The sequence below is a fragment of the Homalodisca vitripennis genome, chromosome 6 (assembly GCF_021130785.1).
Source record: "Homalodisca vitripennis isolate AUS2020 chromosome 6, UT_GWSS_2.1, whole genome shotgun sequence".
Classification (NCBI taxonomy): domain Eukaryota; kingdom Metazoa; phylum Arthropoda; class Insecta; order Hemiptera; family Cicadellidae; genus Homalodisca; species Homalodisca vitripennis.
In genome coordinates, this window is record NC_060212.1 from 66156129 (window position 1) to 66228217 (window position 72089).

Consider the following 72089-nt stretch of genomic DNA (forward strand, 5'->3'; position numbering starts at 1 on the left):
TATGCTTTGCTAGCGCTCAGCTAAATCTCATTGAGGAACGTGCACCACAATCAAACTATCTTGTTAAAATAAAAATAATACAATGAAGTGTCGAGGAACCCGAAAGAATGCCATACCAACCAATCCACTAAAATTTTAAGACATGATAAAATGGTATATAATTTTACTCCGTTTCTGTACATTTTAATTACTGTATTGTTTTCTTATTGCCATCACGATTAAACCTTAACGTTGATGTAAAAACGTTCGCTAACGCTCAGCGACACCATATCCATTGACATGTATGATCATTCCGTATTCAGTGTTAATAAGCAAATTATTAGAAAAATATTGTATGATGTAAATTTACAACGGTTTAGTTAGCGTAGTTTAAACTAATAAATAATTTCGATTGGTTTCATAGGTGTTTAATCGTCTTTGTAATTTTATCAATAAGCCTATTTGTTCCGAATTTCCTTATAGTAGCTCCACAATATCCAAATCCCATAAATGTTGAAAACTGAAACAAGTAAAATTAGTATACATTATTAAGAAAACTTATCATAAAATTATCAAAAGTATAAGCATTAATTGTGAATCAGACTGATATTATTATGTTTTTAATTTTCCCGATAGCGTATTTGTTACTCTGGACAAATTTAATCTGGAATAAACAAACTCATAATTTAAAAAAGGACAACTCACAAATATTCAGTCAATCAATTGCTTCTTACAATGTGTGTTATCGGGTTGGACGTTATGAGAGTCATTTTTAAACCCTTACACGTGTACAGAACGTCATTGTAGACATAATAATCGATACAACTATATCACATATAATTAAAATTAACGCTCAGAATACAAAATAATTTATACATAGCGCACATGTAGACTGATGCGGTGGAACGTCACATTACAATCGCTGTCATGTACAGTGTATAATATCAGTTCCGCCGCCGGCCAGCATGTTTACTCTTTAGAAGTATGTCATGTTGAATTTTACACGTAATGTTTGAGTATTTCTTGTATAACGCGATTGTGTTTTCCTTAAGTTTTTTATTATTTGTAACAATGCTTCTAGTAACATTCTGTGTAGGTGTAAGAATGTTTTAGCACTCCTCATTAGAGAGCTATATGGTAGTTCTGGACTATGAAGACTATGAAAGCAATAATGCAATGTGTCAAAATTTACTGGTTAACAACATATATAGCTACACAGAACTTAGCTATGGTAGGAAGGGTTGACCCAATTTTAATGTTGTATTTAGCTCCAGTTCATATTCCTTTTTTTGCAGTGTCTGGTATCTGACGCTGCTTCAGACTTTACTCCTGGAATCGTCTGGAGTCAAGTCGACGACGAAGAAGCTTAAAAAGAAACCTTTACACAGTTTTGTCATCAAAGACACATATAAATAGGTGAAGTGGCAGTCTCATTGCCTTATCAAGCGACAGATAACAGACGCTACAATGAAAGGAAGGTGAACTGGAACTTAACTCGACATTCAAATATCCAACTAGTTAAGTAACTTTGAAGCCTAATATTTTAATTGGAAATCATGCGTAAATCCTTTTTATTTAATATAGCACAATATTTATACTAAATTTAAACTTTGAAACGTAATAGTACATTATTTACTACGTAAGCTACGATAACACATTTTTATCATTTCCTTCTTGCTCGTGTCCGCTATTTTTATTTTTTACTCTTTTTGTATATAGTATCCCCAATACAGGCACATCCTTATGGGTTACCTACATTTCCCTTATTGTGTGAATTTATTGGCCTAATTATTAGTTTTAAAAAAACCTAAAAGGATGTAACCTACTTTTTATATTTTATTACATTAAGTACATAAATTAGAAACAAAATAAGAAGGAAACATTCTTTGTATTTGTTATTTACTGCTATTGCAAATACGTTATGTCATAGTATTATTTATTTTTAAGCATTGTCAATAATATTTGTTTGTAATATTCAGTTCGTTATTTTGGGGAAATAAATGATTTATTATTATTAAGTTTCTTCTACTCCATTCTTCTCTTTTTATGGTCAGGAATAATTAATTTAATATTGTTATGAAGCATTCCATCATATTTTTTAGGTGACTCATATAAGGAGGAATAAAATATCTTTATTCATGTCCAGTAAAAATATCTTTGAATCAATAAAAGAATTCCACATAGATAAACTTAGCTATATAGAGATAGAGAGAGCTATATAAAACTGGCAGAACGAACTTTAACATTTATGAGACTATGAAAGAAAAATGGTTATTTATATCTGCGCACATTTTTAAATAAATGAACACTGATCATTATTATTGTAAAAAATTTATCCTTTCACAATAAGATTTTAAAAATTTAATTCAATAATCAGCTATTTAAAAAAACTCGAAATATATTCATTAATCTTTTAGGTGTACACTAAAGTTTTAATTTTATTTCAAACTGTTTGCCTATTTTAATGTTAAATTTCATGGCAATAAACAATTTATTAATAATATATCATTGTGTTATTTCAAATCGAATTAGCAGCAAAAATTGTAAACTAGAAACACATTTAAAATTACTGTATTATGCTTAAGTTTCAGTAAAATTTTTGTACGATTTATATTTATGAGTTCCTTAACTACTTCATGGCGGTTTTAAACTCCATTCATGTCTGATCAGTTCGATAGAAATTAATAAAAATTGCTATCTCCAATCACCTAAAATAGCTCAAAATAGCTAACCCCATCCCACAGTGTCAGTCAAAGTTTCACGCACCCTTCCCCTACTCGTTTTGGTTTTAGCTTTTTTTAAAGAATTTATGTAACTAGCTGTGGATTAAAAGAGGAACTTCAAGTGAATTGCGGATGAATATAGTCTTTATAATTTTGACAACACACTAGCGTCTATGCATTTGTACAATATTTATGCTTTTTAATACACGTACTCATGCTTTATGCCCACTATATAATGTAGTACCTAAAGACACGGTAATAATATTCTACTCAATTGCATAATACAGCTGTTCAGTAATGCTTGATACTTACTGTTCCAACACAGTGAGCAAAATATATCCTCCATATCCTTGCTTTGTAAAGACCTTATAATTGTTGAGATCAGGAAATAAATTATGCCAAACATAATAACAAAATTAGTTATTTTTAATAGCTCTGCATCGTCCTGGAAATAAAGAAAATGAGTCAACAGTTAAATTAATATAAATAACTCAATTATAACTTCACATTGCGTGTAATGTTTTTACGATCACTAATAGTAAATTGATACAGATTATATTCATGATTTTAAACGATAGAGAAGCACTGTTTTCATTTTTATTGTGAAGAGGTTCAAAAGCAACGTTTTACCACATCCATAATTCATTAATAAATGAATGAAAACACTTTATTTTATTTTAGCACATGAAGTTCATTATGCAACGAAATCAATTTTGGGTTGGAACAATATGTTTTTGATAAATTTATAGCTACATAATATAAATTTACCATATACAAATCATTAAGAAAAATGGCAATTTTTATATTAAGCTACTTTTATTTGGGCCTGATTAAAATATCCTACACCTCCTACAACTACTGTAGCATCGCTTCGTCATATGGAACAATAAGTACGTTTTGCAACCTTTATCCGTATTCAGGGAAGTAATATTAAAAGGGTTATGAATTTAGCATAACAAATCTTTACAATCCCAAAGTATATTTTCCATTTTCTCTTTATTGACTGGTGCTTCTGCATTTAGTGATCTGTAGTTGTTATCATTCCTATTTTTCAGTGTAGTATTATCCATTCGACGTGGTAGTAGATTTAGCCTTATAGGTAAAACAGAAAAATAACCCCTTGAATAAGTATAAGGCTAGTTATACAGTTTAATTAACTATTAAGTTTTAGATGAAATTTGACTATTTGGTTTATTTCACTAAAATAATACATTTGAGCGACCTATTACTAAATGTTCAAAAAACTAAGAATGGTTTTCTTTAAACTGTCTTAAAAAATTACATAGTTAAAAACTTTTAAATGTACGGAACAAATTTGTAATAACACGATAAAATTTTGCATACAGCGTTAAATACACGTTTTGATAAAATAACTATTATTAAAAAAAAAAAAAAAAAAATGTCTTAAATGTTTAGTTTAAATTCATTAGTATAGACTTAAATAATCTCTTAAATGTTGACTTTTAAAAGATAATAAATAAAAAAATACATGATTTTCTCCAATATACTTCATATTTTATCAGTTGTCAATATTTTGTGATTTCATGTATAACAAAACCCCTTCGCTAACAAAATGGATTTATGCTAACGAGTTACACAAATAAAATAGTAACTATGAGTCATGTACAATTTTTGTAATATGCATACTACTACAGATGTTTTATGACTGCGTTATATGTAATGTAGCAATAGAAATTTAAAACCGTCTGGCAAAGAGATACAAGTTAAGAGTTTATCTGAATATATTATCCTGTACAATAATAATATAGGGGTGCTCATTAATATTTTGCAATGTATACATTTAGTCTGCAAATGCCTTCAAATCTGAACTGAACCAGCAGTGCTTATGTTTAAAGAAAACTCCTTGGTCTATAGAGGTACTAAACAAGTGAAGTACTAATATGTTTCTATCTTTTTCCTACACTAAACTAAATCGAATGTGTTTAACGTACCTATTTGTGGTTATAACTTACATTAACAATGGCAACTACGCTTGTAACTCCCATACAACCCAATAAACTGCTGAAGGTCAAGGAAAGTATAACTGAAACATATGCAAGTAATCAGACGTTGTTGCTTCAAATATTCTATAACTAATGCCTCGTTTTGGTAACCGCATGTTCCTAGCATGTGTATTATAAACTATTTAAAAAATTTAAGTACGTTCAACTCCATAAATTTATTTTATTTTTAATTTACCATGTATAAGATTCATAGTTCTAATGGTCCACTATGGATTTAATGTGAGTATGAACAAACTTATTTACTTAACAAACGCATCTGTTCGTCTTTCATTAGAAGGGAATAGTATCAGGAGCGTGAACTGTCTAAGTCTACAAAATATCTCGTACAGAAATGTATAAGTGAAATAATAAAAAAACTTACATTTACGGGGAAATTAGTATAACATTCTGTTATACCTTGGAAAACTTTCCATGGTATCATATATATATATATATATATATATATATATATATATATATATATATATATATATATATATATTCAGACATTAGTATATAATAGGAATCGACTTGTTTTACTTGATATTTAAGTTGGTACGAAAATATCAGAATAGAGTATAATTCTTTACGTCAGTACGCTGTCGTTAGCATAATACCATCGTACACGCTTCGAGAGTTAACACTGTTTTGTTGGTAACACCTAACAGCTGTACAAAAGACAAACATACGTACCTGATGGGTTAGAAAGTCTGAGGCGATCAAGTGACTCCGAGAGTCTTCTCGCGTCTTGGGATGTGGCAGGACTTTCAGGGTCGTGTTGAGGTTGGTGCATTGGATCTATCTCAACATATTATATGGAAAGTAAGAATTAATCCACTATGCAAATATGTCTTAATTTCGAAAAAATATTAATGTTTTTTAAACAAATTATACATATAGCTATAATGAATATTGATATGAGTAACAGTATAATGTAATATTACGTATAGTATCAGTGGTAACCGTATCACAATAATTTATAAGAATAATTCTAAATATATACAATTAGCTTATTTTCTAGTAGTGATTTTAAGAATTAAAAATATTATGCTATGCCTAATTGTTGTGCAATTATCACTATGATTAAATACAAACAGGATTTTTTCTAACAATCTCAGCCTCGAGAGCCTTGAATATTCGTTAATGAATATAAACACAAGTGAACCTTACAGTGCTTTTTTAAGTTTAAAAGGTAGTCGTAAGGGAACAATTTTTTAAATGCTAGAATATGTTTTAGTCAAACAATATATATATATATATATATATATATATATATATATATATATATATATATATATATATATATATATATATGTATATGTATATATATTTCAGCTAATAGTGAATAAACTTTTAGAAGGTAATTTGTTTCTGGATTATAATTGTTTCATTATGCAAAAAGTATTTCTTTTTGAATTTTAATTATATTTACATAAACGTAAGTTGAAGATAGTCGAAGCAACTCAGCTAAATTTCAAATGTAACAAAAATCATTAAAAATACGAAAAAGCTATTTGTATAGTATAAAACACAGTCTGGTTTTTATTGAAATTGATTAAGAAATTTCCATTATGTAAGAAATATATTGTCAGCCACTTTAGGTTTAAGAAGGTCAGAACTGGAAGGTATAAAAAGGGTTAAAATTATGAAATGATAATTTGTTGCAGTAGTTGTAGCTTGACACAATTAAAACCAACCATCAGAAGCGTAAATAAATATTTAATTAACTTCAGCTGCCCATATATACAGAACTTTCCACTGACGCTTTTAATCTCTAGTGATCTCATGGTAACATAACTATTATATATGTGTCTTACTGTAAGTGTCAGGCTATGAAAAATCAGCGAAATATTTTTTTTTACCCTTTTAATACTTTTTTATTATGACTTTCACAAACTAGTGTGACTGACGATCTATTTCTTTCAAAATAAAACTAGGTTGTGTGCTTATAAAGTGAACATCTGATCTCGACTCCTAGACTACAACGAATTAATACACAAAAAGGCGGACTGCCATTTGAATTTTTGAAACCAAACTTAATAGAGTTTGTGCTTAAACCCAGAGAAAGCTATGCACCAGGTTTCAGGTCTTTATTTTCCTTATATAAAGAAAGCATTATCACATAAACGGTCAGAAAGACCATAATTCTTTCGTTATTGATATATAATAGAACGACAGACAATCAAACGTATAAGAAATATTTACGTGTCCCGGAGTAAAATTGAAATTGTCAGCCTTCTGAGTGTTATATTTCAACGATGCTCAGTCAAATTTCGTGGTTGCACATGTAACATCACTGAACTCATTCTCGTATATGCAGAAACTAACACATTCTTGTCTGTTTCAAGCACAGTTTAGAGTTTATAGAATAATTTGTTTTTCAGATATCATGCGGAAAGTAATAGAGACAGAAATGCTATTCCAGCCCCAGAAGTGATAGGCTTTGCTAACGCTCGGCCAATAAATACTTTTGGTAACAAACAGAATCCATAAGAAGTATATTTAACCGGAGAATTTTCCGAGATCCTTAAGTCCTTGGAAATATTTATATATAAATATTTATTTCCTTGGAAAATAATTATAAGATTGGAACGGCTGAGGGTTAAAAAACAGAGGATATAATATTTTATCACACCTAAGTTTATTAAAACCACCGAATGTCTATTTATAACTGAGAGTCTAAATGAATTGAGGAGATATGGTCGGCTGGAAACACTCGTATTCCGCTCAAATACTGAACTCTTGACATTTTAATTTGGTTAGTAGCGGGTAATGGGAGGATAGTGCTAAGAATGATAATATATGGGAAGTTTAATATAGCATGGGTTCTTGGTTTATGTGCAACTACCATCGATTTATAATATACTCCCTCAACGATAGTTACTACTCGTGGAGTGGGGATGAGCCAGGGTAACGTTTTCTGGAATGGGTTTACGAGTATATCTGGTGGTCATGCGTTACGAGCACCCAATATATTCCAATTATTTCTTTATAAAATAATATAATACATAATTACACGCAGTGAATACAATTGATTGATTTGATAAATGAATCATTCACAATAGTTAAAATTTTTCAACGGTCTATTCCAGTCAATGTTCACTTAAATATCATGTTTAGTTATTTTTAACATATTTGTATTATTTAAATTCAAGATAGCATAAATTCCGACTCGGGTATACTGTCTGCTCAAAATTATAATACGCTTGCAGATATATTATTAGGAATGGTTTTTAATAACGAATTAACTTCAGAGATTCAAAAATTAATTAAACAAGTTATAGAATAAAATAGAAGGTATATTATTCAATAATATAGCGTTTTCTTAATTTCTCACTTAGTTTTCTGTATAAGTGTTTTTACCCTTTTATTTATTTACATTCCATAAAACTCAGTGTTCGTCTTCGGATTTGAACTCGATTTTCTTTTGAAAACGATTTTCAAAGTAGAAATTAAGCTGCTTTATAACAGCTTCACTTTTTATGAGGGGAAAAGTTTTTATAGTTAAACATAAAAAAATGGGAAAACTTATTAATATTAGTGCACAGAGACTAAGATAATATGTTATTAAAAGTACCTTTTGAAAGTGAAATTTCTGCTGTTGGATTTCGTATCTCCCCTATCATTACTTTTATGAATCACGAAAGGAAACTCACCACCACCTTCAGGACTTTGCTGTTGATATTGCTGAGAATATTGCTGTTGCTGCCTTTGCTCATACTCGATCAAACGGGCTTTTACCTGCTCCTTGCATGGAAAGACTACCAGTAGAAGGAACATGAAGACTACGGTGAAAAACCATATCTAAAATCCGAAACCAATAATTCATATGGAACATATTAGAAAATGCATATAAGTGTGTTCAATACTATGCAATATTTTATGTAAAATACAGAGTGCATTATGAAAGTAATGCACATCTACGAAGAAAAATAAACTTATTCATGCGTTTGTTACAAACAGTTCAAATCCTTCAAAATAATCTCCTCCTGCATCATTACACCTGCGGAGACGATTCTGCCATGCCTGGAAAACACTCTTTAAATCCTCGTCTTGAGTGCCACTCAGGAATCTTATAACGTGAGGTTGGATGTTCCCCACCGACTCCTAGTGCTTTCCTTTCAGCTTTCTCTTCAATCAGCGGAACAAAAAACAAATTGTTTCGTCCCAGGTCAAGACTGTGAAGAGACAGGGACACCACGGGTGTCGTGTTCTGGGTCAGGTAATAGGTAACGGTGAAGGCGGTGTAGCTGGAGGCATTGTCGTGGCTTGGAGCTTAAAGACGTTTTTGATTTCAAGACTTACGCTCAAAACTATTTAGTATCTTGAGCACCTCCAGGTACAACGCTCATTGACAGATTGTCCTTGTGCTACAAACTCAAAATTGACGATTTCTCAGACGTGAAAGACGACATTCAGCATTGTTTTGATGCGAGAATTGCTCATGTACATCTTTTTTGGGTTTGGGAGAAGATTCTGAGTGCCGCCTTCCGCATTGAGATCTCGAAAGATCTTTTAAAGCATTTGATAAGGTTCCTTTGCATTGTTCCCAAACCGCTTATAAAACTTAATCGCGTACGCCGGTTCTATCGAGCGTTTTAACGCGCCGTGACGCATTAAAAAGTCAGACTTCATGCAAAGACACGTCCTACCACTCATGCAGCTAGGAGCGAACTAAAACTGGGCGCGTTTTGAGGAGCAGAGCCCCCACCATATTATACGACCAGGTTGTCCGAGCGTTCTACGATAAACATTCGCGTCACAGTAAAATCATGTGCATATTGGACTCTGTATATCTTAAGATAGAAAAAATTATGTTACTTGAAAAATTTCTGTTTAAACTGACTTCGGTTCTTAAGATTTGCGTGCGAAGCCGTGGGTAACAGCAAACCAAACAAACCATTATAAACAGCGCTATAACAAAATAATAAAAATCAACACCGAAAATAAAAACAAATATTTAATTAGGTAAATTGGTTAAAGTTGTTAACATATGATTAAATTTTACAAATTAATTTTGTCTACATAGTCATCTTAAATTCAATCCACTTGGAAATTTAGATTTTGTGACAGATGGTAGGTTTTTTCCATAGTTCTAAGATATTTGTACTTAAGATTTGCCTTCTTTTTCTTATTGTTGTTAATTAATAAAAAAAAATGATGATTATTGAGAAATTTTAACTATGCATCAAGCCATGTGTCACTAAAGGTTACTCTGTCTTTCTATGTTTATATACATAATTTTACCCAGCCTTCTTTGTATCATATCCTTATTCAAGAATGTTAAAAATTGTTTTGGCTTCCCCCGCAGTGTCTCCAAAGAAAGTTATAATTCGCCGACGACACAATAATGTGTTGTTTAGGTAGACATTGACGTTTAAATTAATTTTTCTATTGAGTTATTTAAAATTTATCTATCAGTTCCTGAAGACTGTATATCGCATAAAATATATTTTTATGTTGAATATCTGTACCTTAAACACAAAGTGAAATTGGGTAAAATGATATCATTAGTAATTATTTTGCGCAATAAAAGTGACATAATACAATAAAATGATCAGGTTTTAAAATCTACGACCTTGGGTTTCAAGGCCTCGTATAGTAAAAACTATTATTTTAAAGAGGAGGGGCCAAAGATCATTATTGAATTCAGAAGTATATGAAATCTAATAAAGGTTTTCGAAAGGGATGCCTTTTTTTAAACTAATTTGTGGTTTACATAAATTAATTACTGCGCTCATGAAAGTCACCAACTGAGAAGTTTTCTATGATTTCATCTAAAATTATGATCGATTAAAGTCGACAGAATATCACTATGAGCACGGTGACTCTTTTGGAATACATTACTTTGTGACGGTCAAAACGCAATTAAATCGTGTGTGAGTGCATACGTTTTCTTTGAACTAACGATTTAACATATTTGCGATGAATTTCGCACGTCCATTCAGCAAAGGAATTTGTGCGTAGTAGCAGCAGATTTCCGCTGCAATGCACACATTTTCGCACAGTATGTGAATTGGTATGTAAAATACCATTAACTTTGCCAAAAATACCGCATTTTTTAAATCTCAGACTTTGTCAAAATGTTTTCATGGAGAGGCCAGAAACCCCCTTTAGTGATCCGAAACTCGTAAAGAGCACGGTCACCCTCTTGGGTTTCATAACTCCGTATGGATCAGGACCGTCTTTAGAGAAAAATAATCAGTACCAGCAGTAAGGTAAATTTACAAGTGCTTAGAACAACATGTGGTTTGGTATATACAGTAACATTATCTATACTTTTGTTTGGTTCTTGAACCCATGAACACCCCTGCCTGCAACAGTTACCTCAAAAAAGTCAGAACATGGTGATTTCAATGACGTACCGGCTAGGTAATTAGAGCTCCCTCAAGGATTCCCTGCATGACTCGGTAACCCAAAGGATACGAAGACGTTTCTATTTCACTATAAATAATCTTTAAAAATCTACATTTGCACGACCGCGCCACGGGATAACTCCATTAGAAAATGTGGGAAGAAATAAGTAAATAGTAAGCAATTTTAATACAAATTTATTGCAGTATCTGGAAACACTAAATTACACGATAAATGTTGATCATTGTGGACACCGAGGGGTTTACCACACTTAGTTTCAGATAATGGTTCTTCTCCAATCAATACAGACGGTAGGCAATCGTTTAGTTTTCATGCAATAAACATCATGTAAGTTAATTTAGATTAATTTGCTATAACATGATATATTCAAAATATTAGAAGAAATCATTTAGTTCAGTGTGCGCTGTTATATCCAACAGGTCTTTTGATTCCACCCAAAAAGTGAGGGTTGTCGTCTTACAACAGCGTTGCATATCCCACATGTACTTTTGACATACATGGTTAAATAAATAGGAAATAGGACTGGTCCAAGGATTGAATCTTGCGGGATCCCCATATTTTAATTTTGACGACCGAGACGAATCACCCGAAACCTGGAACTGCTGACTGCAGTCTCAATGATATTATGACTGTATCCAAGCCAAAGGGATTCCTCTGATCCCGCAACTGTACAGCTTATCAAGTAAAACAACGTAGTCCACTTGGTCAAAATACTGATTTTAATAAATCTACGAACTACTATTTTATTTAATAATGAATCCAATGTCAAACGAATTAACTGACTGCATCATTTAATAGCAGTATTCAAAGCACATCAAATTCTAAATTACATTTCAGGACGGTTATTATTAATATTCACATTCCAGTTCACTACTAGTTTCGTCCTGATGGGATTTAAAAAAGGATAGTAAATGGATTGATTAACTTTTTTCTAGGTAAGAAATCCATAGTGTAATTTAATCCTGGAATAAAAATTAGTCTTTTTGTTCATTATGTTTATAACCTTCACTAAATTACAGCGGGCCTTACCTTACATTCATTTGAAAAATAAATTTCACAAAAAGGATTTTAATATACATTTTGCTGAAGAAATTTCTCTATATCAAGCGATAAAAACATAAGTAATACGAGATATGGAACAACAATATATGCAGTGTTGTAAATATATTTAGCAAGATTTTATATCAATCGTTTTATTTATTATTTGAGGTATTATAAACCCATAATTCCACTTTTAGAATATAATGAAAATGAAAATTACGTAATTATTTCTGGAATATAACATTTTAGTGAATATGATACTGACCAAATTATAGAAACTACGTACTATCAATGATAATAATGTAAATATATATATATATATATATATATATATATATATATATATAACTTTAATATTTAGAATTCAGTGATAATTATAATATATGAAATTTAAAAAAAAATATACAAGTAACAGAAAACTTCTTATTGTAAAGAATTAGGTGTCTCATTTTATTTTAAAATATAAAAATAACTATTTAATAATTAATGTACCATTTAATAAAACCGTTATAAAAAGTAACCACTTCTGTCGGTTAGCCCCACAACTGCTTTTCCGATTTATTTTGTTTCTGGTTTTTATTGACATTTTGTTTGGTTTTTTTTGTTGTGTCTAAACCTGTCAGAATTTTGAAACCCCTTCTTGTGCAGACATTGATCTACTAGTATTTTACATTTGACTAATAGTCTTGTTTCAGAGAGTTAAGGAACGTTTTTAAGGTTACAATCCGAGTGTGTCATATTCACCACAGGTTGAAAGCGACAGGACAACTCGGCAACACAGCGAGCTACCAGAAGTGGTCAGATATAGATCTTAGTCGTCATTTCAGACAAGGACACGACAGCCATGCTAGTGACCAAATTGGCGATGCTAACCGTCACCCTTGCTAGCGAGTTCAAGGATCACGCCTATAAGGATAAATTGTTTATTTATATTCATCACAGACTTCAAAAAGGCATACAGTTATAACAAATTTAAATTGTTCCGTCGGTTATATGTACAGGACAAAAACACCTCCTTTTAAGTCATTGCTGCAGTAGGTGTTATCTACAGTGTAATAACTAAGTCCAAAAATGAAAGTGAATCAGTGGTGAATCCGTGTTCAGATATTATCAGATCTAGTTTTAGCTCATTGTATAAAATATCATTTTCCAAATTTTTATTACTTGCTATTTGGGAATTTTGATTGACGATAATCATTATTATTATTATTATTCTTTTGATTCTGAAAGCCTATATTTTGTCCAATGCTTTCAGGCACAACACCAGAAGGAGAACGCTCTCGTACTATTTTACATGACTTGAAGCTGCAATTATCTTTAAAAAAGTGATCATTGTCCTCAGTGATACCAAAAGTCTGCGCGCTGATCGAGGTATCGGGTATCCCTGAAGTATGAACACACCCCGTGCTCCCCGCCACTACGTAATCCGGTCAAGCACTGCTGGGAGACGACTTCACGGCGTCAGCGTAGTCCTCGTGCTGAAGGCTGTTGGGTGTGGTTGGAGATGCTCATCCACCATGAAAGTGAGATAAGTGCGGAGAGGAAGACAGCGTCTGCAGAACGGCGATAAGAGTGGAGTTCGGATCGAAACTAGTCGTAGTGTCCTCGGAGATACAGCGATCATAGCGCTGAACATTCGCTTTCCCAAACGATTGATATGTTGGTCGTTTTGAGTAAAAAAAGCGCCTCCTCAACAGCGTTTCGTCCACCACTGCACTCCTAGAGACTCTCATGTAGCTCCATATTAATTCACCTCATTACTGTATGTACGAGTCCCAATTTGTGTGATTGTGCCTCATCCCTACCCTCTTCATCTAGACTACGAGAACTCTAGCAAGTCTATTATTTCTCGGAATATTATTTGGATATCGTACTAAAGAGAATTAAACTACATCAAAAACTCTGGAACTGTAAGGGGAATAGAGTCATGGTGATTTATAGCTAGGCTATATTATTTCATATTTTCGAGTTTTATTCCACTTTGAGTTACTGTTAGTTCTATTTCTTACTAGAACACTTTTATTATGTACACTCCGTAACATCATGAAACAACAGAATGTATTTAAAGTTGCATAACTGTGAAACAAATACTTTACAAAAATAATACTAGGTACAGTAACATCTTATTCGACTGTTAGTAAATGTCCCTCACAGCAATAGGTCCTCACAGAGACGGTTGATCATTAAACTTCCGCTTTGGTTTGCATTGTCACCGTTAATAGTGTCCATTTGTTATTTATTTTAGTATGATATGAAATGTTATTAACAATTATCTTAAAAAAATGTTTTCACAAAGAACCAAGACGCAATTGTGAACTAACTAAAATTAACTGTTGATTTATTTAATTAAATACTCACCACAACGTAAGCAGAAAAGACTATGGCACAAACACGAAGAGATATGAAGCAAAAACATTTAGATAAGGGCAGGTAGTCCAAGAGGTCAGAATCGTCATTTGCTGCATTTTGGGTGGACATCCTAAGTTACTTTTGAATTTATCCTTCCTGAAACGAAATGGCTTCTTTAATACTTTTTGTTTTTAGTATCTGAAACGTACTAATAATTTTTTACCTCCTTAAAAAACTATTATATATTTTAACATTTTTTCTTAATATAAAATGATATAAATGTTTGTCAAATTTACTTCAAATAATTAATGAGACGGGCTTGATTATACAAGAAAGTGGACTACTTGTAAGAGCTATGTCTTATAAATACATTTCTATTTTAGTTAGTTAGGATTATACTGCAGATAAATGAAACACAGTGATGTTAAACTTATTTCGAAGTTTGGATTATATCCAAAGATACAATTAGCTAAATGATATATTATGGGTTCCTTCCCTTTCACTTTTGGGTGTAACAATTTAAAGACTATCACTAGACCTGACATTGAATCATTAAGGTTAAAATAGAAGATATATTATTGTCATACATTTAGAAGTGACACAAAATACAATGATGTTACATTAAAAATGTGTATAAATACCTGAAAAATCAAAAATGTTTCATAGGATGGCACTGGAAAATTTTTGATAAAAATTTATGAAGACGTTTATTAAAAATAAATAAAAACAAAGGAATGCATATCTTAATCAGCTGAGTTTGCTGAGTTGTTGATAGTAATAATATAAAGGCTGGGTTAAAAGTTTCATAGAGTAACTCATACAGTATACAAGTCAAATTTAACATTTTTGACACCCATGTCGCACAATGTTTTGTAACGAAGTGTATTAGTAACAATAATATAAACTACAGACCTTGAAACTTTTAGGAATTTCTGATGAAGTTCGTAAATAGTGATGCACCTGTTTTAGCGTATTTACTCATCAACCTTTTGTGTTCAGTCTTGTTCATTTTACTTGGCCGTCCAGGTCCTTATTCATCACGTACCTTTTACTTCATTAAAAAGCCTACAGCACTTTCGCACTTTTCCATGTTTCATTACACTCTCACCATTAACTTCAGTAAGCTGCCAGTGAATTTCAGCAGGACGAATTTTTGCATTTAAAACCAAAATACTGAGCGCAATTCATAATCGGTGGCATTAATAATTGAAATAGCGACAAGGAAAGCAGTACAGTCATTCAACCAACACCGGCAGAAACTTGAAACGTAATAACAGCGTAGTAGGTGACCTTGAACGAACGTCACGAGACAGGATGCGCGGCACAATGCACAATCTGTTCTAACTTTTAAAAAGAACGACGTATTTAAGCTGTTTGTATTGGATACAGTGGTAGGCCCATATAACAAATACTTTTCAGTTACCACTATGGTGTTTGATTGATATAAATTCACTCATGTTTAAAAGTATGAAAGAAAAGAAAAATAATCTATGTTAGAACTGATATTCTTACCAGAGGTTCAGTGTTCTTATATTATATTGGCAAGGTATTAGTAAATTACTTTTAACTGTCAAGTTTAAATAAACATCAACATTAATAAAAAACCATATATTTGATATCATCATATAAGTTTTTTTTTTTTTTTTTAAATCGATTTCACTTATTAACAACTACGAATGAATTATTAAATTTATTGTGGTTTTACTGTAGAGAAATTTTAAAAATTAAAAATTAATAATTATTTTTAAAGTTCTTGCCAAAAGTATTCTTTAAAATAAGTTGGGTAATACTCTTACACATAAAGATTTCACCGTTGTGTTATAAATTGGCTTATTCTCAGCTATATTACAGTAAGTTTTTCTACGGTTCGAATATTTTACATTTGGTACGGTATTCAATATTTTGAAGCGAATTACAAAAGCTACTTCCATAGAGTAATCCACTGATGCAAATTTGACTGTTATGTAGAGTTACTCTATGAAACTTCTAACCTGGCCTTTATATTATTATTATCAACAATTCAGCAAACTCAGCTGATTAAGATATGCATTCCTTTGTTTTTAATTATATTTAGTAAACGTCTTCATAATAATGTTTATCAAACATTTTTCAGTGCTATTGAAACTATTAATAATTCAGTCAAAAATTGAAACTTTTTTGATTTTTCAGGTATTTATACACATTTTTAATATAAAATCGTTGTATTTTGTGTCACTCCTAAATGTATGGCAATAATATATTTTCTATGTTAACCTTCATGATTCAATGTCAGGTCTAGTGATAGTCTTTAAATTGTTACACACCCGACAGTGAAGGGGAAGGAACCCATAATATATCATTTAGCTAATTGTATCTTTGGATATAATCCAAACTTCGAAATAAGTTTAACATCACTGTGTTTCATTTATCTGCAGTATAATCCTAACTAACTAAAATATAAATGTATTTATAAGACATAGCTCTTACAAGTAGTCCATTTTCTTGTATAATCAAGCCCGTCTGATGAATCATTAGAAGTAAATTTAACAAACATTTATATTATTTTATATTTTTAATATTAAGAAAAAATGCTAAAATATTTCATAGTTTTGTAAGGAGGTGAAAATTATTAGTATGTTTCAGATAAACGTTTTACTGTAAACAAAAAGTTTTAAAGAATACATTTAATTTCAGGAAGGATAAATTCAAAAGTAACTTAGGATGTCCACCCAAAATGCAGCAAATGACTATTCTGACCTCTTGGACTACCTCTCCTTTTCTCAACGTTTTTGCTTCATATCTCTTCGTATTTGTGCCATATTCTTTTCTGTCTTCGTGGTGGTGAGTATTTAATTAAATAAATCAACAGTTAATTTGAGTTAGTTCACAATTTCCTGTTGATACTTTAGTGAAAACATTTTGTTAAGATTATTGTTAATAAAATCTCATATCAAACCAAAATAAATAACAATCGGACACTATTAACGGTGAAAATGCTGAGAAAAGCCAAGCGGAAGTTTTATGGACAACCGTCTCTGTGAGGACCTATTGCTGTGAGGGACATTTACTAATTGTCGAATAAGATGTTACTGTACCTAGTATTATTTTTGTGAAGTATTTGTTTCACAGTTCTGCAACTTTAAATACCTCCTGTTATTTCATGATTTTACGGAGTGTACATAATAATAGTGTTCTAGTAACAAATAGAACTAACAGTAACTCAAAGTGGAATAAAACTCGAAAATATGAAATAATATAGCCTAGCTATAAATCACCATGACCCCATTCCCCTTACAGTTCCAGAGTTTTTGATGTAGTTTAATTCTCTTTAGTACGATATCCAAATAATATTCCGAGAAATAATAGACTTGCTAGAGTTCTCGTAGTCTAGATGAAGAGGGTAGGGATGAGGCACAATCACACAAATTGGGACTCGTACATACAGTAGTGAGGTGAATTAATATGGAGCTACATGAGAGTCTCTAGGAGTGCAGTGGTGGACGAAACGCTGTTGAGGAGGCGATGTTTTACTCAACACGACCAACATATCAATCGGTTGGGAAAGCTAATGTTCAGCGCTATGATCGCTGTGTCTCCGAGGACACTACGATCCGAGCTAGCTTCGATCCGAACTCCACTCTTATCGCCGATCTGCAGACGCTGTCTTCCTCTCCGGACTTATCTCACTTTCATGGTGGATGAGCATCTCCAACCACGCCCAACAGCCTTCAGCACGAGGACTACGCTGACGCCGTGAAGTCGTCTCCCAGCAGTGCTTGACCGGGTTACGTAGTGGCGGGGAGCACGGGGTGTGTTCATACTTCAGGGATACCCGATACCTCGATCAGCGCGCAGACTTTTGGTATCACTGAGAACAATGGTTCTGTCGGATCTTTTCGATAGTTTTTTAAAGATAATTGCAGCTTCAAGTCATGTAAAATAGTACAAGAGCGTTCTCGCTCTGGTGTTGTGCCTGAAAGCATTGGACAAAATATAGGCTCTCAGAATCAAAAGAATAATAATAATAATAATGATTATCGTTAATCAAAATTCCCAAATAGCAAGTAATAAAAATGTGGAAAATGATATTTTATACAATGAGCTAAAATTAGATCTGGTAATATCTGAACACGGATTCACCACTGATTCGCTTTCAGTTTTGGACTTAGTAATTACACTGTAGATAACGCCTACTGCAGCAATAACTTAAAAAGGAGGTGTCTACCTCTAATTGGAAAATTCACTAAGATTCAAACCCATATATTTTTAATTTTGCCCTTATAAAAACTTTGAAGCTTCCATATTAAAAGCTTTTACAGGTGTAAAAATTTCGTGCACATGCATTTTTTGGCCTCTACAGATAATCGACAGATCAATTTAAATTTGTTTTAACTGTATGCCTTTTTGAAGTCTGTGATGAATACAAACAAACAATTTATCCTCATAGGCGACTCCAATATGGATTTAATGAATCTGTGACAACTTTATTCAAACAGATTTCATTATATTTTTAGGGTTCCGGTCTGACGTGGTCCGTGAACTCGCCAGCAAGGGTGACGGTTAGCATAGAATCGGCCATCGTCAATTTGGTTATTAGCATGGCTGTCGTGTCCTTGTCTGAAATGAAGACTAAGATCTATATCTGACCACTACTGGTAGCTCGCTGTGTTGCCGAGTTGTCCTGTCGCTTTCAACCTGTGGTGAATATGACACACTCGGACTGTAACCTTAAAAACGTTCCTTAACTCTCTGAAACAAGACTATTAGTCAAATGTAAAATACGAGTAGATCAATGTCTGCACAAGAAGGGGTTTCAAAATTCTGACACGTTTAGACGCAACAAAAAATACCAAACAAAATGTCAGTAAAAACCAGAAACAAAATAAATCGGAAAGGCAGTTCTGGGACTAACCGACAGAAGTGGTAACATTTTATAACGGTTATATTAAATGGTACATTAATTATTAAATGGTTATTTTTATATTTAAAAAAATGAGACACTTAATTCTTTTCAATAAGAAGTTTTCTACTTTCTGTTACTTGTATACATATAGTTACATTTCATATATTACAATGATCACTGAAATATAAATATTAAAGTTATATATATATATATATATATATATATATATATATATATATATATATATATATATATATGTGTGTGTGTGTGTGTGTTGTGTGTGTGTGTGTGTGTGTGTGTGTGTGTGTGTGTGTGTGTGTGTGTGTACATTTAAATTATTATCATTGATAGTAGTTTCAATAATTTGGTCAGTATCATTTTCACTACAATGTTATATTTCGGGAATAATTACTTAATTTGCATTGTCATTATATTCTGAAAGTGAAATTACGGGTTTATAATACCTGAAATAATAAATAAAACTGTTGGAATAAAATCTTCTTAAATATATTTTAAACACTGCGTTTATTGTTGTTCCATATCTCGTTTTATTTATGTTTTCATCGCTTGATATTGAGAAATTTCTTCAGCTAAATGTATATTAAAATCTTTTTTATGACATTTATTTTTTAAATGAATGTAAGGTAAGGCCCACTGTAATTTAGTGAAGGTTATAAATATAATAAACAAAAAGACTAATTTTTATTCCAGGATTAAATTACACTACGGGTTTCTTAACTAGAAAAAATTTAATCAATCCATTTACAATCCTTTTTTAAATCCCATCAGGACGAAACTAGTAGTGAACTGGAATGTGAATAATAATAATAACCGTCCTGAAATGTAATTTAGAATCTGATGTGCTTTAAATACTGCTATTAAATTACCCAGTCATGGGTGCCAGTTAATACGTTTGACATTGGATTCATTATTAAATAAAATAGTAGTTCGTAGATTTATTCAAACCAGTATTTTGACCAAGTGGACGACACAATTTTACTTGATAAGCCGTACAGTTGGGGGATCAGAGGAATCCCTTTGGCTTGGATACAGTCATATCAGTGAGACTGCAGTAAGCAGTTCCAGGTTTCGGGCTATTCGTCTCGGTCGTCAAAATTAAAATATGGGGATCCCGCAAGATTCAATCCTTGGACCTGTCCTATTTCCTATTTATTTAACCACGTATGTCAAGAGTACATGTGGGATATGCAACGCAATTGTAAGATGACAACCTCACTTTTAGGGTGGAATCAAAAGACCTGTTGGATATAACAGCGCACACTGACCTAAATGATTTCTTCTAATATTTTGAATATATCAATCTTATATCAAATTAATCTAAATTAACTTATATGATGTTTATTGGCTGAAAACTAAACGATTGCCTAAGGTCTGTATTGATTGGAGATGAACCATTATCTGAAACTAAGTGTAGTAAACTCCCCGGTGTCCACAATGATTAACATTTATCGTGTAATTTACAAATTTGCAATATTTGCAACTAAGTTTCATCCAATTTCTTTTTTATTAGGAAGTGTTTCCAGATACTGCAATAAATTTGTATTAAAATTGCTTACTATTTACTTATTTCTTCCCACATTTTCTAATGGAGTTATCCCGTGGCGTGGTTGTGGAAATGTAGATGTTTAAAGATTATTTATAGTGAGATAGAATCGTCTTCGTATAATCAATAGTTTGGGTTACCGAGTCATGCAGGGAATCCTTCAGTGAGCTCTAACTACTGATACTACCTAGCATGTACGTCATTGAAATCACCATGTTCTAACGATTTATGTGCTAACTGTTGCTGGGCAGGGGTGTTCATGGGTATGATGCAAGAACCAAACAAAAGTATATATAATTTTATTTTTCTATAAAGACAGTCCTGATCCTCACCGAGTTATGAAACCCAAGAGGGTGACCGTGCTCTTTACGAGTTTCGGATCCCTAAAGGTGGTTTCTGGCCTCTCCATGAACACATTTTGACAAAGTCTGAGATTTAAAAATGCGGTATTTTTAGCAAAGTTAATGGTATTTTATATACCAATTCACATACTGTGCGAAAATGTGTGTGTTGCAGCGGAAATCTGCTGCTTCTACCCACGAATTCCTTTGCTGAAGAAACGACTCGAAGTCGAAACAGCAATTCATCGCAAATATTTTAAATCGTTAGTTCAAAGAAAAAGACTTTGCACTGACACACGATTTAATTGCGTTATGACCGTCACAAAGTAATGTATTCCAAAAGAGTCTCCGTGCTCATAGTGAGATTCTGCCGACTTTAATCGATCAGAATTTTAGATGAAATCATAGAAGACTTCTCAGTTAGTGACTTTTAGGAACGCAGTAATTAATTTATGTAAACCCAAAAGTAGTTTAAAACCAGGCATCCCTTTCTAAACCCTTTATAAGATCCCATATACTTCTGAATTCAATAATGATCCATGGCCCCTCCTGTTTAAACTAATAATTTTTACTATACGAGGCCTTGAAACCCAAGGTCATAGATTTTAAAACCTGATCATTTTATTGTATTATGTCACTTTCATTGTGCAAAATAATTACTAATGATATAATTTTACCCGATTTCACTTTGTTTTTAAGGTACTGAACTGATAGATAGATTTTAAATAACGCAATAAAAAAATTAATTTAAACGTCAATGTCTACCTAAACACCACATTTTTGTGTCATCGGCGAATTATAACTTTCTTTTTAGACATTGCGGGGGAAGCCAAAACAATTTGTAACATTCCTAAATAAGGATATGATACAAAGAAGGCTGGGTAAAATTATGTATATAAACATAGAAAGACAGAGTAACCTTTAGTGACACATGGCTTTACGCATAGTTAAAATTTCTCAACAATCATAATTTTTTTATTAATTGACAACAATAAGAAAAATAAGGCAAATCTTAAGTACAAATAATATTATAACTATGGAAAAAGCCTACCATCTGTCACAAAATACAAATTTCCAAGTGGATTGAATTTAAGATGAATATGTCGACAAAGTTAATTTGTAAAATTTAATCAAATATTAACAACTTTAACCAATTTACCTAATTAAATATTTGTTTTTATTTTGGATGTTGATTTTTATTACTTTGTTATAGCGCTGTGTATTATGGTTAGTTTATTTTCCTGAAGACAATTTAAACCGAAATATAGAATTTTTCATGTAACATAATTTTACTTTCTTTCTTAAGACATATAGTGTCCAATATGAAAGTCAAGCACATGATTTTACTGTGACGCGACTGTTTATCGTAGAACGCTCGGACGACCTGGTTGTATAATATGGTGGGAGCTCTGCTCCTCAAAACGCGCCCAGTTTTAGTTCGCTCCTAGCTGCATGAGTGGTAGGACGTGTCTTTGCATGAAGTTTGCCTTTTTAATGCGTCACGGCGGGTTAAAACGCTCGCTGGAACCGGTATACGCGATCAAGTTTTATGAGCGGTTCGGGAACAATGCAACGGAAACTTATCAAATGCTTCAAAAGATCTTTCGAGATCTCAATGCGGAAGGCGGCCTCAGAATCTTCTCCCACACCAAAAATGGCATTCATGAGTAATTTCGCATCACAAAAATGCTGGATGTCGTCTTCACGGTTCATAAATCGTCAATTTTGAGTTTGTAGCACAAGGACAATCTGTCAATGAGCGTTGTACCTGGAGGTGCTCAAGATACTAAATAGTTTTGAGCGTAAGTCTTGAAATCAAAAACGTCTTTAAGCTCCAAGCCACGACAATGCCTCCAGCTACACCGCCTTCACCGTTACCTATTACCTGACCCAGAACACGACACCCGTGGTGTCCCTGTCTCTTCACAGTCTTGACTTGGGATGAAACAATTTGTTTTTTGTTCCGCTGATTGAAGAGAAAGCTGAAAAGAAAGCACTGGGAGTCGTTGGGGAACATCCAACCTCACGTTATAAGGTTCCTAAGTGGCACTCAAGACGAGGATTTCCAGAGTGTTTTCCAGGCATGGCAGAATCGTCTCCGCAGGTGTAGTGATGCAGGAGGAGATTATTTTGAAGGATTTTAACTGTTTGTAACAAACGCATGAATAAGTTTATTTTTCTTCGTAGATGTGCATTACTTTCATAATGCACTCTGTATACATAAAATATTGCATAGTATTGAAAAACCTTATATGCATTTTCTAATATGTTCCCAATAAATTATTGGTTTCGGATTTTAGATATGGTTTGTCACCGTAGTCTTCTTGTTACTTCTACTGGTAGTCTTTCCAAGCAAGGAGCAGGTAAGAGCCAGTATGATCGAGTTTGAACAAAGGCAGCAACAGCGACATTCTCAAAGTCCTGAAGGTGGTGGTGAGTTTCCTTTCGTGATTCATAAACGTAATGATAGGGGAGATACGAAATCCAACAGCAGGAATTTCGCATTCAAAAAGTATTTTTAATAACATATATTTGTTTCTGTGCACTAATATTAATAAGTTTCCAATTTTTTTTAAGTTTAACTATAAAATTTTTCCCCTCATAGAAAGTGAAGCTATTATAAAGCAGCTTAATTTATACTTTAAAAATCGTTTTCAAAAAGAAATTCGAGTTCAAATCCAATGACGAACACTGAGTTGTATGGGGTGTAAATAAATAAAATGGTAAAAACACTTATACAGAAAACTAAGTGAGAAATTAAGAAAACGCTATATTATTGAATAATATACATTCTATTTTATTCTATAACTTGTTTAATTAATTTTTGAATCTCTGAGGTTAATTCGTTATTAAAAACCATTCCTAATAATATATATCTGCAAGCGTATTATAATTTTGAGCAGACAGTATACCCGAGTCGAAATTTATGTTATCTTGAATTTAAATAATACAAATATGTTAAAAATAACTAAGCATGATATTTAAGTGAACATAGACTGAAATAGACCGTTGACAAACTTTAACTATTGTGAATGAATCATTTATCAAATCAATCAATTGTATTCACTGCGTGTAATTATGTATTATATTATTTGTTAAAGAAATAATTGGAATATATTGGGTGCTCGTAACGCATGACCACCAGATATACTCGTAAACCCATTCCAGAAAACGTTACCCTGGCTCATCCCCACTCCACGAGTAGTAACTATCGTTGAGGGAGTATATTATAAATCGATGGTAGTTGCACATAAACCAAGAACCCATGCTATATTAAACTTCCCATATATTATCATTCTTAGCACTATCCTCCCATTACCCACTACTAACCAAACTAAAATGTCAAAAGTTCAGTCGCTTAGCGTAATACGAAAGTTTCCAGCCGACCATATCTCCTCAATTCATTTAGACTCTCAGTTATAAATAGACAATCGGTGGTTGTAATAAACTTAGGTGTGATAAAATATTATATCCTCTGTTTTTTAACCCTCAGCCGTTCCAAACTTAGTTATAACTATTTCCAATGACTTAAGGATCTCGGAAAATTCTCCGGTTAAATATACTTCTTATGGATTCTGTTTGTTACCAAAAGTATTTATTGGCCGAGCGTTAGCAAAGCCTATCACTTCTGGGGCTGGAAATAGCATTTCTGTCTCTATTACTTTCCGCATGATATCTGGAAAACAAATTATTCTATAAACTCTAAACTGTGCTTGAAACAGACAGGAATGTCTTAGTTTCTGCATATACGAGAATGAGTTCCGTGATGTTACATGTGCAAACACGACATATGACTGAGCATTGTTGAAGTATAACACTCAGAAGGCTGACAATTACAATTTTACTCCGGGAGATGTAAATATTTCTTATACGTTTGATTGTGTGTCGTTCTATTATATATCAATAACGAAACAAATGTGGTCTTTCTGACCGTTTATGTGATAATGCTTTATATAAGGAAACTAGAGACCTGAAACCTAGTGCATAGCTTTATCTGGGTTTAAGCACAAACTCTATTGAGTTTGGTTTTAAAAAGTCAAAGGGCAGTCCACTTTTTTGTGTATTAATTCGTTATAGTCTAGGAGTCGAGATCAGATTTTCACTTTATAAGCACACAACCTAGTTTTATTTTTAAAGAAATAGATCGTTGTGAACAGTCACAGTCACATAGTCACACTAGTTTGTGAAAGTCATAATAAAAAAGTGTCAAAGGATTAAACAAAATATTTTGCTGAGCTTGAATTTTTTATAGCCTGACACTTACAGTGGGACACATATATAATAGTTTTGTTACCATGAGATCACTAGAGATTAAAAGCGTCAGTGGAAAGTTCTGTATATACGGGCAGCTGAAGTTAATTAAATATTTATTTACGCTTCTGATGGTTGGTTTTAATTGTGTCAAGCTACAACAACTGCAACAAATTATCATTTCATAATTTTAACCCTTTTTATACCTTCCAGTTCTGACCTTCTTAAACCTAAAGTGGCCGAAAATATATTTCTTACATAATGGAAATTTCTTAATCAATTTCAATTAAAAACCAGACTGTGTTTATACTATACAAATAGCTTTTTCGTATTTTTTAATTATTTTTGTTACATTTGAAATTTAGCTGAGTTGCTTCGACTATCTTCAACGTACGTTTATGTAAATATAATTAAAATTCAAAAAGAAATACTTTTTGCATAATGAAACAATTATAATCCAGAAACAAATTACTTTCTAAAAGTTTATTAACTATTAGCTGAAATATATATATATATATATATGTGTGTGTGTGTGTGTGTGTGTGTGTGTGTGTGTGTGTGTGTGTGTGTGTGTGTGTTGTTTGACTAAAACATGTTCTAGCATTTAAAAAATTGTTCCCTTACGACTACCTTTTAAACTTAAAAAAGCACTGTAAGGTTTACTTGTGTTTATATTTATTAACGAATATTCAAGGCTCTCGAGGCTGAGATTGTTAGAAAAAATCCTGTTTGTATTTTATCGTACCGATACATGCACAACAATTAGGCATAGCATAATATTTTTAATTCTTAAAATCACTACTAGAAAATAATCCAATTTTCATATATTTAGAATTATTCTTATAAATTATTGTGATACGGTTACCACTGATACTATACGTAATATTACATTATTCTGTTACTCATATCAATATTCATTATAGCTACATGTATAATTTGTTTAAAAACCATTAATATTTTTTGGATATTAAGACATATTTGCACAGTCGATTAATTCTTACTTTCCATATAATATGTTGAGATAGATCCAATGCACCAATCTCAACACGACCCTGAAAGTCCTGCCACATCCCAAGGCGCGAAAAGACCCTCGGTGTCAATTGATCACCTCAGATTTAGTGAACCAATGGGTACGTATGTTCGTATTTTGTACAGCTTTTAGGTGTTACCAACAAAACAGTGTTATTTCTCCAAGCGTGTACGATGGTAGTAAGCTAACGACAGCGTACTGACGTTAAATATTATACTCTATTCTGGTATTTTCGTACCAACTTAAATAACAAGTAAAACAAGTCGATTCCTATTTTATTCTAATGCCTGAGTATATATATATATATATATATATATATATATATATATATATATATATATATATATAAGATACCATAGAAAGTTTTATAAGGTATAACAGAAAGTTATACTAATTTCACCGTAAATATAAGTTTTATAATTATTTCACTTATACATTTCTGTACGAGATATTTTGTAGACTTGTTTTGACTTTATTTTGTAAGACAGTTCACGCTTCTGATACTATTCCATTCTAATGAAAGACGAGCAGATGCGTTTGTTAAGTAAATAAGTTTGTTTACACTCACATTAAATCCATAGTGGACCATTAGAACTATGAATCTTATACATGGAAAATTAAAAATAAAATTAATTAATTAAAGTGAACGTAATTAAATTTTTTTAAATAGTTTAATACACATGCTATGGACATGCGATTACGAAAACGCGGCATTAATTATAGAATATTTGAAGCAACAAAGTCTGATTACTTGCATATGTTTCAGGTATACTTTCCTTGACCTTCAGCAGTTTAGTGTGTTATATGGGAGTGACAAGGGTAGCTGCCATTGTTATTGTAAGTTGTAACCACAAATAGGTACGTTAAACACATTCGATTTAGTTTAGTGTAGGAAAAAGATAGAACAATATTAGTACTTCACTTCTTTAGTACCTCTATAGACCAAGGAGTGTTCTTTAAATATAAACACTGCTGGTTCAGTTCAGATTTGAAGGCATTTGCAGACTAAATGTATAAATTGCAAAATATTAATGAGCACCCCTATATTATTATTGAACAGGATAATATATTTAGATAAACTTAACTTGTATCTCTTTGCCAGACGGTTTTAAATTTCTATTGCTACATTACATATAACGCAGTCATAAAACATCTGTAGTAGTACGCATATTACAAAAATTGTACACGACTCATAGTTACTATTTTATTTGTGTAACTCGTTAGCATAAATCCATTTTGTTAGCGAAGGGGTTTTGTTATACATGATATCACAAAATATTGACAACTGATAAAATATGAAGTGTATTGGAGAAAACCATGTATTTTTTATTTATTCTCTTTAAAAAGTCAACATTTAAGAGATTATTTAAGTCTATACTAAAGAATTTAAACTAAACATTTAAGACATTTTAGTTTTTTTTTTTAATATAGTTATTTTATCAAAACGTGTATTTAACGCTGTATGCAAAATTTTATCGTGTTATTAAAAATTTGTTCCGTGCATTTCAAATATTTTAACTATATAATTTTTTAAGACAGTTTAAAGAAAACCATTCTTAGTTTTTTGTACATTTAGTAATAGGTCGCTCAAATGTATTATTTTAGTGAAATAAACCAAATAGTCAAATTTCTTCTAAAACTTAATAGTTAATTAAACTGTATAACTAGCCTCATACTTATTCAGGGGGTTATTTTTTCTGTTTTACCTATAAGGCTAAATCTACTACCACGTCGAATGGATAAAACTACACTGAAAAATAAATAGGAATGATAACAACTACAGATCACTAAATGCAGAAGCACCAGTCAATAAAGAGAAAATGGAAAATATACTTTGGGATTGTAAAGATTTGTTATGCTAAATTCATAACCATTTTAATATTACTTCCCTGAATACGGATAAAGGTTGCAAAACGTACTTATTATTCCATATGACGAAGCGATGCTACAGTAGTTTTAAGTAGGAAGTGTAGTATATTTTAATAAGGCCCAAATAAAAGTAGCTTAATATAAAAATTTCAATTTTTCTTAATGATTTGTATTTGGGAAATTTATATTATGTGGCTATAAAATTATAAAAAAAAATATATTTTCCTAACCCAAAATTGATTTCGTTGCATAATGAACTTCATCTGCTAAAATAAAGTGTTTTCATTCATTTATGTATGCATTTTAGATGTGATAAAACGTTGCTTTTGAATTTTTTCACAATACAAATGAAAACAGTGTTTCTCTATTGTTTAAATCATGAATATTATCTATATCAATTTACTATTAGTGATCGTAAAAACATTACTCGCAATGTGGAGTTATAATTGAGTTATTTATATTAATTTAACTGTTGACTCATTTTCTTTATTTCCAGGACGATGCAGAGCTATTGAAAATATCAGATTTGGTTATTATGTTTGGCATAGTTTCTTTCCTGATCCCAACAATTAGAAAGCCTTTACGAAGCAAGGATGTGCAGTATATAGTTTGCTCAATGTTTTGCAACAGTAAGTATCAAGCATTACTGAAAAGCTGTATTATGCAATTGAGTAGAATATAACATTACCGTGTCTTTAAATTAACTACATAATATAGTGGGCATAAAGCATGAGTACGTGCACTAAAAGTCATAAATATTGTACAAATGCATAGACGCTAGTGTGTTGTAAAAATTATAAAGACTATATTCATCCGCAATTCACTTGAATACATTCACTCTCTTTTAATCCACAGCTAGTTACATAAATTAATTATTGTAAAAAAAGCTAAAAACAAAACGAGTAGGGGAAGGGTGCGTGAAACTTTGACTGAGACTGTGGGATGGGGTTAGCTATTTTGAGCTATTTTAGGTGATTAGAGATGGCAATTTTTATTAATTTCTATCGAACTCAAGATTTAGTTTAAAACCGCCATGAAGTATTTACGTAATTCCTAAATATCGATCGTTCAATAGTAAATAGAAAATAATACAGTAATTTTTGCTATGCTTCTATTTTATCTTTCTTCTTATTCAATTTTAAGTAATACCATGGTATATTACTAATAATTAATAGTTTATGGCCATGAATCTTACCAATAAAATAGGCTAACGCTTCTAAAGAATTCAAAATTATATTTGATTATTCAGTGGTCTTGTTTTACGTAGTAATATGTACGTCAGAATTAACCTTCATATAAATATCCAAACATTGAGACTTACAAAAGATGGTATATTTTGAGTGTAAACATAAAATTTAATGAAAATTTTCTTAGTTTTTTTAAAAATATCTCATTGTAGAATGACATTTATAAATTCTAAATGTAAAAGGATAAATGTTTCCTAATAATAGTACTTAGTGTTCATATAGTTAAAAATATGAGCAGATATAAATTACCATTTTGAATTAACAGTATTATAAGTGTTCAAGTTTGTTTTTGCCGGTTTGATTTAGCTATGTCTATATAGCTGGGTTTACTTATGTGGAGTTCTTTTATTGATTCAAAAGTATTATTACTAGACACCCAGAAAGTTATTTGATTCCTCCTTGTGTGATTTACCCAAAACAAATATGTTGTAATGCTTCATATTAATATTACATTAATTATTCCTGACCATCAAAAGAAAGGAAAGGTGTAGAAGAGAATTAACTAGTTGGATATTTGAATGTCGAATTAAGTTCCAGCTCACCTTCCTTTCATTGCAGAGTTTGGTATCTGACGGTTGATAAGGCAATGAGACTGCCACTTCACCTATATATATATATGTGTATATCTGATGTCAAAACGGTGCATGTGTTCGTTTTAGGCTTCTTCGTCGTTGACTTCTTTTCAGACGAACATGACTCCAGATACCAGGAGTTAAGTCTGAGACAGCGTCAGATACCAGACACTGCAATAAAAGGAATATGAACTGGAGCTAAATTCAACATTAAAATTGGGTCAACCCTTCCTACCATAGCTAAGTTCTGTGTAGCTATATATGTTGTTAATTAGTAATCTTTTGCACCTTCATCGTCCAGAACTACCATATAATCTAATGAGTAGTGCTAAAACATTCTTACACCTACACAGAATGTTACTAGAAGCATTATTACAAATAATAAAAAACTTAAGGAAAACACAATCGCGTTATACAAGAAATACTCAAACGTTACGTGTAAAATTCAACATGACATACTTCTAAAGAGTAAACATGCTGGCCGGCGGCGGAACTGATATTATACACTGTACATGACAGGGTTTGTAATGTGACGTTCCACCGCATCAGTCTACATGTGCGCTATGTATAAATTATTTTGTATTCTGAGCGTTAATTTTAATTATATGTGATATAGTCTTATCGATTATTATGTCTACAATGACGTTCTGTACACGTGTAAGGGTTTAAAAATGACTCTCTTAACGTACAACCCGATAACACGCATTGTAAGAAGCAACTGATTGACTGAATATTTGTGAGATGTCCTTTTTTAAATTATGAGTTTGTTTATTCCAGATTAAATTTGTCCAGAGTAACAAATATGCTATCGGGAAAATTAAAAACCATAATAATATCAGTCTGATTCACAATTAATGCTTATACTTTTGATAATTTTATGATAAGTTTTCTTAATAATGTATACTAATTTTACTTGTTTCAGTTTTCAACATTTATGGGATTTGGATATTGTGGAGCTACTATAGGGAAATTCGGAACAAATAGGCTTATTGATAAAATTACAAAGACGATTAAACACCTATGAAACCAATCGAAATTATTTATTAGTTTAAACTACGCTAAGTAAACCATTGTAGATTTACAGCATACAATATTTTCCTAATAATTTGCTTATTAACACGGAATACGGAATGATCATGCATGTCAATGGATATGGTGTCGCTGAGCGTTAGCGAACGTTTTTACATCGGCGTTAAGGTTTAATCGTGATGGCAATAAGAAAACGATTCAGTAATTAAAATGTACACAAACGGAGTACAATTATATACCATTTTATCATGTCTTAAAATTTTAGTGGATTGGTTGGTACGACATTCTTTCGGGCTCCTCGACACTTCATTGTATTATTTTTATTTTAACAAGATAGTTTGATGGTGGTGCACGTCCCTCAATGGGATTTAGCTGAGCGCTAGCAAAGCATATAATATAGTGATACATCCCGATAATGAGTAGAAATATTAACTTATAGTTTTGTATGTTTTACTTGCCTATAAAGTTTCAAGTAAAACTCTTCTAATGTCTTTCTTTCTATCTGTAAGCTATATTAGTCGTCAAGAAAGAAATGATCTATAGACTTACAATTCGGCATGCAACTTCAGCGAAGCCTGTGGCGTGGCGTACTTTATCCTTGGTTTTTATAAAAACAGTCAAGCCAAATACATTCATTTAATTGCAGTAGTACCAACTCCTATGAGTTGGAGATTTAATTACTGATCCAATGAAATAATGTGGGTACGGCGAGCAAAGGTTAATTTTGGGAATATTGTTTATTTCAAACATTTGATGAAACATTTCTATAATTATGCAAATAATATTGTATATCAGTAGGATAATATTTTTCTAAGATAAGATAGATTCTTCTTATATCTTGAAGATTATTTTAAACATATTTCTGATTTCTGCAAGGATAGGCTTTGGATTCAAGAAGTTATTGTGACGTACACGAATAAATGATATTACGTTAGGGTTGCAGGTGGTAATTCGGAGGAGTTAAACTAGATTGGTGGTGACGCCTCATGATAGAAGTCATTCACCAAACACCTTGCAAATGGTATCAATGTAGATTCAGCTAATTGCACTTTATGCATTCCCCACTTTAAAAACATGACTGATCTTCTCAGCTACATTCTTTTGAAAGCTTTAGCGACACGTTTTACCTTTACAGAACCATTCTATCAACACTATTTTGGTTTGTTCACTTCGTGGATGTTATTATTAATTTTCTTTCCAAAGTTAAAACAGTAAAGTTTGAATACTGAACAAATTGAATATACAATAAATATTTAAAAAATACACTTCCAGAGGTCACGTAAGTTGTAAATAGGTATCTCTTAACATTAGACACTACACCGTTACTTACTAAATTTGTAACTTCAAACTTAACCAAAAATTAAAACTAAGTGCAAAATTAAGTTTGGTGGTAAAAAGAGTGAATGGGGGAAACAAGGACGAATTGGATACAGAACTGAACAAATAAAGGTGGAGAGTAATCACATACTTGATGTACAAGCACACTGAGATGGTGAAAACTTAGCTGAGAACGTGAAGAGAAGTCTTATTTTAAGCCTTATTCTGTCCAGCCACATGGCTACGGACATTTGCGAGGATCTTATAAAATATAATACGGGGAAGGGTCGTGACAGTAGGTCAGTGTTACTGATAAAAAGTGCACTGCCACAGACAAGATTTGAGCTCTATCTCTAACTCAATTCCAAAGTCTGGCGTCTTAGACCGCTCGGCAGTCGTCATTTCCAATTGCTTGGATAGTTGTAGTCTTTGACAGACTGTGTAATTTATATTTATTATATCCAGGGTATTCAAAACTTAGTCTACTTTAGCTACATACTATTAAATGGTTTCGACAATTTTGTTGCACTCTCAGCTAATGAAGATTTACTAATTTTTACGTAGGCCTAATATCAAAGATACATAAATTCAAAGATTTTTAGTTAATTCAAATTAACACATTAGTTTTCAATTATTATTTCCTGTTACTTTATTCTAAACTATACGTGTAGGTAGGTACCTTTATAACCCAACGATGTGCTTCATAAGGTATACATAACATTTTCCTAAAAGAACACTCGAACTGAAACTAGCTTATAACAGAGACTAAAATTATCCAACAAATTATAGATCTAAAGGGTGGTTTACGTGTGTCCAGAAAGATAATTATTAATTTTTGATACATTGGAATGTTGGTAATTTTATTTTAATCATCTAAAACCATACGCGCTTAATAAATAAGTTTTCATCAGAGAAAATACATACGAAATATGCAAATCGTGGCTTAAATCACTTGTACGATTACTCTAGAGGAGGGGACAACCTGATATACAATAACAAATAACTGCTGCGCCAATCAAAAGTGGCAATACTAACTCTACTATACCTTTATTTAATGGTGAAACAACATGTTGTATTTATAAGAAAGATCAAAGACGTAATTCTCGTTCCAAATAGTGTATACTGCATAACAGTTACGAATATGTGTAGAATTGGGTAAGATGCTTACTGTAAATAAAATAAATAATGAGATGCTCCTTGAAAAGATAAATAATATAACTGTAATATGATAGAGATAACAACAGAAAAATATCATATTAAAATACAAGGAACGTAATTTAATAAACAATCAGTGCAATTGTAATCATTATTTACGTAAGTTATAAAAAAGACAGTAATATAAATCAAATGGAAAATACGTGAGCATGGAAAAGTAAAGCAGAAGAGAAAAGAATATATATTGTAACTTACATGCTATGTGCATGCTTCAGACAAAGGAAAACCCTAAAATACTCTAAAGAATAATTTCTGAATCGACCAGAGCTTATTAACTCCGCAATATTGATTGAACTTGGTGAAACAAAATTTTATTTATTAAAAAGATGAAAGACCTTACTTGTCTTCGAAAATCTTATACAGTAATACATTTAAGAAAAATAAGAATTAAGCAACGTTAATAAATTTAGAATTGATTAACGTGCTCACTATAAATAAGTAATCGTATCTATACAAAATTAATATGACTCTAAGTGGAAAGATAAATATTATAACAATAATATGATATTAATAACAACATTAAACTCATATTATTATATAATGAACATAATTTAGTAGACAAATAGTTCCATAGGAATCAGTGGTTGCATTAAATGAGGAGAAACTATACAATATATGATACATCAGAGAAGGAAAAAAGGGAGCAGACGAGAAGAATAGTAAAATATTCTATTGCAACTTAAATACCACGTGAATGTCCAAAATCTCTTAAGATAAACAAAGTAAAAATAATTAATTAATTTATAACATTTTAAATGGAGGAAACCGAGAACTATTGTACACGTGGTAAAAAAAGCATAATAAATAAATAAAATATATCAGCAGATAAACATTATTTTGATGTTTGCAAATAAACTACGTAAAACTGTTAAATTTAAAACATAAAACATAGCATGAATGATTCCTATTTTTCCTAGCTCAAGACACTTAAAACCAACCATTAGAAGTCGGTTATCGTCTTCAGATAACCGAATAAAGAAACTTTAATTCGGCATTGTAAGGTTCTGCATATGGTTAGCCGACCTGACTTTACGTCATATATGTGTCTGAAAATATATAAATTTTCAGTGTAAACAGACGAAGAAACATATAGTCTGAGAAAATTCATGTAAGTAATTAAGAACCCCTTTAATACACTTCCACTTTAACCCTTATCAAAATTAGGATGGCTGACGAAATTTGTGTACCAATACAAAACAGGTCATGAGCTTATAAATTTCAATTTGGCTCTTGGTTCCTCAAACTAGTAAAATCCCAATCTGAAAGTAACAGCGATCTTTTTCCCCAAGAGGGTTAACATACGCCTATTACTTTTTACGTCCGAATCACGGTATAAAATCCCATCGGAACAACAATACGCTTTCACTGCCGGGTTCGCCGGTCGGTCCCAGGAGTGTGCGGCTAAAGCGGTGTTCCCCTATTTTCCATAGATCTCCCCACGCAACAAAGCTCGCATTCCTGATCAGATGCAATTTTAAGTAATTAAGCGCCTGTAGGTTACCAATAAATGTTAGCAATTAAATCGCCTTGAAGTTTCATTTTCATTCTGAAATGTGGATACATTCATTCCAGTTTCCAGCATTGTATAGTTTCATTAGAATTACTCATTGCGTCATTATTCTCAAATAATTATTTATAATGTTATCAAATGTTTGTTAACATCTCTGAAAAATAACATTTTTCAATAAAACGTGTTTAAAAACAAGATATACAGGCCATAAAAGATATAACAAAAATAACTTGTCGTTGATAAAATATTTAACATGCGGAAATACTTGTTAAAAGTTTTTTTATTAAAACCAACTAAAAACCAACACAAATTCACTAATATAGTACTATATAGTGATATATAATTTATAAATTCAAATATAAACTATTGGGTTTATTTATTTATAACTACCTAATACATATTCCAGATTTCTGAAAACCTAAAATAATATATAATTTTAGAGATTTTTTTTATTTCAAAATTTGTTTTGAAAGACCACATTTTTCTGAATGTACCGACTTTAAGGTAATAATTTTAACTCTATTTTAGTTATATCTAACACAAGAGATTTTGTTATTTAATTTTTTTTTATTATTCATTGCCATAATTAAATACAAAATGTCATTAACCATTAACATACACGTACTCCGGATGATATAATTTTAACATTAAAAATCTTAAACCATTGAAACCATGTAAAGCAATAAACACATTTACAAAATATTTCCAGTACGTGAAAATAGCAACATAAAATTTCCATTATACATGTTGAGCTATACTTTGGCACTATTTGTTGCTTATTGAGGATTATCTACTAACAACAGACACATTACTGTATTTTACGTGTTTCCATTACGAGTGCAGCTATAAATGGAGTGTTGTATAGAATATTTTATTATCAGCAACAGTTTGATTGCTGAGGTAATAAAAACATTATGTTGCGGCCTGCAGTATATTTACGATACTATTAATATCTCCCATGAGATGTCATTCTTATTGGGTTACACTACAAATGTATAATTTTTTTTTTTTATCAAAATTAGGATGGCTGACGAAATTTGTGTACCAATACAAAACAGGTCATGAGCTTATAAATTTCAATTTGGCTCTTGGTTCCTCAAACTAGTAAAATCCCAATCTGAAAGTAACAGCGATCTTTTTCCCCAAGAGGGTTAACATACGCCTATTACTTTTTACGTCCGAATCACGGTATAAAATCCCATCGGAACAACAATACGCTTTCACTGCCGGGTTCGCCGGTCGGTCCCAGGAGTGTGCGGCTAAAGCGGTGTTCCCCTATTTTCCATAGATCTCCCCACGCAACAAAGCTTTTACTAATATTTTCTTTAGAAGTAGCCATCCGGTTAAAATGCACAATTAAATTCAGAATGGTTTCAGATACCAAAAGTGGTATTGTATAAAAGAGAAATTTGTGTCTCCTATACTTCGTTTAAACTGTTCAAATTTATTAAAAATCCGTTGGTTCAAATATTATCTACTTTTATAGATTATTATCATTCTGTAAATATAGTTTCAGTACAGCACAATGAAAATTATTTTAGGAACCATTTAGAGACATAGTAGCCGTATTAAAAATAATTTCTAAAAGTTGATTAACTAGTTTCTTTACTTGGGCATGAAAAGTATTGACGTAAACAACGAAAGTAGCTGATTCAAAGTCAATCTACTCAAAACTGCAGTTGAAACATCAGGGAAAGTTACTTAATCTCGACAGGTACCCAACAGATGACCTGATGTTTTAATTTTGAAAATAATCAAATAACTGCATAGCTGTTATGGATCTAAGACGTAACTCCCCACTCACCTTAAGCAAGATATAGTCCACGATACCAAGAGCCTTTCAAAAATTTCAAAATATTATCACTACATATTCTGTCAACAATTGGTGAGAGAATATATGGTTAATTTGTTTTTACGAAAAAAGAAGAAGTGTTTAGAATTTCTATATATTTGTCGAGGACATTTCTGAGCTTTGTAAAATGAAAGCAAAATCTTATTTTTAGCTCCTTCTGACGTCGAAAGAAGTTTGCACACAAAATCCACTTCCTGAGGAAGGAGGCTGGCACGATGTTGTATCCTTATTATACAGCTTGTAAGACATTCCGTTAATTAATTTCTGATAGAAACTTCCGTTCCCACCAACTCTAGAGAAGCATCCGCTACCTTAATTTACGTTTACTCAACATGGATAACAGACAATCATGAAATATATTTGATACTGACCTATAAAATTATGTAAACTACACCTATATTAATAAGCATGTGCATGATCTTACAAAGCATTATGAAATTATTTGAATTTCACCATCTTCTACAGCAACCACCAATCATTGATATTGATGAGTTGTATCACACACACACATCAGAGCATGTTGGTTCTGGTGACCTAGGTGTGGCAAAGAACCAACATACGATACGGTTAATACAGAAAATGCATTCTACTTAAATTTCTTTAACTTTGCGGGTTGCGTTAGAAGGGGTTGACCTCGACGGCCTAAGCGGTACAGTACGATCTAATCGGGAAGTATAAGATTTTGATATTAATTAATTAGCTCAAAGTTTTACGAACATTTTTTAAAAAAATATTTCAATTGTAGTTTACCTTTTATATATTTGCCTTGATAATTAGCAACAAATTAATTATTTATACTTGTTTAATACAATATTAAATAATTTTATTTGTTCTTAATATTTTATAATTTATTATAAACATTTATAAAACCTAGCCGTAGGTGACGGAACTAAAGAGTTAGCGTCTTGTAAAAACTAGTTCAAAATAATATATTAAAGGATAGGTCGGACGAAAGAAGGAGGATAGAGATATTTACTTGAACGTTAATCAAATAACGACGGTGTTATCAAAGTCAAAGGTTTAAATATATGCACCCTTTCTTCCTATTTTAAATCATCACATTATTATGTCTCAAAATGGACAATAAACGCGGATGCTCAACTTTTTTATTTTAAATATAAACATTTATTCCTTTATATAAGCTGTTTTTAATAAATTGTTCTATAGACCATTTCCTTTCAACAAGCAAGCTTAAAACATTGTATCCTTCAGTAAAAGGCCATTCTTCAGAAATGTGATGTTGAATCTACGACAGATGCTGAGTGAGGTGAAAAGTCTAGTTACTGAGTTACTAACTGTCCTTATCAGCACTCTTGTTATAGTTGCTGGGTTGTGACAAACTGTGACCTTCCTAACATTATAAAAATGTGAACAGTTTATCGCGGATATATATGATTCGGTCAAGCATCACTTTGTATATATATTAAATTATTTTTAGGACTATTAAATTATTTTAATAGTCCTCTAAATAGTTGACACCAAGGACATACCTAGTTGTCAAAGAATGAATCTTCAAAAAGTAATTTAAGGCATTATTGTTAAATAAATTTTTATGCTTGATGTCTTCATTGATAAACTGTAAAACATAACTGGCTAGGTATTAGCGAAGCCTATTGCTCAAAGAGCTAAACAATGTTATTTATATCTTTGTGCGTCTGTCCGCAAGATATCTTGAAAACAAACTGACTTATAACTTATTACTTGACTTATGACTTATAACAAATAACAACTATGGATACAGTTTCATTTTTATAACATCAACATCAAAGTCAAAAGTGATGGTGCATTTTGGTCTAAAAGCTTTCGCTTAGCATAAGCCTTTATATCGGCCTTATTGGTAATCATTGTGTCAACGATAAAATTGCAGCATAGGTCATCTTTAAACAAACTCAGTACAATCATATGACATTTTACCATTTTAAATAGTAACAAAGTGAACCTAATAAAATAAGCTATGGCCTTTAAATATTTTATCTAAGCTAGTTGAGGCAACAAAATAATAGTATAGTCGCTGATACTCTGTACTCCTACCTTGTAACCATAAATGCTAATTAAAAATATTTTTTTAATCTTGTACAAAAAGTACACAATAATAAGAACACATTCTATACATTTAATATCGATAAACTATTAATTATAATTCATGTTACGTTACCACATGTTAAAATGAACAAATAAAAATAACCTAGTAAAAGTTTTGTTTTTGTGAACTTACAGTAAATAAAAACTTAACAATTTTTTTTTTTTTTTTTTTTTTAAATTTGAGTTCGGCTTTCAAAGCATGTATTCAATCTATAGCCAAGTTGTAAATAAGTGGTTCTAATGTTTAGGATTATACAGCTGCTTATGCATTCATGGAAATATAAATAATTTAAATGTATAAATAATGTTCTATGTAAATAAGTGAGAACAGATCTTCTTTACTTACAAAGACAAATATGATAACTGTTTTGGATAAAGAAAAACATATATATTTAAGATAATTGTGCACCTGTTGAGAAGAACTGTATATTGTATTCATACTCATTTGGTATAGCATGGTTTACTGCTATTAGTTATGATAGATAAATTCATACACCAAGTTAATATAACAGATTTTTTGAATACCGATACTAAAAAATTAAAATATTTTTAAGGAATGCAGGCATTGAATATTGAATATGTATATATTCTTGATGCAGTGAAAGTTCCAACAAGGAAAGAAAATGTACCAGGAGGCTTTTCCCTAGAGGGCCATAGGTCGATGTGACTCACGCAAACACATTTCAGTTTTGCCTCTTCAGCATCTCAGTGCTCGGTGAAATGTGTCGCACCTTACAGTACTGTATTGTAGCCCAAGGGTCGTTCATGTCCAAGAATGTATATGTTCTTTATTGCTCTTGACCCCCAAATAACAATCTGCCATAATGAAATATCTTAAGTGATATACGTATACGTCTACGTGTGGTGATGCTTTTGCCTTTGGGGCATAAATTTCTTCATTCATTTTCTAAAATATTCCAACAATAGTATTTTTATGTTTTATATTCACTGAAATACATGTTTTTCCAACTGCTTTTCATTTACACTGGCACCTTAAACACAATTTATCTTTAAGGTGTCAAGAAACTTCCTATGTTAAAAAGTTTCGAAAAAAAGTTATTCGAAATGTAACTGATACAAATTATCACGCCATGAGTTATGGATTTTATTGGGTTAGGTCACAAATCGAAACGAAAATAATATTTGTTGGTCAGATAGAGATTTATTTAATTACAATCCATTCTGAAGACCTGATTTGGATGCTTATTCCTTCAAAACTTAAGAAATTTAATGGTTTGCTTTACATGTTCGAGAATATATTCCAAATACGATATAATCTGAATTGTGAAAAGAATAATTTACTATACAATATTGTAAACTTTACACTGCCATGTGTCATATTATTTTTAGAAAAACTTATTAAAATAATTCAAAAAGTGTAATTTTAAGTAGTTGGGACTAACTACCCACCTTAATATATTACAAGATAGTCGGGTACTTTAACTTATAATATAAAATACCATTTAAGATCTCGAGGTCAGGGTCAATATTATCAAGTACAGAATAAACTGATTGAAACTTTTGGTTTTACTTATCGATGTATCAGTACAAAAGATCTGTTTTTTTTTAGTTTTTTTATAAATAGAACAATATATTAGGCAATGAGCAAAAGACAATAATAGGTTAACTAGGTACTGTGGAACAATAATTTCACGAGTGAACGCTTCTATAGACTGAATGAATGACTAGTTTACCCACAGCTAAGTTTGCGATGCAACTAGGTGTACTAATGAACTAGTTTTGTCTTTTTACCATCCTTTTTAAAGTTCTTCTGTTCCTTATAAAAGAGACCAAATAAACTTAATCTAATGTCTCTTGGATTTTTAGCTTTTTAAGGAGATGTTTCTATAAATATGTTTATCATTCCTAACGACACGAGACTTCGTATGATAAGACATCCAAAATAGATACTCAGGGAATTTTTTAACTATGATTCTTCTGTAGCTATAGTAAATATTGTTATCAACAAATATTTCTAGTGCTCAGGGTGGTAGCCACTTTTTAAGAGTTTAGGAAATTGTAGAGCATTGGCAACTCATGAAGGCCACTGTCTTAAAGTATCTAAATCATTCCGATGGCCGACAGGTTTAGTAGCCGAAATATGTTAATGACCCGAAATAAAAGCTAAATTCTCAAGGGCCAGGAGAAACACCTTAACAGTTGGGCAGATTCTTATGTATGAATCTTTTCTGTATTAGGAGCTACCAAAGGCCAGGAGCACGAACTGTCAGACCTGTTATAAAACCTTATACTCATTTGTGCCTGAGTCGAGGACGTGTTTTTAGAGGCTAGAAGCTTATTCTCAATAACTTAAACTTCTCAGAATCTCTAGATTTCAGCACCCTCCAAAGACCGAGATAATTGAAATTCTTGAATGCTGAGAGTTCAGAGCCTGAGGATTTCCAGAGACTATAGGGGTTTTTTTGAGGTGGAAAGCCAAGTTCTCAATGGCACCAAAAATGGTTTTGGGATCTCAGTGGCTTGACTCTAGAGGTTGAATCTTAGTGAACAATGATATTAGGAGCTTTCTTTCATCCAGAACTCCCGAACTTCTCCAGGATAATGAGCTTCCTAAGAACGGTACTCTCACATTGGAGATGAAGAAGATGACATCTATCAAAAGCAGAGAATTTCCACAGACCGTAAATTGATAGATATTTCCAAATACCAAGAACTTCCAGATGCTAAAGTCTTTCGAAGGTAAACAAATTCCATTACCTCATTGGCAAAGGTCATGAAGTTGTAATCGCATATCGAATGTCATAATGCCGCATACACAGGACAAAACCTGCCATGATATAAGAACCTCTAGAGGAAGAAATCTTTCTTATGCTACAACGAGAGGTACAAATTTGTCACAGACCGGAGTGATTCCAAATATATTTATCCTTTGCCACTTGGCTGCATTTTAGAGTAGTTTAATCCTAATGCCCTATCTTAGTTTCTTGCAAAAAAAAAACCACTAATAGACAGAGAAAAATATTTGGTTTATAACCATTTTATTGATATTACAACTTTAAGTTGTGCAACCAATGTCTCATCTGTAATACAAGATTTTTATGATTATAGGGTTGTCAAACTAATATAATGCTTTTTTTGAAAATAAATGAAATTAACTGTAACTTTATAGATATCAAAACTATTTTAATCTTTATAAAATGTGAATATTAAATTTTAAAATCAGTTATATACGATGTTATGTTTCACAAATTCGATTACCATTTAAAATTCCCTGGAATGAAAAACTATTTCAGTTTATTTATGAATAATGTTTTATAGATTTTAGTGTATACTAAGGGTTTGTTGTAAAATCTGACTGCTGATTATTATAAAATCGATTCAAAAATAAATATTCACCTTGCACTTGATGAGAATATTTTCAGTATTTCAATTATTTTTGTGGCAAGCAATAAAATAATGGTCAATACTGCCTAAGGTTTTCCAGCACCTAGCAATAGAAGGTATTGCTCTGGTAACTAGTATAGGCTGCAAACTTTCAGAGTTGATGTGGTTAACATCTTAGAGGTTTTCAGGAGTCAGGTTTAAAACAACATATCTAAAAGACGACAGTTGTTTTGTTTTCGGTCTGTGAGTCACAAAGTCTGGTTTTATTTTAGGGGGTTGCCAAATAACTAATCTCAAAGATTGTTCCTAATCTAATTCAATTTTTTAAATTTACCTTTAATACTAAAATTGTGGATTTTATTCTCTAAACGATACATGTAGCACACACAACCATTTTTTTTTATTCTTTAATGTTTGAACAAATCAATTTTAAAATATTATAACAGGAATGGATAAATTAGGATTTTATGATAACGTTTTAAGTTCATTATTCGTAATTCATCGATCTCGCACGTACGCGTGGGTTTTCGTATAAAAACTAATACAATCATCTACAGATTTCATAATTAGACGAACATAAAGTCCTTGAATAATTTTATTTAATACCAGGAAATATTGTTTAGCAGAGCAATAAAAATGTTGGTCTAGCATATATTGTTGAGTGGGAACAAACAAAACGCTTATGTCAGTAAAACACAATTCCATATTCGGCACTCATCCTTACACATATCAAACACACGTGTTGATTTGACCATTATTTACTGTCACTTTTCATTACTTGTGGTTAATTTAAAAATTGTATCAAACTAATTAATTAATTTACTTTTATTACGTTCGTTTATAAATAATTACTCACAGGCATGTTGAGGTTGAAATTAACACTTTTTATTTTTGGTTATTTATTATTACGGGATATTAGATAATGGATAACAGCTGACTCAGGACAGTTCAAGTCTCTACAATTTAAAACATTGTACATAACCTAAAAATTCGAAATAGAGTTTTAACTGCTTTTCATATTATGTTTTAAATGTTTCATATTCACTCTTTCATGTGACGTGTTCTTTATGTTCTTTGTTTCTGCACCGTGATATAATTTGGGTCAATTGTTTCCATACTGGACGTGCTATTGGTGTACCAGTCATACATTACGTAAATGTTTTTAATGGCCATACATTGCTGCACTTTTTAAGTCTTCAACGTTTTTCTGCATAATTATGTGTTAGGAGTTTTGGATAACTGGGAAAAGAATAAGTATATTTCTATCATTCATACATATAGTGTCATACGTTTTGTAACATACGACGAACCAGTTATCCTTTCAAACTATCATCAATTACAAACCTTAAACTGAAGAATTTTACAATTAACTGGCACACATTTGGAGTTATTATGTGTGATATTAAAATAAGACTCAAAAGTATCAATTCGCCTACTTTTCTTCTGTACAAAGTGTGCATCTCCTTTATTTTACACGACCTCAGAACTAATGGTTGTGCCTGAAAATAATTACACCTTAGTATAGTAATTCTACTTATTGCTCGCAAACCATTGCATGTCATTTATTGAACTGGTTAGGTTGTCGGTGATAAATATAAGGTTGATTCAAATTTGCATCGATTTCTCAACGTATGGTTTATTCCTTTCTTGCTATTCTGTCGAACAGGTCTCTCACTTTAAGTACGTAATGTCTGAACCAATGTTATTATTTCAAATATATACATTAAAATTGTATTTAAAATTGGTATTCTAATACCAGTAATACTAATTTAAGTACAGTTTAATTGCGGTATGTACGATATACCATTATTTTTATTATAATAAAATTATGACTGACTAATTATAATTATTGAATATTCAACTAAAATTATTCAATGATAAACTATTTGTTTATAGTTTATACATTGTGATAAACTTGATAGTAAAGTTAACAAATACCGTAACTATGTAAATGTTCCGTAATAATAAGGAAAGTAAGAAATACTTATGATGCTCTCGACCCTTTATTTAAAATTGTCTTGTTGTTTCAAATGCATATCATTTGTAACTAATGTAAATATGTATTGCACAAACCTCCAAAAACTGCATTATTTGAATAAGTAAATAGCATTTCTTTGTTTGAAGGTTATTTTTTAGAGTTAGTGAAGTTGACAAACAACATGGAGATTGTGATTCCTGACTTAGGCATGCACAACGCTTTGGTATGATTTATTTATTTTAACCTAGTTTGTAATTATGTATTAGGTTAGTTATTACCTGTAGAAGAGATCAGATTGCAGATCTCAAAACGTAGTGTTACTGATTTATTGTTTCACTGAACGATGGCAAATGTCCGGAAAAATCCTGTTTCCTTCATAAATAGCATTAGAACATCTTCCTCGAGTTTATCCGTTGGCCCTTCTACATAAGCGAATTGGACTTCTGATTGGATTAGTTAAAAGGCTCCAGTACAAAACTAAATTGCTGGGTTGCTGTAGCGGTTCTTACTTGTATCAATTAATACTGCCTCTTTTTTTAACTCCGCCTGAAATCTGGTAGTTTTGCCAATGTATAATATTATTAATTGCTTGTATATAACGTATATCCTAAATTTGACAATAGATTCGAATAGTGTGTTCAACTAGTAACATTGTTTCATTTTCTCTTAACTTCAGCTATATATATTATTTCTCGGCATGTTTATTGTTTAAATAATTAGAAGATTAATATTTGCACGAAACTAAGATCAAGTTGTACATTTTAAGCTAACGTACATGAATACTTGAAACAGACTCTGATTATATAATAATAATAATAATATCTTTACTGAACTTTAAAAGTATATTATGTTCTGTCACAGACCACACAGCCAGACTTACTTTTCATAAACTGATTCGTACTGGGCAGTTTCTTGAGCAAGTTTTACGTTTAGGTGTTCTAGCGACTTGTACGTTAAAATGTGATTAATATGAGTTTTTAATTGAAGTTGTTTACGTGCATTTTTTAAATATTTTCTAAGAGCTTATTTAATACCGACATTTCTTGTGATAAGTGCTGAGACACCATCGGTCTATGGATTTTAGACATATTTTAGTACCTTTAGTCTCATACTGATGAAGGTCCATGAAAGGAACTAAACAATACTTTTGTAATAGTATAGGATCACCCCCAAACACTTAGAAACAGGGCAAGGTTAATAATCCTGATTCACTAAAAGAATCTCAAATCAACTTTATGTGATTTATTTAATTCAAAAGCCATTTTCGAAGTCTGAAAACTTGTCATTTTGTTTTCGGTACACAAAATGACAATGTATCACCGCCTACGGTCTGAGACCATGCAGTAAATACGGATAGCAATAAAATACAAATACAATAAAATATTTTATCTGTAATTATTTTTCAACAAATTAAATTACCTATCGATTGAATAGTGACGTACCATAACGCCTTGTACAATCGTACGAACTTTTGAGTAACTCATATTTTGTTTCTCTCCTAAGATGAGATCACGTTGTTTTAAACCGTAACTTAATGGATTTCACAGTTTTAAATTTACGAGTAGCAGTAGCATTATGGGTATTTTCCGAGTAGCATTGCTCAACCAGTGTTCTTCATTGTCAAGTCATTTACAGTGTCTCTTATTGATATTGGAGGCATGGAAAACTCCACCTAGCAACCTATCCTGTTTTATTGCTATCATGAAATCTTAAAGTATACAATACAAGCGTCATCTAAGTCCGTAACATGAATAACTGATGATATTGATGATATATTTATATCATCATTGATCTAAATCTCGCTAAGAATACACAATATTTCCAACTCAAACTTTCTTATTAATTATGTAAATGTTTCGAGAATAATATCATATCCTCTATTTAAATATCATAAAGGTGATTATGGCTTTGACCATGATGATATATGAATGGAGGAGGAAGATGGAATAGGAATAGTCTCAGAGCAATAGCTTTACTAGAGTAATAGCACTGAGTTTAAGGTCTAATCGTGATGGAGAAAGGTTTCAAGGAAAATCACTACTATCTTTGCAGATTCAAATTGCACTTCTTAGGACAAGCCCAATTTCTGTATATTAAGAAATGTACTTTTTCAACAGTTTGTCTCTTGGGTTAGTGATAAAAATCTCTTAAACGAATAAGGGCTTATCTATTACTTAGAATATGTAGTTGTTTCTGTATTGCTCTTTAGTACTTATTTCTATTTTATTGTCATAAAAACATATGTGTGCTCATCCATGAAAATAATTGCTACTAATGTTCCATTACTCTCCCTGTAGTTACAACACGCTTACGATTTTCAATTAATAATCCCCAATTTTACTGAAATATGTATCAGAATTGAAAAATAATAGTTTACAGAATAGTGTTAATATTGTTTTTTTACCAATTTTAAAAAGTAACAAACATTTATCAGTGAAGCAAATTCTTAAAGTACTGTTATTTAAAAGTTCAAGTAAATCCGATTTTCTTTATAGAAATTACATTACTTTTAATAAAAACTTGTTGCAACATGGTAAAATATAAACTCCCTTCAGTTTTATAGCTGCAAGTACCGCCCTACATGGCTAGGAATTTACTGTTTACCATCACATGTAGGCGCACAACGCTGGCCAGATAGTAATTTGTACTTATACAAAAAGTATCACCAGACAAGAAACACAAGATTATTAAATACACAAGATAAATTCTATGTACATATATATAAGCTTTATTATTCAACTCCTCATTTAAGAGAATAGGGGATATGGACGTAATTTATTTAGAACACCAATGCAGCACTTTAGACGGAACATTCACTTAAAAAATGTTTTGAAGTAGAATTTATACTTAACCAAACTTTTTGCTATATTTTGATAATGATGCTACTATTATGCTAATGATGAAATATTTGACTTTATACGTTTCAATGCACCGACATTAATGTAGTTGTATTCTCTTAGTAAATTATTTCTAGCAATGTAACATCGATCTGGATAGTTCAAAATATATTCACTTCATTCACACTAAATTATGATATTTACTTCATTTAGAGAAATATTAGTAATGTAATGAATGCAAATTGATGTTGATACTGACATGATATTGTTATCTTTGAGTGTGCTTGTTAATTTATTAGAGAGTTTTTATTATTTAGCACGCCTTTTGTTATTTTTACTTAAATAAAAATATTACAAATCTTTTAATCGGCTAATTCTACTAATAACACTACGTATTTTTTTGGCAAATACTACTAAATGAAAATTTTTGTGAACACTATATTATAAAAATCATGTTTTTTCATTTGATACTAGCTGTTACCAGAGGCTTCGCACGCAATATTTAGAACCGAAGTCGTTATACTACTTAGTAAAAGTAATTATGATGTAATATGATGGGAGTCCTATAAAAATTTTAAAACGTAAGTAGGCATACATCAGGTAGATATTATTTAAGTTTATGGTAAATAGTATCAGAGTTTAACTTAATTATTATATCATGTTTGGCACGTGCAGGAGCATTTCTGGTTCTAATTAATTATATACTTAACGTCACAGCTGAATCTGCCTTGGCATCCCGATCAAAAAAACAAATCTCGGATCATACAGGTCTCGGAAACTTACTTCGGTCAAAAAGCGTATATTCCATGTCATATATTTCAGGTCTGAGATATTTCCAGTACCATAGTAGAGTTTGTCTTGTTGTTCTGACGAAGAAAAATATATACTTACATAGTACAAAAATGTCTACTTCGGTTAAAATTGCCTACTTAAGACCATAAATTCACTTACCTACTTACTATGTGACAGTTTAGCTTGCCATATTGCCTCGATCAAAACACTATATACGTTCGATTATATAGTTCTCGGAAATCTATTTTGGTCAAAATCGTGTTGACATAGTTGAGTTTGCCTTATCCTGATGAAGAAAATACACACAAAAGTAGGACTGAAAAGCCTATTACGACCTAGGAGGAAGTCCTACCTACTTCTTATGTATTTTCGGTATAAAAGGAAAATCCTTATTAAGGTTATGGAACATTCCAAAATAAACGATATTAAAGTTTTGCGTTACACTTGTTTTTGGACTGTAGCCAGGGAAGGAATGATTCGTTGAGGCATGTTAGTATTCATTTCTCTGTTTTTCCATAAGCAGTTGTTGAAATTTAATATCATAATGTCAAGGAAGCCCACCAATTTTAAGTAACTTATGTGAAAACATTCATAACTTTGCTGATTAAGGTTAGTTTTATAAAAGTTTGTAATGCAATAGATTATTTTAATTCGCCAATGGCGCAATCTGGAGTAAAATTTGTATACTAATGTTTTATTTACTATCTGCATTACACTACCGATCAAGCACTGTTTACATATTATTGATAAAATTTAAATGTAAACAGGTGTTTCAGAAAGTTTGTTAAACTATAGCTGGCAACAGCTGTTTAGTGCCAGTTTAATTTGAATTATGAAACGTAAAAACTAAAATTTTTCTGAATTCCAAAATATTAAAGGTAACTTTTCTTAACATTATCTTCATAAAAACCTTCCTCGGATTTCAATGGACATTTTACAAATAGAATTAACCGAATTGGTTCAACCGTTATCGAGATTTGTGCTTACCAACACATTTTGTGATTTAATTTTGTTTATAAGATAACATTATTATTACGCTTTCTTACGCACTCAATTTGAAAGAAAACTCATCTCAACGTGAAAGGTAGATTAAACATCATATGAAGGGAATGGGCATAGTAAAAATTGTAATTGTGTAGTGCACTGAATGACCTTTACAAAGCTATCAAGGCCACGTTTAGTATAAATTTTAAAACTACTATAGTTAAAGATTTTGTATGATGCATTATAGTTACATGTTTCATTAATAGTATACAAATTCCTGTGGTGTCTATACTGCAGGAGTATCTACTATCAAGTACCTAGCATTATTTAAATGCGGAGCTCGAATAATATTCAATACAAGTCCTATCGACATCTTATGAATTCTTGGAATTCCGAAAGTTTCGCAATAGTAAGCTTATTGTAAATGAGCGCCACATAGATCTGAGAGTTGCAACTGGGTAGTCTTTGATCGTAACAGAACTAAATTTGAATTAGGGACCAACTGTATCGTATTAACGGTAGTTACTCAACTGTAACGTTATCGACATCAGGATTCTCGTTAAAACTTTCCTGTTTTCACTGGTTTCCATGCAATAATATACAACTGATATTTAATCTTTGTGGAATTTCAACCAAAAAGTTTCATTTCTTTTATTTTGGTTTTTGAAAAATTGTCGGTGTAATACTTTACACAGATTCGCGCATTATTACAACAGTGCTGGTGGACATTCCATAACGACACCAGTTAACAATAAGCTATAATATATTTACAATAATTTTCTAACTTTTACGTATTCTGTATCAATATTTTTTACGATTTTCTACGATATACGAAATTGCAATTCTCCACCTAAGAATAATTCTAATTGTAGTATATTATAAATGTAATTGATATAGGAGAAAAAAAAATTTCGACAGCACGTACGATCATGATCGTGAAATGACCGATCGTGCATATCTAATTACCTATAACTAATTTTCCTAATCTGAAATGTTAAACAGGACGGTTTGTGGGTTAAGTTATATCAGTATTTCGTTTGTAAATCAGATTCGTGATAAAGTATAATCAGATCCTAAAATATTATATTGAAAAATCTCATATTTTAAGAGAAAAATTAGTTTTACATCACCTGTAATAAACACCATGATCCATTTACATTTAAGGATGTATATTATAGGTTTTACTTTACTATTTAAATGGCATATAAGTTCTAACAAATAGGTCATTTAGGAAAACCCTATTCTGGCAAAACATGTCTAAAGTCTTCAACAGTTAAATTTACTTCTACATGAGTTCTTTGTTCTATTATTTTATATTGATTGAATCGAAAGTTAGATAGTTTACTCGAATGAGCTACTTTGGTAGGAACCATCCACTTAGTAAAAAATGGTTTCCTGAAATTAGAGTATATTTCAATGAATTTGATGCTTGTTAAAGAGGAAAGCGAGACATTACCTTCCCACCAGACCACGACATGAACCAGCTATTTATTATCCTAAAAATTAAGTGATTTTTGTATTACTGCTCACCAAATTTATTGCACCAAAATTGTACAATATATTGGTGATGCTTGAGGTAAACGTCAAAAATATCTCAATTGTGACTGTAGTTAACTTGTAATTTGTTCTGTGTAGTAACTCCAAAGCACAACGACTGAGAATAAATTCACACCTGCAACAATAAACTGGTCATTTTCACTTTTGGTAAGTCCTCAAATTCACGTTGTACTATAGTAACAAGTGCTATGGAAACTCATCCTTGAATCAAAAAATGATTAATAATAAATACATTTTGATCTTTATTTAAATATTGCCATAATCACTAAAAAGAACAGCCATCAATATAACTGCTACTTTGTTCTCCAAGTATATAGCTACCAATAAGGAGCTTATTGCTTGTACGATGGTAATCATGAAAAACACAATGGTGCTTTTGATCACAATATCAGCAGCTTATTACAACTCTTGGTAAGATCGTTGTAATACATCTCAGATAGTTGTAAATTTTGATATTGACAAGTCCAGCGTACCAGTAATATTTTCATAAAACGTAACGTTTACTGAGAAAATATGCAACTTTCTTGGCTCTAGGGTAATCAGAAACCACAATAACTAACCAATCAATGATTCATCTCCGAAAACGAAATCTAATTAAACGAAGGGTATTAATAGGGCTATCCAAGAATCAACAACTTCTTAAGACTCCTTTGGTTTCCTATCCATCTAGATAAATGTATAATCAATCGTGTATAGTTTACCAGAACGTTGATACCATGTTAAGTGTTGATTAGCTGCCTCATGTAGCAAATCTGGGGTGGCAACCACTGAGATAATGCTGTATCTGGACCTCTTTGATGTCATTGACATTTTTGACGACGAAGGTGCAATTCTTCTTTCTATAGATTGACCTGAAACAAAAACACCAAAAGTTACATCAAAGAAAGCAATAGAATATTTGTTGTATCACTTGCTTTTAAACTGTCTAACACGCATCACGTAATTTCTTATGTAATTATTTCCAAATTAAAAGGCTATTCCTGTAGTCAATAAACTCTTTCAGAATCTCTTAATCAATGGCATCTGGTTTATCTTAATACGAAGTGAAGAAAGGTTATGCCTGTATTTAGCTTTCAGTTAATCAACTTTATAACTGAGAATAACATTTATAATTCGCTTAAATAAATGACAACATATTCTAATATTTTCTGTAATAGCAAACCAAGTAGCATTGCTAAAACATACGAGGTCCTACAATAAAGTAATGAGAGTGATTTTCTTTGCATAGGTACAATATCTTTAACCTTGATCTATAAGCTGCTTCTAGTCCAAGCGGCACATCGATGTAACTGCTCAGTTTTGAGATGTTCTGTAATAAGTTAACACGTGTTTGTGTCTCTCGTCGCGGAAATGGAACCGCATAATATTGCGCAACGGTATACCATTTCTTTTTGCGTTACAATGGGTGAAAACGCAACGACAACATATGGTAAGCTTCAGAAGGCTTTTGGAGAGGAGTTTATGTTAAGAGCTCAAGTATTTCGTTGGCATAAAATGTTTAGTAAGGCAAAACAAATTTTTAAGATGAAGACTGCAGTGGAAGACCATCAACCTCACGGACAGATGTCAACTTAACCAGGGTGCGTGAACTCGTACGATGTTATCGAAGATTGTCCGTGAAAATGATTGCAGAAGAACTGAACATCAATCGATAAACGGTTCGTCTAGTAATAACTTTGTAAAAGAGTTCTTCCGTGTCTGTGCTACAATTGCTGATAATTGGACTATGTATCACGACAATGCCCCATCCTATACTGCTCTGTAAGTACAGCAGTTTTTAACCTCAAAAAAATTCAGTACTACCACAGCCACGTTACTCACCAGATGTCGCTCTGTGCTACGTTTTTTAAATTTCAAGAGTCAAAACGGCAGTGAAGGGACACCATTTTAAAAGAACACAAATGTCCAAAAAAGCTGTGACGAGGGTCTTTGGAGGATATTGCAGAAGATGAGTTCCAGAAATGTTACCATGAATGGAAGGAGCGTTGAAAAAGGTGTGTGCAATCAGGAGGGAACTACTTTGAAGGAGACAACACTAAACTTGACTAGTCTCATTACTTAATTGTCGCATCTTGTAAACAATTTTAACCACATGAAATACATATTATCAAGTTCCAAGATTTGATGAAATTAATACTAATGATAAATTTTACTTTTGCAGACTTTATTAGCAAACACCAAATTCATAATTTGTCTAATATCCCAAGTTTTAAGTCCATAGGATCTTACTATCAGGAGTTATTATAAAATCAGGCGGATGGTGAACAGATAGACGGCCTTTAAATTTCAAATTTAACAGGGTTCTTACTCTGATCAAGAGGAAATTGTGTACTAAAATTCACACTGATACAATAGGACCACCATTTCGATGCTTAAAATTAGTATGTTTTTGTCACAAACCAAGAGAAACCTATGTACTAAGTTTTAAAATCTAAGAATATTATTTCATGATATATCGCACAGACGGACTGACAGGCAGGTAGACAGACTGCAATTGAACTTTTTGTATAAAAATTAATAGCATGCTTTCTCAAACCGAGAGGAAACAATGCATTAAGTTTCAAACCTTTAAGATAACAAGACCTATCGCTTGATGAACAGATAAGCAAACGGATAACGACACGATCTCAAGAAGGGCCTATCTGGCCCTTAGTAATAATAAAATTTAATTCATAAACCTGATAAATGCAGTACAGTATAAGATTATTAACATACTAAATTTATATAACGTTATTTTTCTTTAATATCCATAATAACTGGCGGTTAATTCAGTATAAATAAATATAAGAAATAATTACCATCCATTTTTGCTAAAATCTTTAATGTTGTATAGAAAATTTAAGAAGGTCACGCAACGTCACTGTTAAAAATTCAGGTAGCTTCTAGCGTTTTAGCATTTCCCATTTTACAGCTTTTACTCCTGTGTAGAAGGCACAAAAGTAATGTTACCAATAACATATATGTTTGCTAATTTTCTTATGTTGGTTATCATAATTATTTCTTTATGATTCAATTTGGTGTTTTTCGGTCATTCATACTTTTTAACATTTTTGTGCATTTTTAGGTTTTTGTATTTATTATATGAGTTATACTTATTTTAAACATCATTTGTATATAACATCCAGAAATACGATAGAAAATAAGTTGTAAATGCTTTACGTGTTACACGTACAGATAAATAATAAGTGTAAATTCGGTGCATACCAGCGGTATCTTGAGCTTGTGTGGTCTCACTTTCAACATGAAACACATGGTAATCTCTAAGTTCATTTTGCCATTTCTTCACAATAATCATCAAAATCACATTGAAAACAATGCTAATTATCTGGAACACATAATTAAGAGTAAAAATAATGCAACAATTAATTTCTAGCTTTAATATTATTTTATCTTCCAATGTAATATAATTATATTATTTCGTAATCTAACATACAAGGTTTTTTACTAAACTTTTACAATTTGTTAAAGTTTGCTTTTTAAGTGTTAAGACTCATGGTTATACTATTAAACATTTTGGTGTTATCCTCAAAGTACAATGAGCAGTGCCTAACTTTGCTAATTCATTAAGTTTTAAAACGTAAAAACCTAACGAAATTTAACTGAATAAGTAAAAAAAATAAATATACGTTACTGTACACATCCGATATTTTAAAAGTAAACTCAATATTTCTCCATGCTTCCTTAAAGATAATTTAGTGTAATTTCAGCATTTATTTAGGTTTGGTCATAGAAAGATTTGAATTTGAGTTGCTAGAGAAAAATCGTCTTGAATCTATGAAAAATATTGATATATACCAATTAAACCTGTATTTAACAAGTATGTAGTTTAAATAATTTAAACTTGACTAATAATTATCATTAGTCTAGTAATCAGTCTTGGCTAATAATTATTATTAGTCAGTAAAATTCACTATAACCCAAATATAAAGAGTAAGCTTACCACATTCTTTCCTCATGGTCTTCACATACAAAACAGTGGATGACGTGAACAGGGGAGGTAAGTGTTGTCCTGTATTTAAATTTTGTTATTGACAATGGATTATTAGGGAGTATTGTAGGATTCAGATAATATGCTATCCTTATTTGTTATGAAAAGTATAGCATAACTAAAAAAAATTTTACTAAGTTGTTACATAAAATAATAAATAAAAAAATTAAAAATAGTAAAGTGAAAACATAAGTTCAATAATAAATGTATTGCCACTAACCAAGAACAATTAACTAGGAATAAAAAACACTAATTTTGTTATTCACGATAAGTTCAGGTGCCCATACTTGGTTCTCAATCATATCAATGGCGCTCCATAAACTCATCAACTTAGTAGAAGCCTTGGACATCATTAAGCGGTACAGATGAGATTTGATGTGACTATGTTTTTAGGTTTTTAATAATCTTAAGAGGTTTCTTTATAATTCTGTCATCAATTTGGAAGCTTTTCGAATGGAACTTTCTGTGTAGCTGTGTTCTGTAGTCCTACCTGATCTCAAAGTGGTGGAAGTTCCTTGCCTACATTGACCAGTAGTTTTCGACCAGCAGTAAAGTGACACCGCAAAGATGTACAGGCAGGGTAAAGTCAATAAGTCGAGCTTTCCACAGTTATTCTGAAACGACTCTGAATTTCAGTTGCTTAATTATTTGGACAAAAAAATAATTTATTTTTTCCTGACAATTTATTCCCTGCGAGAAACCATGGGTAATATAAAGTTTCTCAAATATATCATCCGAACTCTGTACACGCTGGTCTTTCCCCTAAAGGTATAACGTAATTCATCGATTTGGCAGATCACGGATGTTATACTCCTCTAACTGACGCAGCAATGTCTCATTATCCTCACAGTCAAAGTTCTTAAATAATCTCAACGTTTCATTTTAGTTTGATTTCTAAAGTTGATGATCAATTTATAATTTCTCTCAATATTTATATTTCGGTTTCAGAATTCGTATTTGGTTATTATTTTACAAAAAACTTTAATAAAATAACTATGAAAAGAATAAAACAATATGTAAGTTACGAGGGACTTTGAATTGAACTGACGCCATTTATATTCAACTCCATGGAATACCCTGAACCTATCAAGCCTAATTGATTTGCGGGTGTGCAGTTTAGACGTGGTTTGAACTCGTCCCATTAAACTAATCCAATCTGCAATCCATTTCGTAGTTGGATAACCGCACCGGAAGGAAACCCAACGTTTGACTGATTCTATTCAACTATCAATTCAATCTTTTAGCGGAAACTGTTAACTAAACTAATGTTTTGACGATTTGGAACGTCTGTATATATTTGTTTAGTACACTTAGAATATAAATATTCCTTAAATAGTAAATAAGTAAAAATAACACGTTTAAATACCGTTTGAAAATTTAAGTTGTTTAGTCAAAGGCATTTTTCAAATTAGTTTTTGTGAATATGGTAATATTGTCAACAGATTTCATATTTATCTTAAGAAGTGATATTTAACATAACTTACTTCAAAATTTTGGAATATTTAATTAGTCCGTAATTTTGAAATATAAAATAAAAATAGTACATTTAGAATAAAGTACGATTATATGTATATATTTATATTCCTTGTGTGATGCAACATTATTTACTCTTTGCACTTAATTCAAAATTGGTTTTATTAACATATGATGTTTATTTTGATTATTTTTTTATTTGTCTCGTACCCTATTCATATCTCTTGAAAATATCTTGTTTTTAGACGAAATACATAGAAATTTTATGTTTAATTTTTCCGTTTTTTATTTTTTAATTTATTATTTTATGTAATAATTTAGTACATTTTATGACTGTAAAGTTTTAGGCTCTATTTTATTCCTTTTATTAGTGTATATTTCTTAAAACCTTTGGACGCTTTGCCTTTGCAATCGTATACATTTCAAATTTATATTTTGAGCTTTATATGTTTTTATACACATTGGCTATCGTTATGCAATTAAAAAAAAAGTTTCATTCAAATATAAACATATTCATACTTTAACAGATGCTGCTAGTTACATTTTTATAATTGCTGGTCAGAATTTCATTTTTTAAACACTTTTTTAAGTGACATAAAACACACACACACAAATAAACACAAATAAAAAAAGTTGCTAATTTAATTCCAGTTATGCCACGTAATCGCCAAGACTTATTTATCTAAAAGGTTCTGTCCTTATGAATGAAAATTTTCTTTAACAGAAGGCTTTTTTTGTTCAAATTTGGCCTTTTTTATACTTTAAATTTTCCATGTGTCATTCACTTACTTTCAAAAGAATAAGATTAAGAGTCGGTTAAAGTACAAGATCAAACTATTGATATGCTGAAAAATCATACTGTAGACTGAATTTGAACTACCAGTTTTTGTCCATATGGTTTAGGTAGTATTGAAAACTTAATTGTAATTCTGTAAGATATAGTTAATAGTATAACAGATTCTGTTTTGAACTGACTGTTAAATATTTACAATTAAGAAATTAGGATATTGAACGATGAATTAAAGTTTTGGAAAATGAGTCTGCGGATATTTTTGGCTCTTAGTCTAATAATAACATTCTTTCTTAAAATGTAATAACTTAGTGATTGGTCTCATTTGTGAAATCCTTAACAAAATATAGCTTTTTATAGTTTATTGCTACTGATATACTGAAATATTGTCCTAAATTAATGTTTTGTAGTTGGCAGAAGTACGTAACATCACAAGTTATTACTATGGGTAAGTCATTATTTAATCTGATAGCCTTGATGTAACACTAATTAAAACTTTGAAGTTAGTAATATTATGGATATTAATAATAATATCTGTATTGCATTTAAATAGTTTCTGAAAATTGTATCGCAATCGTCAACTTTAACACATTTTGTAAAAAGAACCATGTACACGTTTTCAATCAGTCAGACATACATTTGTCCAGACACATCCATTCCAACATCAGATCCAGCATTTATTTCTTGATTTCTAAATTTCCCAGCCGCTCATCATGAATTCTTCAACAGAGTAAAACGCTTTAGACACCAGAAGGTGTTTGAAACGAGTTTTAAATTGATTTGTGTTGTTTGAATTTTTTACACTTACAGGGAAGCCTGTTGATTAGTCTGACACCAACTTGTTTTGAGATAACGTCAGTCTGTGTTGCTGTGTTCTGAAGTTGTCCCTGCCTCTGGTTTCATATTGGTGAACATCCCTGCGACGAACCAAGACACACTTGAGGAGGCAATACATGACCACCTCAGAAATATGAAGGCAGGGTAAAGTCAGCAATCCCAGCTCCCTGAAAGATCCCTTGCACGACTCTCTAAAGATTAACTTTCCAATTTACTCTTACAGCTTTTTCTGGAGTTTAAAACTCGCTCCATTTTGCTTTTGGAACAACCTCCCCAGTTTCTTATTCCATACGCTAAATGTGCATGGATAAGGACATAATAAAGCCATCTTTAAGACTCTTGGGGAACAGAACATTGCTAGTTTTCGCAAGGAAAATATGCCTGAGGAAACTTTCGTACTTTACGTTATCTACATGATCGCTCCAGGTCAGTCCCCTATCAAGAAGCATTCCCAAAAACGTCACGTAATTAGTTTTCCCTAAAAGGCCGCTCTGTATCTGGCTGTCGGAGAGAGAAATGAATAACATTATTGATTTCGACCATTTGGTTTTCAAGATTATTTCCAAAAAGAACTGTATAGATGAATTTAATTCTGTGAAATGATGTGATCTCCACAACTTTAAGAAATTTATTTTGAAGCAGAGAGCCGTGTCGTCAGCATACTGAATCAGTGTACAAATTGTTATTGCGGGCACTTGTTTGGTTTAGTCTCAGGAGTGACTTTTAGTCGTGAACGCAGTTTTTACGGTGCATGTAATTTATACGATAGGACCTCTGACGGTCAACACCACCTTTTTGATATTTTTATATTAAAATTCAGGTTACAGAACAACCTGTGTACAAATTTTTATCACAGGCATTTGTTTTGTTTACTCTCATGAATATATTTTATTAGAGAACGCCCGTTTAACGATACTTTTTAACGATTTTCTACGGTTGAGTTTTTATATTTGGGAGTTTTATTTGTTATACATTTAACGGGAAGCCTTTGTGGAAAATATTAAATACAAAAATACTGTGTAGATTTTGCGGAATATCGCTTTTTAAAATTAGTTTTATACATTTTATCTAAGTATTTTTAATTTTTGTTAGTGCCTTCAGACTGAGAACTGCAACATTGACACACAGGTTACAGACGGACGATAACTTCACGGTCTGGACGATTTAAAGTGACGCTGGCTTTACGCTGGTACATAAGGTGGAACACGTAATATTCTGTCACTCTGAGAATCAGTGCGAGATCGATTTACAGTTAAGGTTAATTACAGATTTTATCAACTTCTTGTCCTAAGTAAACAAAAAATGAATGAATACCATATCCCATAGTCCCTTCCATATTTATATAATTTTCTTCTATCTGTCGTTTCATTTGCTTTTAGTGAGTGATAAAACCAATTATTTAGAAATATAATTAATAGATAGTGCCGATCTAAGTTCTTTAAACAATAAGCTATTTACGAATTGCATTATAATATGTCAACCACTGTATCTGAGAAAATAAAAATATTACACATCACCTACGATTTAATAGTATAATTAATGCACAAGTTGTCACACTTCAAATATAAACAAACAAATTAACAACAGAGCAAGTGTGATAGTTTCATATGCCACAGTTTGACAGTGCAGGATATGGCGACGTTAAGCGCAGCCGGTGTGACCTAGTTCTGTATAGAGTGGTAGTACGATTATATGGTAGCTAATGTGCTAGAAATATATTGTGTGACATTACATATTCACGCGAGCTGACTATTGAGAGGTAAAATAGTATTATGTTATATTCGTTGTTGAAGTAATGCTGTATTTGATATTACGTGCTTCATCATCACACTTTCGTTTCATTTCATAACAATAGTTATATAGTTTTATTTTATAAATGAATACACTATGTCGAATGTAGTCTTTTTGATCCCCTTTTTAGTGACAGTGTAATAACGTAAACAACATGAGGGGCAGTCTTTATTTATGATTTATTTTTTCTGCGTTGTTTTTTCAATGACTTTGAAATGTTCAAAATCGTCGTCAATGCATATCTCGTCGTATTGCTGTTGCCACTTGTAACATTCTAATATTAAGTCGTTTCACAGGTTTGAGTATGTGATCTTCCGACCCATGCTAGTTTGACTGCGTAAACAAAATACAGGGGTGCTGAAAAGTCCCGGGACGGTCTAATAACTTTTGAACTAATTACAATATAAGTGATTTGAAGTAAAAGAAGTAAAATAAAAGATTAAGTGTCTCAGTTTTCTCTAACAACCAGAATGTTTGCATTTGAAAAATTCTGTATTTTATAATCTTTGAGTGTCCGCCATTTTGTAATGCGTCAACTGTTTTACGTCAGATTTTCGCCAAAATGTTTCTAATTAAAAGAGCTTTAATTTGATGTACGACTATCCTTCTATTTAAGAATTTTCACCAACCCCTAGTTTAGACTTTAGACGTCCCCCATAAGCAGGATATCATGGTAAAATACATAAAATAATAGTTTTATATGAGCAAAAGCTTGATGTAAATTTTGGTTCTTATATTGTAATTAGTTCAAAAGTTATTAGACCGTCCCGGGACTTTTCAGCACCCCTGTATATGTACCAAAATAATAGTTAATGGGTCAAGAGCCGATTTTATTTGCCCATGTACAGAACCAGTTTTTTTTCTTAACCCATACAGAAACTTCCACTAAGAAAAGAAGTAACAGTCAGCCGCAATAGAGTAACAAACTTTTTTTTTTCTAAGATCATATTTTTATTATGTATTATATGTAAAGATTTAGAATAAATGTTACCATACACAGTTTATACAATTTATTATAACAGAGACAGTATGTTGCTAAGCTTCGGTTAAAATGTTGTATTGTTAAAATATAAAATATAGAGATAATCTAAATTAATTGGTCCATGTAAAGAAGAAACCTTTTTATAATAAGCTACATGTACTTTTGAGTACAATGTCCAGTACTAGAACCACCTTAATCGACTCAAGATTTGGCGATTTCCTTGCAACATTCACCATATCAAACTGCGGCTATGTTTCACTACGCACGTGTACTATTATTGTTGGTTTCTACATTGTTGTAAGTGTGACATTCTGTTTAAAAACGTAACAAGTAGGTTGGTAGAATTTCGTACGTTTGCCATCTTTATATGTTACAAAAAAAAATAACACCACTTTTACACCATATGCACAAGTGGCATCGCTTCGGTTAGATCTCTCTAGTCTGGACTTCATGCCATTTGTATACCAGTTGTTATTATAAATTATACCTGATAATTTAAATCTTTGAGAGGCAATCCGTTTCCGCTTCTTTAAGTTTTTTAACGTATTAAGGATTTTCACACCTGAAGAAGACAGTACATTTCAATCCTCAAAGATGAGTCCTTAAATAACGATAACAAACTATCTGAATCCTAAAATACCTCCTAATCATCCATCTTCAAAAACTAAATTTATAGACAGGTAGCTCTCCTGTACTCTTCATCTACTGTTTTTGATGATAGAGGAAAAACCACGAGGAAAAAACGTGTTAGAATTATCTTGTACATGCAAGTTATGGTGAATATTACTGGCAAGGATTTAAACTACATGCTCCTTAAATACAGGCTTTAATAGGTTTCTATTAATTTTGTTTATAGTTTCGCAATCTTAAATCCAACTTTACTTAAATATAATTCTTTCATGACTAAAAGTAATAAATTTTGAGATTATACCACATTATTTTTAATACTGTATGAAAAAATATTGGATTTGTTACAGCCACGTTTCTTTATATTTGTGCTTCTTCAGTGAAATGTCTTTAAGTTTTTACGTTCTATAACTTAATGGATGAGTAAAGTTAGGCACTGCTCATTGTTCTTTGAGGATAACACCACAATGTTTAATAGAAAACCATGAGTGTTAACACTTAAAAAGCAAACTTTTAAAAATTGTAAAGGTTTATTAAAAAAACCTGGGATGTTAGTTCACAAAATAATATAAATATGTTGCGTTGGAAGATAAATAATATTAAAGCTACAAAATTAATTATTGCATTATTTCTACTCTACATTATGTGTTCCAGATAATTAGCATTGTTTTCAATGTGATTTTGATGATTATTGTGAAGAAATGGCAAAATGAACTTAGAGATTACCATGTGTTTCATGTTGAAAGTGAGACCACACAAGCTGAAGATACCGCTGGTATGCACCGAATTTACACTTATTATTTATCTGTACGTGTAACACGTAAAGCATTTACAACTTATTTTCTATCGTATTTCTGGATGTTATATACAAATGAAGTCTAAAATAAGTATAACTCATATAATAAATACAAAAACCTAAAAATGTACAAAAATGTTTAAAAAGTATGAATGACCGAAAAACACCAAATTGAATCATAAAGAAATAATTATGATAACCAACATAAGAAAAATTAGCAAAAATATATGTTATTGGTAAAATTACTTTTGTGCTTTCTACACAGGAGTAAAAGCTGTAAAATGGGATATGCTAAAACGCTAGAAGCTATCTGAATTTTTAATAGTGATGTTGCGTGACCTTCTTAAATTATCTATGAAACAGTAAATATTTTGGCAAAAAGTGGGTGGTAATTATTACTTATATTTATTTATACTGAATTAACCGCCATTTATTATAGGGATATTAAACAAAAATAAAGTTATATAAATTTAGGATGTTAAAAATATTATACAATACTGTATTTATCAGGTTTAGGAATTAAATTTTATTATTATTAAGGGCCAGATAGGCCCTTCTTGAGATCGTGTCGTTATCCGCTTGCTTATCTGTTCATTAAGTGATAGCTCTTAGTATCCTAAAGATTTGAAACTTAATACATGGTTTGCTGTTGGTTTGAGAAAGCATGCTATTGATTTTTATGTAAAAAGGTTCAATTGCAGTCTGTCTACCTGCCTGTCTGTCCGTCTGTGCGATATATCATGAAATAATATTCTTAGATTTTAAAACTTGGTACATAGGTTTCTCATGGTATATGAAAAAATCATACTAATTTTAAGGATCTAAAGGGTGGTCCTTCTGTTTCAGTGTGATTTATAGTACACAATTTCCTTTTTATCAGAGGAAAAAACCTGTTTAATTTGGAATTTAGGCCACAGAGCAGTCCGTCTATCTGTTCACCCATCCGCCTAACTTTTTAATAACTCCTGATAGTAAGATCCTTTGGACTTGAAACTTGGGATATTAGACAAATTATGAATATTGTGTTTGCTATTGAAGTCATGCAAAAGTATAATATATCATTAGTATTAATTTAATCAAATCTTCAAACTAGATATTAGGTATTTAAGGTGAGACTGATTTGAAAACAAATTTTGCTTATCGTTAAAGTCACGTTTAGTGTTGTCTCCTTCAAAGTAGTTTCCTCCTGATTGCACACAATTTTTCCAGCGCTCCTGCGATTGATGGTAACATTTCTAGAACTCATCTTCTGTAATGGACATGGCTTTTTTTGGACATTTGAGTTGTTTGAAAATGGTGTCCCTTCACTGCCGTTTTGACTCTTGAAATTAAAAAAAGTAGCACGGAGCGATATCTGGTGAGTAAGGTGGCTGTGGTAGTACTGAAATTTGTTTTGAGGTTAAAAATTGCTTTACTTACAGGGTAGAAAATGATGTGAAATTATCGTGATGCAGAGTCCAATTATCAGCAATGTTGGTACGGACACGCAAGAACTCTTTTACAAAGTTATTACTAGTCGAACCGTTTATCGATTGATGTTCAGTTCTTCTGCAATCATTTTCACGGACCATCTTCGATAAGATCGTACGAGTTCACGCACCCTGGTGAAGTTGACATTCGGCCATGAGGTTAATGGTCGTCCACTGCAGTCTTCATCTTAAAAATTTGTTCTGCCTCACTAAACATTTTGTGCCATCGAAAAACTTGAGCTCTTAACATAAAACTCCTCTCTAAAAGCCCTCTGAAGCTTACCATATGTTGTCGTTGCGTTTTCATTCATTGTAACGCAAAAAGAAATGGCATACCGTTGCGCAATATTATGCGGTTCCATTTCCGTGACGAGAGACACAAACACAGTTAACTTATTACAGCACATCTCAAACTGGCAGTTACATCGATGTGCCGCTTGGAGTAGAAGCAGCTTATAGATCAAGGTTAAAGATATTGTATCTATGTAAGCCTGCCACAACTTGCAAGGAAAATCAGTCTCATTACTTTATTGTCGGACCTCGTATGTTTTAAAAATGCTAGTTAGTTTGCTATTACAGAAAATATTAGAATCTGTTGACATTTATTTGAGTGAATTCAAAATTTTCTTCTCCAAAGGTGATTAACTGCAAACTTAATACAGGCATAACCTTTCTTTACTTCATATTAAGATAAACCAGATGCCATTGATTAAGAGATTTTGAAAGAGTTTATTGACTATAGGAATAGCCTTTTAATATTGAAATAATTACATAAGAAATTACTTGATGCGTGTTAGACAGTTTAAAAGCAAGTGATAAAAAATATTCTATCGGCTTTCATTGATATAACTTTTGGTGTTTTTGTTTCAGGTCAATCTAAAGAAAGAAGAATTGCACCTTCGTCGTCAAAAATGTCAATGACATCAAAGAGGTCCAGATACAGCATTATCTCAGTGGTTGCCACCCCAGATTTGCTACATGAGGCAGCTAATCAACACTTAACATGGTATCAACGTTCTGGTAAACTATACACGATTGATTATACATTTATCTAGATGGATAGGAAACCAGAGGAGTCTTAAGAAGTTGTTGATTGTTGGATAGCCCTATTAATACCCTTCGTTTAATTAGATTTCGTTTTCGGAGAAGAATAATTGATTGCTTACTTATTATGGTTTCTGATTACCCTAGAGCCAAGAAAGTTGCATATTTTCTCAGTAAACGTTGCTTTTATGAGAATATTAATGGTAAGCTAGACTTTTCAATGTCATAATTTACAACTATCTGAGATGTGTCTTTACGTTCTTCCCAATAGTAAAAGCTGATATTGTGGTCAAAAGCATAACGGATAAAATTTTATGAGAACTGCAACAACCATACGTAGCTTTACTATTAATATTTTCATATCAACCTTTCATATCAGCTAATATTGTTTTATCAAAGGTGAACATGTGATATGGCCTTGTCATTGTCAAGTTGACACGATATTATGTTCTAAAGAGTAACAAATTTACATATATTTGTCAAGTTTTAACAAACGACACAATATTTTCAAAACTTAAAACTTATTTTTTTAAGTTAATGAATTATATGGGCATTTTTAGCATGAAAAATAAAAAAAAACCTATTAAAACTTGATAACTGATACTGCTTTGTCAACCATGAATTTGGATTATTTGGTATTATTTTCTTACCCATTTTTTTGGGTAAATAACGGTGCCAATTTTGCACCTTAGTTTTTGGCTATATAAGACGTAACTTGAGTTTATTGATTTATTGAAAGTGCATTTAAGTTGAATAATTTTAAAATTTTTATTTAAAATCTGAAACTATAGCCTATAATTATTCCTTGAAAATGGCAAATTGATTTATAACTAGAGTCTGAATTACAAAAATCTAATTTCAGTAGGAACAAGTTTATTGACAATAATTGTTTAGTGCCTAAAATTCACCATTTAAATTTGATACATATTTATAATGTTTCAGTGTTCTGTGTTCTGATATTTAATACCATTAAGTGCATTGTGGGAGTATGCATCCTGGTGGACACATTCATTGTGAGTTTTTTATTTTTACCAGTAAAATTCCATAAATATTAAGAATAGTATGGGTATAGTGTGGGTATTTACAAATAGCGTAATGAGCATTACTTCTCATGTGTATTACGCTATACAATAACTAAACAGAAGCTTATGACATATTTTTTATAGAAACTCACTAGTTATTATACGTCATAAATTTGATTAAACTGAAATTTATACTGCTGGGCGAGGAATAATTTGTAAATCGTCATGTTACTTTCGTAAATATTTTATTGCTAAAATCAACATTATTGGTTCCCAAAATCAATCTACTGCGGTCTAAAGATATTAAGAAGGACTTTTTTAAGTACAAATTCCTTACATATTCTGTAAATATCATTTAATGCTTTCAATAGTTTTACTATTTATGTTGACATTTTCAGGTTCTAAATTGGATGATAAAGATATGCACCATCGTGTTTTTCATGATTACCATTGTACAAGCAATAAGCTCCTTATTGGTAGCTATATACTTGGAGAACAAAGTAGCTGTTATATTGATGGCTGTTCTTTTTAGTGAGTATGACAATATTTAAATAAAGATAAAAATGTATTTATTATTGATAATTTTTTGATTCCAGGATGAGTTTCCATAGCACTTGTTACCATAGTACAACGTGAATTTGATGACTTACCAAAAGTGAAAATGACCAGTTTATTGTTGCAGGTGTAAATTTATTCTCAGTCGTTGTGCTTTGGAGTTACTACACAGAACAAACTACAAGTTAACTACTGTCACAGCTGAGATATTGTTGAATTTTACCTCAATACAATTGCACCAATATATTGTACAATTTTGTTGCAATAAATTTGGTGAGCAGTAATACAAACATCACTTAATTCTTTTAGGATAATAAATACCTGATTCATGTCGATGCCTGGTGCGAAGGAAATGTCTCGAATCTGATTTACAAACGAAAGACTGATACAACTTATTATAACTTAACTCACAAACCGTCTTGTTGAACAATTCAGATTAGGTAAATTAGTTATAGGTAGTTAGTTTGATTTTAATCTTAGCATTTTCGGGTTCTAAATTTGATAGGAAAGATAAGCACGATCGAACATTTCACGATCATGATCGTACATGCTGTCGAAGTACATTTTTTATCCTGCTATATCAACTCTATTTATAATATACTACAATTAGAATAGTCCTTAGATGGAGAATGGCAATTTCATATATAGTATAAAGGAAAACATTGCTACAGAATACGTAAAAGTTAGAATATTATTGTAAATATATTATAGCTTATGATTAACCAATGTTGTCGTTATGGAATGTCCACCAGCACTGTTGTAATAATGCGTGAATCTGTGTAAAGTATTACATGCACATATTATCAAAAACAAAAAAAAAAGAAATGAAACTTATTGGTTGAAATTCCACAAAGATTAAATATCAGTTGTATATTACTGCATAGAAACCAGTGAAAACAGCAAAGCTTTACCGAGAATCCTGATGTCAATAACGTTATAGTTTAATAACTACCGTTAATACGATATAGTTCGTCCCCAATTCAAATTTAGTTCTGTTGCGATCAAAGACTACCCAGTTGCAACTCTCAGATCTATGTGGCGCTCATTTACAATAAGCTTACTATTGCGAAACTTTCGGAATTCTGAGAATTCATAAGATGTCGATAGGACTTGTATTCAATATTATTCGAGCTCCGCATTTAAATAATGCTAGGTACTTGATAGTAGATACTCCTGCAGTATAGACACCACAGGAATTTGTATACTATTAATGAAACATGTAACTATAATGCATCATACGAAATCTTTAACTATAATAGTTTTAAAATTTATACTAAACGTGGCCTTGATAGCTTTGTAAAGGTCGTTCAGTACACTACACAATTACAATTTTTACTATGCCCATTCCCTTCATAGGATGTTTAATCTACCTTTCACGTTGAGATGAGTTTTCTTTAAAATTGAGTGCGTAAGAAAGCATAATAATAATGTTATCTTATAAACAAAAATAAATCGCAAAATGTGTTGGTAAGCACAAATCTCGATAACGGTTAAACCAATTCGGTTAATTATATTTGTAAAATGTCCATTGAAATCCGAGGAAGGTTTTTATGAAGATAAGGTTAAGAAAAGTTACCTTTAATATTTTGGAATTCAGAAAAATTTTAGTTTTTACGTTTCATAATTCAAATTAAACTGGCACTAAACAGCTGTTGCCAGCTATAGTTTGACAAACTTTCTGAAACACCTGTTTACATTTAAATTTTATCAATAATAAGAAAACAGTGCTTGATCGGTAGTGTAATGCAGATAGTAAATAAAACATTAGTATACAAATTTTACTCCAGATTGCGCCATTGGCGAATTAAAATCATCTAACGTATTAAAAACTTTTATAAAACTAACCTTAATGAGCAAAGTTATGAATGTTTTCACATAAGTTACTTTAAACTGGTGGGCTTCCTTGACATTATGATATTACACTTCAACAATGGCTTATGGAAAAACAGAGAAATGAATACTAACATGTCTCAACGATTCATTCCTTCCCTGGCTACAGTCCAAAAACAAGTGTAACGCAAAACTTTAATATCGATTATTTTGGAATGTTCCATAACCTTAATAAGGATTTTAATCTTATACCGAAAGTATATAAGAATAGGTAGGACCCTAGGTCGTAATAGGCTTTTCAGTCCTACTTATGTGTGTACTTTAAGGCAAACTCAACTATGTCAACACGATTTTGACCAAAATAGATTTCCGAGAACTAGATAATCGAACGTATATAGTATTTTGATCGAGGTAATATGGCAAGCTAAACTGTGACATAGTAGGTATGTGAATTAAAACGGTCTTAAGTAGGCACTTTTTAACCGAAGTAGACATCTCGGTCCTACGTAAGTTTATATATTTTTCTTCGTAAGAAAAAACAAGGAAAACTCTACTATGGTACTGGAAATATCTTATACCTGAAATATATGACATGGAATATACGCTTTTTGACCGAAGTAAGTTTCTGAGACCTGTATGATCCGAGATTTGTGTTTTCTTGATCGGGATGCCAAGGCAGATTCAGCTGTGACGTTATGTATATAATTAATTAGAACCATAAATGCTCCCACACGTGCCAAACATGATATAATAATTAAGTTAAACTCTGATACTATTTACCATGAACTTAAATATCTACCTGATTTATGCCTACTTACTTTTTACAATTTTTATAGGACTCCCATCATATTACATTATAATTATTTTTACTAAGTAATATAAGGACTTCGGTTCTAAATATTGCGTGCGAAGCCGCGGGTAACAGCTAGTATCCAATAAAAAAACCTGATTTTTAGTCTATAGTGTTCACAAAAATATTTATATCGTAGTATTTGCCAAAAAAATACGTAAGTGGTGTTATTAGTAGAATTATCCGATTAAAAGTTTTAAATATTTTTATTTATGTAATAGTAACAAAAGCCGTGATAAATAAAAAGAACACTAATAATTTAACAAGCACACTCAATAATAAAAAAATCATGTCAGTATCAACGTCAATTTGCATTCATTACATTACTAATATTTCTCTAAATGAAGTAAATATCATAATGTAGTGTGAATGAAGTGAATAAAACAACATTGATACATTTGACTTATCCAGATCGATGTTACATTGCTAGAAATAATTTACTAAGATAATATAATTACATTAATGTCGGTGCATTGACACGTATACAGTGAAGTAGTTCATCATTAGCATAATGGTAGCATCATTATCAAAATATGGCAAAATATTCGGTTATGTATATGTACATTCAACTTAAAATAATTTTTTACTGAATGTTCCGTCTAAAGTGCTGCATTGGTGTTCTAAATAAATTACGTCCTTATCACGTATTCTCTTAAATGAGGAGTTAATAATTTTAAGCTTATATATACGTAGAATTTATCTTGTGTATTTAATAATTTTGTGTTTCTTGTCTGGTGATACTTTGTGTATAAGTACAAATTACTATCTGGCCAGCGTTGTGCGCCTACAAATGTAATGGTAAACAGTAAATTCCTAGCCATGTAGGGCGGTACTTGCAGCTATAAAACTGTAGGGAGTTTATATTTTACCATGTTGCAACAAGTTTTTATTAAAAGAAATGTAATTTCCACAAAAAAAATCGGATTTACTTGAACTTTTAAATAACAGTACTTTAAGAATTTGCTTCATTGATGAATGTTTGTTACTTTTTAAAGTTGGTACAAAAACAATATTAACACTATTCTGTAAACTATTATTTTTCAGTTCTGTTACATATTTCAGTGAAATTGGACATTAGAAATTGTAGAAAATCGTAAGCGTGCTGTAAATACATGGAAAATATTATATAAGTAACTAACTAACTCCCTGAGAGTAATGGAACATTAGTAGCAATTATTTTTATGGATGAGCACACATAGGTTTTTATGAAAATATAATAGGAATAAGTACCAAAGAGCAATAAAGAAACATTTACATATTGTAATTAATAGATAACCCCTATTCGTTTAAGAGATTTTTATCATTAACCCCAGAGACAAACAGTTAAAAAGTACATTTCTTAATATATAGTAATTGGGCTTGTCTTAAGAAGTACAATTTGACTCTCCAAAGACAGTAGTGATTTTCATTGAAATTTATGTCCATCAAGATTAGACCTTAAACTCCGTGATATTACTCTAGTGAAGCTATTGCTCTGAGACTATTCCTATTCCATCTTCCTCCTCCATTCATCTATCATCATGGTCAAAGCCATAATCACCTTTATGATATAAAGTTTGTGCTATTATTCTAGTAACGCTATTCTTCTGAGACTATGATCTAAAGAATCAGGGTATATGTATAGAAAAGGGACGGTCAGCTGTAGGTTTTGGTGTTATAGATGAGAAACATATAGATGCTAAAAAAATTAAAGTCTCCGCCAAAGCATTCACCTTGTGTGCTAACTAATGAAAAATGTCTGAATAGGAGGGTCTACGGTTTACGTAGATTTCTCGTATAGGATAAAGGTAATGAATTGCATGTTTTCAATCTCAGCGGCCACAAGACTCTAAAAACAACACACACATCGAAACCAACTGAATTTGTGAAAAATATTAAGTTATAAAATATTTTATACAGAGTAGATTAGTGAAAAATGTTTCATTACAAACACATGATTAACCCGTATAATTATGGTCTACATCAGCCATAACTCCATTCCATCTACCTTCTCCATCCATTCGTGAACATGGCCATAGCCTATACGATATTTTAATGGAGGATATTTCGTTGTTCCCGGTTATTCTCATCTTAATGGTACACGAAAACTGCATTTAATTAGTTAGCAAGGTCACGTTGGAAATTTGTATTTTCTTTGCTAGAAAATCAGTGATGACTTAAAAATCTTTGCTGTTTATTTTGCGATTCCAGATGACGCTTGTATTGTAGGCTTTGAGATTTCATGATAGCAACCAAACAGTATTGCTACAGGAGTTTTCCATGCCTCAATATCAATAATACACACTGTAAGTAACTAGGGAATGAAGAACATGGGTTGAGCATTGTTACTCCTAAAGTACTCGTAATGCTACTCATACTCGTACATTTTGTAAATTGAAAACTGTGAAATCCATTTAAGTACGGTTATATGATCTCTTCTAAGGCGAATAAATATATTAGTTACTGAAAGATAGTCAAATTGTACAAGGCAGTATGGAACGTCACTATTCAATCGATAGGCAATTTAATTTGCTAAAAAAATTTTTAGATACAATATTGTACCTCGTAAATCAAAAGAACTAATATGATTAATTGTCAACCATAAGTGCTCAAAAGAATTATTGGTTCCAATCATAACATCAAGTAGGCGGTGTGACAAAATGAGGCAATGTGTCAGACTTAAAGTTCTTAATTGCGTGACGTATTAACTACATATCTGTTAAAATTAAAGCACTGGAAAGCACACATTTTCAACATGGAACTGATATTATTTGTTAAAAGTTTTAAATTCGCATTTATTGTCTAAAAAGTTTAGCCTGTACACTACAATGTTCCCTCCCAAACAAACCCGCAGCTGATCATAGCCTGTCATGGAGGGAAATTCCCATGAGACCCATATTGGAGCAAATTTGGTTTTCAAGAAAATTTTAACACTCTTAACTCGTTTGAAAGTTTTAATGTATACATAAAGACACGTTTAGCTCGTTAAAGAGACTTCCCCAGACCCTCAGCCAAACGTTATAGTGGTTCATTTTAAATATATAAATACGTTATAAGATCATGGCTTCGTGATTTAAGTTCAATACCTGTATTTAAAGTTTTTCTTTTTAGTTACAAATCGAGTTCGCTTTCGCAATAAACAATAATAATTAACAATTTGTTAATAATAAATATAATAGTTTGCAATTAATTATTAAAACAGTTTAAAGCGTATCACTATTAAAATGAGGAGTGTTTGTTGTTATGTATTAATTTATTATATTTTTATTATTTGATGAAAAGACTGTTTACAACATTATATATGTGATTTAAAACAGTATTGTATAAATTAA

At 31.4% G+C, this 72089-nt stretch overlaps 4 protein-coding genes across 4 annotated transcripts; 2 read left to right on the forward strand and 2 right to left on the reverse strand.

Moving 5' to 3' along the window:
- Nucleotides 1–391: 391 nt before the first annotated feature.
- LOC124365208 lies at nt 392–15245 on the reverse strand. The gene is made up of 7 exons (XM_046821165.1): nt 15112–15245; nt 14480–14626; nt 8362–8509; nt 5399–5503; nt 4676–4746; nt 3015–3147; nt 392–499 (listed from the first exon to the last, which is right to left on the reverse strand). The coding sequence occupies exons 2-7, from the start codon at nt 14597–14599 to the stop codon at nt 438–440; spliced, it is 639 nt and encodes a 212-aa protein (XP_046677121.1). The 5' UTR covers nt 14600–14626; nt 15112–15245; the 3' UTR covers nt 392–437.
- A 1328-nt stretch (nt 15246–16573) lies between these two features.
- Nucleotides 16574–31256, forward strand: LOC124365209. The gene is made up of 7 exons (XM_046821167.1): nt 16574–16639; nt 17144–17290; nt 23558–23690; nt 26534–26638; nt 27305–27375; nt 28904–29036; nt 31149–31256. Exons 2-7 carry the CDS (start codon nt 17171–17173, stop codon nt 31208–31210), a joined length of 624 nt encoding a protein of 207 aa, XP_046677123.1. The 5' UTR covers nt 16574–16639; nt 17144–17170; the 3' UTR covers nt 31211–31256.
- Nucleotides 31257–50293: 19037 nt separating this feature from the next.
- On the reverse strand, nt 50294–55062 carry LOC124365414. The gene is made up of 4 exons (XM_046821395.1): nt 55000–55062; nt 53929–54049; nt 51440–51575; nt 50294–50297 (listed from the first exon to the last, which is right to left on the reverse strand). The coding sequence occupies exons 1-4, from the start codon at nt 55060–55062 to the stop codon at nt 50294–50296; spliced, it is 324 nt and encodes a 107-aa protein (XP_046677351.1).
- Nucleotides 55063–60698: 5636 nt separating this feature from the next.
- On the forward strand, nt 60699–66382 carry LOC124365210. Its single transcript, XM_046821168.1, has 6 exons — nt 60699–60882; nt 61867–61987; nt 64348–64497; nt 65464–65534; nt 65942–66074; nt 66226–66382. The coding sequence occupies exons 1-6, from the start codon at nt 60757–60759 to the stop codon at nt 66285–66287; spliced, it is 663 nt and encodes a 220-aa protein (XP_046677124.1). The 5' UTR covers nt 60699–60756; the 3' UTR covers nt 66288–66382.
- The last annotated feature ends 5707 nt before the right edge of the window (nt 66383–72089 follow it).

Excerpts from the sequence above, each read along its gene's own strand:
- LOC124365210 (XM_046821168.1), top strand. The coding sequence starts at position 60,757 with ATGTCCAGTACTAGAACCACCTTAATCGACTCAAGATTTGGCGATTTC. Across the intron at positions 61,988-64,347 it reads ACAAGCTGAAGATACCGCTG|GTCAATCTAAAGAAAGAAGA; the intron begins GTATGCACCGAA and ends TTTTTGTTTCAG. Across the intron at positions 66,075-66,225 it reads ATTGATGGCTGTTCTTTTTA|GTGTAAATTTATTCTCAGTC; the intron begins GTGAGTATGACA and ends TTATTGTTGCAG.
- LOC124365208 (XM_046821165.1), bottom strand. The coding sequence starts at position 14,599 with ATGTCCACCCAAAATGCAGCAAATGACGATTCTGACCTCTTGGACTAC. Across the intron at positions 5,504-8,361 it reads GCAAAGTCCTGAAGGTGGTG|ATCCAATGCACCAACCTCAA; the intron begins GTGAGTTTCCTT and ends ATGTTGAGATAG. Across the intron at positions 500-3,014 it reads TTGCTCACTGTGTTGGAACA|TTTTCAACATTTATGGGATT; the intron begins GTAAGTATCAAG and ends TACTTGTTTCAG.
- LOC124365209 (XM_046821167.1), top strand. The coding sequence starts at position 17,171 with ATGTCCACCCAAAATGCAGCAAATGACTATTCTGACCTCTTGGACTAC. Across the intron at positions 17,291-23,557 it reads TCTTTTCTGTCTTCGTGGTG|ATATGGTTTGTCACCGTAGT; the intron begins GTGAGTATTTAA and ends TTCGGATTTTAG. Across the intron at positions 29,037-31,148 it reads TTGCTCAATGTTTTGCAACA|TTTTCAACATTTATGGGATT; the intron begins GTAAGTATCAAG and ends TACTTGTTTCAG.
- LOC124365414 (XM_046821395.1), bottom strand. The coding sequence starts at position 55,062 with ATGTCCAAGGCTTCTACTAAGTTGATGAGTTTATGGAGCGCCATTGAT. Across the intron at positions 54,050-54,999 it reads TTGATATGATTGAGAACCAA|ATAATTAGCATTGTTTTCAA; the intron begins GTATGGGCACCT and ends TATGTGTTCCAG. Across the intron at positions 51,576-53,928 it reads ACAAGCTCAAGATACCGCTG|GTCAATCTATAGAAAGAAGA; the intron begins GTATGCACCGAA and ends TTTTTGTTTCAG.